We start from the raw sequence: 60948 nt of genomic DNA on the forward strand, positions 1-60948 counted from the left end.
TGAATATATATTGAACGTTTCATGATAATATTATTACAACAATTCTGTATCGTGCGTAGAACCGACAGCTGCAGTGATATCCATAATATATATAGTTACGTATTGCATCGTCGGGGTGTATACCGTATACGCACTGCGCTTGTCGCGAAGACTAACTTTCGAAATTTTTAGCGCAACTTTATGGATCAAGTAGGTACTGATATAATAATATACACGAACGAACAAGAAACGTATAAAAATTCAAATCGCGTCCGTTTTTGTGAGTATACAATATTTCTTCTTTATTTATGATTATTACCCAGTAGCGTAACTGAGGACCCGCAGACCCCGCGTTGCGGGGGGGAGGGGGCGGTAATTTGGTGCCTTTGGTTAAAGTAAATTTAATTCCCGTGAAAAAAAAACAATTGAATAATTGCTTTTTTACAATTAAATTAGTGTTAATCTATGCACAGCTTAGATATAAACATGTTAGTTGACAAGTTTGCCCAAATAGATGCTAGAAGATCGCAGAAATTTAAACAAAATAATTCAGTAAAATTTAGTTATTTATACCCTAAGTAATAATTGTGTAATATTAAATAAATATTGTTATTTTTTATCATACAATAACAAAAGTTTAATTAAAATAAGTGGTTTACCTATACCAAATTAATGTTTTTAAACTAATATACCAACCTAAACAATATTTTAAGGGCCCATTTTTTATGTTTGCAGGGGGCCCAAATTGTTTTGTTACGCCGTTATAATATTACTATCTGTAATTAGTTTATATTAAGCAAAATCGCTAGTTGAAAATGATTGTTATACGTCTTAGATAACACGATAGTACGTTTTTTGAGATCAAGACACAAACATTGACATGGGGGTAAACCGTTTGGGCGAATAAGCATGAAAATGCTCTCAACAATTAATTATATAGAATCATATGAAATATACAATAATAAATCCTATTTAAAAGAAATATTGGTATAGATATTAGTAACATTATTATAAAGATAGGTTGCAATCTACAGTTAAAAAATAATAAATAAAATTACACAATATAATTCATATAATTAGTTTATTTTAAAGTAATCTATTTGCATTGTATAAAATGCTTATAATATACAGAGTGTCCCGCGAGGATTTACCCATTGCGATATCTCTCTTATGAAATAATGTAGATATCATAATTCTGGTTTTTTAATAAGATTCACAGGGACAAGAACTACAAATATTTCATGTTTTAATTTATTTTTATGTTTCGGTAAAAAAGTTAAAAAATGTATTTTTTTATTTAATTATTTAAAAAAAAAATGAAGATAGCCATTTTGTAGAGTTTTTTTTTCTGAAAATATTGACGTTTTAACATTTTAATTTCATCAATTTCCTGATTTTTAATATTTTTTCTAGTTTCGGAAAGAATTGCGAATTATTTAATACGATAATGCCATAGTGGTATCATTGTATCAAACATATGGCCCGTGATACCATCGTCCGTTGATATTGCTTTGAGGATGGGGGAAGGATTACCAGATAAATTTCTAGATGTTAGCGCTTTTTAATTAGTCTAGGATTTCGATGAGTATATTAATAGATTAGTCTGTAGGTGTCTATAGTATATCATACTGCTACGTCGGTAACTATAGAGGTCCTTGTGTAAGTAATTTTAAAAGGAACTTCGGTAATTTGCTCAATTGGCTTTAAATGCCGTACAGTAATGATAAGGTATCCATTTTTTTAAATAAAAATGTATACATTATCAGTATTGAATATACTTTTAATATTATTTTATTTATAAGTGTACAACAGAATTATTACCTATAATTAAAATTACATTTCAGACAAAATCATCGAGTAAAACATTTTACTAAAGTATTTTATTAAGTACTTGATTGAATAAAAAACATAAATATGGGAAATATTATAAATTTATATAAAAAAGTAAAAAAGAAGAGATGAAAATAACCTAAGTTATATTACTTAATAAAATATAAAAACTATTAGAGTTGGAATTACGTTTGCGTAAGTTTTATTATTTATATAATTAATTATTTTTTTATTGTTTGAAACTAAAAACGTAAAATAATTTATATTATACAAAATAAAATATTCTAACAAGTTTTCCCACTCCATTGGTTAAACAATTATATAATCACACAATAGTTTTTTAATTGGTAACCAAATCAATAATGATTTTTTTAAAGAAATATTCGCGAATATTATAATTATCTGACTGAACAACTATAATAACTAAATGGTTTTATATTAGGAGTTGAAAATCGTTATTAAAATGACATGTTGATTTAATATGTATCAACGTAATTAGTTTGTTATTTCTAAGTACCTACACCATTTTTCTCACCATATTCCGTATTTAAAATATTTATAATGTAATAGTCGTTCATCATCAGATAACTTTTTATAACAGAATATTAAGGAAATTAATTATTATTAAAATATTAACAACTAACAATAAATGACTTGTTATATAATACACCTCATACATTATTAAGTACAAAACAATAAAATAACTATATACTACAATGATTTAAATATGTACATCCATCAGCCATGGTCATGACATTCATATAACTTGAGTATGTCGCTTGATCGTATGAATGATTTTTTGTAGACGTTCAGAGCCTGTCCTTACTTTTTATATGAGTGTCGTGATTTTTACCTACTTGATTCTGTTAATATCAAGATATGTCTTAATAATGTTATTTTTATCACAAAAGTACATTACATATTTCATGGATAATTTTGTTATTATTTTTATGAATTTTATATTTTAAAATGTTATAATTTTTACGAGAATATTTCATAATTGTGTTGTTATTATTGTTACATATCAAATCGATCAGGATGTGGCATTATTTATATTTATTAGTTATTATAATTTTTATTAAATATCAAATTGAAATATTTTGATTATCATAAGAAAATTAAAATGGAAAATTATAAGTTATTTATAATATACATGTGTATAACATCGTGATTGTGGATTTTATTTTAAAAATATTGATTTTTCGATGTCATATTTTTATAAAGATTGAAAAAAGACTAACCCGAATAAATATTTAAAATATTTTCATGAAACACAAATATTTATAGCAAGTTTATATAATACCTATTTAAAATAAATTTGTAATAGTTTAAAGTTATGTATTAATTTAATTCTACGTGTTATTATCTATATAACGATATTATCATATATAAATATATGTATATTTTTTAGTATTTGTCATAATTTTAGGTAATACTGGCGTTATTATAATCAATTATTTATACGATCAGTTTACCAAGACCCTATATTAATCGAAAATAATTAAAGGTTGAGTGGAAATAATGATGAAGAAATCAGTGGTAATTGAAGCTGTGATTTCGATATTGATAATATGTTCGGTCATTAACAACGGTAACTTGATTTATTAACACTTGAAATTAGATGAATTTTAATCTTAGTACAAATATACCTTTATAATTATTAACTACTATATTTTATTTTTTCCAATAATAGCTCTGTTGCTTTATATTATATTCTTCATTTCTTCACATTCTTCAACTTGTTTATCTATTGAGCACCCACCTCTCAACAAAAATCACGTTTTCTTTAAAATATAAAATATTATCTTCTATATTTCCATATCCCATCTGGAAAATTCTGAGTCCGCCTAATAGTCATTTTTTCCGTTTATTTTGTTAATCAAAACTTATTTTATTAATTACGTTATAATATCCAACATTGATATTCTTCAATATCGATAATTTCATTAGCAGCTATATTGTAATTGTATTTAAATACATAATTTACGAAACGCCGTGATACTTGCGTCGTCGTTTCGTGTAATTTGGTATTACTTATCGCTTTTACCTAGTTTATTTATGAAAAACATATAGATTTAATTGTTTCATGGCTCGGTGTATTACTGTTTAAACAAATCAAATTGATTAGATTAACCCGAATAATTACTATTGCCAAACATTCGATGAATAGTATAGATTTTTTTCTTAACTATATTATGACGTGCTTATTAGGATATAAGCGCGTGTGCGTGTGCGCGTGCGTGTATGTATGTGTGTTTATCTATTGTTTAAATATCACACCAACTATGTAGAGGTACATTCAACATACTACATAAATATTATATTCATCATACCATTTTATTCCAGTTGAATCGAAACCGTCTTGAATTCGTTACGAATGGGTATTACAATAAATGTTTAACCTTAAAAATAAATAAATAATAATACACTCCATTGTTCAATGGGCATTCACACTAAATTAATGTTCTGAATCTTTTTTCTCCATTATTATGAATATTATGTATATTAACAACGCCAATAACAATTTTTGTAAAAACAGTTTCAGGTATATTTTTCGATTCAAGTGATCTGACTTATTGGAGATGCAAATTCAAACAAACGTTTCAGTGTCCAGATCCCGACGTGACGTTTTACTTGTACACGAGGTGTTTTTTTTTTATTATTTTTTTATTTTAATACGATTGAAACTCGTGTACTGTATTGTGGCACACAAACGTTTCATTTATAGTTTATTGGTTTGTATACAATTATATATTTGTGTATTCCTATTATATGTGTTTATAAATAGTGATCTAAGAAGAAGGATTAAAATCGATATGAGAGACAAGTGGTCCTTGTATAATAGTGGTTGGAATCCATATAAAAAGAACGTTATCGTCATACATGGGTTTAACGGATCGGAAAATAATAAGCTCATGGTCATACTAAGAAATGGTAATATATTTTTTTAATCTCGCGAGAGATGACAATATTATAATTTATGTTCTATAACATAAAATTATGTACAATATTATTATAAATAATTTGTTGTAATTATAATGGTTATTAAACGTACCTATTATGTTTGGACTTGCGGCTTCAACAGTTTTTACCAGTGTTTAAAATAGTTTAATAATATTATGATACATACCAGTCATTTCGATTATAGTATATTATATAGATATTTATTTAGAATTGGATAATTTTATTATTATCTTACTGCAGATATGGTAGTATACTTTTTATACACAGTGAGTTTCGTTTGATGTGATTGAGTTTGTACAGATCATTTTGATCCTATTGACTGGTTAATTCCATAAAAATTGCGTTTATCTATTCGTTATTATTATTATGTATATGCATATGATGAAAATAAAAAATTTTGTATATATCATTGAAAAAAAACTTCTACGATAAAATACTATTAATATAGGCAGTTGATTGTGCTTGATCGTGGCATAAATCTGTAGTTTATTTTTATATTATCCTAAAATCGTATAGGTAATAGTTATGTTATGACGATGATGATAATTAAACAGCTTGGATTTTAATTACTATTATTTATTAAGTATCTACTATAGATAAAAGTGATTCAATTATTCGGTATATACAGTTATATTATGTTCTATTAAAACGTTGAAAGATCAATAAAATTACAAACATCTGATATACTTCAGGTTTTAATTTTTTGTTTCCAATAAACAATTGGTTCTATAAGTCAATGATCACATTAAGCGGAACTGTCTATACGGTCGCACTCTTATGATGCTGTAATATCGTCTCATATTAATCTGTCGAGTATATTATTATTATTATTAGTAGTAGTAGTAGTAATTTAATATTAATTGTAACGCTAATGATAAATACCATATAATACAGATACACATACAGTTATTGTTATTAATCGTAACGATCAAATCAATTTTATAATAACTGTCGTTATAATTACGGTAAATTTTACACGCAGCCTACTTGATGCGCGGAGACTTTAACGTGTTCATGGTGGATTGGAGTCCGTTGACCGTGTATCCCTGTTACTTGTCGTCACTAAGGAACACGCGATTAGTGAGTCAGTGCACCGCTCAACTGTACGCCCATCTCACTTATTCGGGCGCTTCCATTTATCATATACACTGCGTAGGCCATAGTCTCGGGGCTCACATATGCGGCATGATTAGCAATCACTTGACGGAGAGACAGCACAAGATCATCGGTGAGTACACGACGATGTTAATATTGGGTTAGGTAGGGTTGAGATAGCGTTTGATTTATACCAAGAAGTATATAATACGTATTTATAAAAACATATCGGAAACACCTTTAAGGTTTAACTGTGGAATAAAGGTTGTATATAGTAAAAACAAATCAATAGCTGGGATACTAATCATTATTACAAACCGTTAAGAACGTTGATGCTTTAGTACAAAAAAAAAAAAAAATTATAGAAAAAAAATCATATAAATTAGTTAAAAATAACCGTCTATGACTATGAGGTGGTTCGTGGTGCTAACTCTAGAAATTTGGGAGAAAATACGTACTACCCCTATTTTTAGCACTATTTGAACGCTTGTGGTTTGCTTTAATTTAACGTATAATATAATTAAATATTTATAGTCACTATACTCACTTGCGAGTACGGCGTACTTTCGTTGTTGTTTTTGAAAACCATACACTCAAACACTCGTACCTATATAATAATAAATTCTATCACGATCGAGAAAATTCGTTTATTATTTTATTCATTTGAATAAAATTTTCATTTACATTTCATTCAACTCAAAAATCTTATATCAATCCGAACCCAATTAAATTAATATCATGTAAATCGAAACTCAACTACTTGTTTAATGTCCATATAGTGTCTAGGTAATATTTGTTTATACTACATACTACAAATTAAACTACAACAATATATACAAAATCATAAAATTATTTTTCATAATTAAAATTGTTCAATATTAGTCGTAAGAAACTGAATTTCTACTGACCCCAATATGCGTTAACTGGAAAATAACGACCAACAGAAGTAGCTTGTAGATATTGAATTTTTCAAGTTACAACCATGTTGCAGCAATAGGCTCAATCACCATGATTGACATCCTGCAATTTACTCGATTAATACATATATTTGTTATGATTTATAAACAATTGGCTCTGAAAAGCAAATACTTAAGTGCAACACTTTTTTTTATAACTAAAATTTCGTTCTATTTTACATTTGAAAAAAAATTGCTATTATTTATTATTATTGAAATAAGTTGTTAAAAACACCGGAGAAGTTGTATAATAGTTGTTAAGCGTACCTCGTCATTGAATAGATAACTGTAACGGATGTGTTAAATTTGAATTCGATGAAACTGCATACGAAAAACGATTCTCAGCAGAAACGGTCTATTTATATTTCCTTTTTTATTATGTATTTATAATGCAATTAGTAATTTATTTTTCTATTAGTAATACACTGTATAATATACTACGGAAGTTTGAACTAGTTTTTGCAAAAACAAATCGTTTATGTCCAATTATATTTGAGGATCTATAAATAGTTCAATAAAACTAGAAATTTTTTTAAAACTGTGTAATCTCTAGAAAGTACTTATATAAATATGAAGTGGAAACATTAAACCCTACCGAAGTCTTATTCATTTTTGAATTACAATAAAAAGTTAAAACATATTTTACTCAAAATTAGTAACTAGATCCAATTATCTATCAGCAACCTTCATTCTCAAAGTTGAAAACTTACATTTTTACCAGTCAATAAGGCGATGGCAAATTAACAAAAAACTCATACTTTCCAATTTCCATACATATATAAATAATATATTAATTCAATGCAGCTGTTCAGTCTAAAACGGATTATTCTTATAGGTATATTAAAATTTATAACATATAAGAATCAAATAACACTATAGTACCTATCTTACCATTACTCAAATACCTATTTTTGGTTAGGTTCTCGGGCAAGTTAATGTTTTCAGATGTGAGCGAATAAGTTGATTGCTGTGTAAGAGATGCAACACATATTACGTGGTTGCATATGTAGTATAAAATTATAGTTTAAGGAAAATCTATTTTTTTTTTTAATTATTAAATACGTATAATAATGTTACAGGTTTAGATCCAGCCAAACCTCTGATAGATTTGTTCACGATGGATGAATTTCGATTGACGAGGGATGATGCTAATTTCGTAGAGGTCATACACACGAACTCTGGAGTTTACGGAGAGTATCCTCAGATAGGTCACGTCGATTTTAGCGTCAACGGAGGTCGCATGCAACCGGTTTGCGCTAACGAAGCAAATATCATACGTAAAATATATATTTTTATATCAATTAACAAAACTATATTAGACTTATCAGTGATGTATTGTCATATTGCTAAAAATAGTCGTGGACATACACTATACGCATTTTTCACGCAGGTATTCCTGTGACAGCAAAGAAAATCTTACCCATTAATTCGCTAATGGGTACTGTTCTGCTGTATATTAAATGTCAAGTGGGTTACTGTAATGAGTGTGTTCGAATATGAATTCGATGATATGGCATTGCATAAAACAAACGATTCTCAATAAACTCAGAATCTGAGTAGAGATAATCCGACAGCTTATATGGCACAAAGAATATTTAATGATCTGTTTTTTAATATAGCTATTATAGTTACTCGTATTGAAGTAATTTTTATTTTACTTTTAATATTATTATGGTAGGTAAATTTAATGCTTTCCAAAAACATTGCATTTATTATACTATTAATATTTAATTAGTGTAATAATTAATAATATATATTTATACCATATAACATAATTATTATTAAATTTTGAGTTAGTAATAACTTACTATAAATGTAATAAAAATGGCCTAAAATATAATATGCCCATACGATTTAAAGTAAATTAAGGTAAATTAAATTTTACTGGTTTTCAAATTTTTTTTTCATAATCTACTAAGTATAAGAGATTTAAAAATTACAAATAACTATAGAATATATTGTTTCGTTACTTAAGATTATAGTAGGTCTAGAGACCACTATCAGTCCATCTTCCATGTACCTAGTATTTTCCAATGAAAAAAAAAATAGGTCTATGGACTACGGGGCCATATCGTTTACATTTAGACTATTTAGAGAGTATACTCGCACGCTAAAAATAAAATAAATTATAGAGAAGTGAGTATACACCGTATACCCTCTCCGCAAACACGTCACTGATACTTATGTACAATATAATGTAGGTGTATAGAAAACATAACAATCAATTAAAGGAATAAATAAAAAAGTAACAACTATAACAGTATGTGAAATTGACAGAGAAAATATAACAGCCATTGGGCGCATATTTCGTTTCTCTCGAATTATCTTAAGGCTTATAATATTATAATATACTTAATATATAGCTTATGATGATGTTAAATCATAGATTCGTAAACCGGTTCCGGTCATAAACAATAGGTTAAGCAGTTAATTTGAAAAATAATACGTTGATAATATTTACAACTACTTGTAGTTAAAATTAATTAATTAATTTTTTTTTTGTTTAATCCATCTGTATTTAATGATTTCAAAAACAAATAAATATTCCTTCGCTTAATAATTATTTTATTAACATAAACATCTAATTGCTTAAATCAGTTAAATCACTATATCTATAGCTACTGTGTAATAAAAACAATAATATAGGGAGGATTTTAAATAAAATATGTATTTATTATTAAAAAGAAAAAAAATTGAAATACAATCGCTATATGTTGACTGAGTGATAATTAAAATAAATATTATAATTAACTTCTTTGTAACTGAGTTAAGTTAATGTTTAGTATTTGTGTAGCAAGTGATCTACTACCTCTTTTTAGGTGTATCAGGTGATCTATCTGATCTATCGTATTACACTACTATAGTAGGTATAGTTAGTGAATGGGATCATCTACAATAAATATTATTATTTTTAATACGTGGTTATCAAACCAGTGGATTCAGTATGTTGCTGAGGTAACGATTAATGACATATAAATACGTATTATTTGTTGTGAAGACTAACAATGAGTCGTTGTTAGTAGTTCACGCTGAAACCATAAGATCTAAAAAAATGCACTATGAAAATTATTTTTTATAAATTTCCAGTTCAGACTAAATTATTTATTTAAACGATAATAATAACGATTTGTTAATTATTTTACTATAATTTAAAAGCATTATTCGTGGAAACTTAAACTTTTATATATTTTATATTATAATACACAATATATATATATATATTATTATAATAATCGAATAAAATGTGATATTTTAGAAAACAAATTATATTTATCCTACTATGATATTAAAAGTAAAATAAATAAATTAAATAGCTATATAAAAAACATATAATACCTTTATTACTTGGCGATATAAGCTGATAGACCGTTTCTGCTCAGAATCGCTTTTAATGTACTATGATAATATAAATATCATTGAATTCATATTTTTTAACACATCTGTAATAGTGATCCACTAGACACATGATAAACAGCAGTGCGTACCCACTTATCTACCTTTTTTTTTATTAACTTTAAACAATTTTTTCATAGAAAATGTAGCGTTTACCTTCAAACTTGGAGCGTTTCGTACGTTTCAACTAACGACGTGAAAAAACAATGGAATCGCTACACAGCTACAGGCCTTAAGTGCTACACACAATACTTTTGTGGCAATAAAAAATAATTAAACGTATTACGGAAAGACAAAATATTTCATTTAATACCTATCTCGTTATTATTATTGTAACTGTCGAGAATGTAACGCGGAGGTTATTAGTTTTTTTTCACGTACAAACACGATGGTTGTCTCTAATGGCTACTGCAGAGCTACAAACAGATGATAATATGTAGATCTTTGAGATAAGCGCAATACGATATAATACAATATGGAATAACACCAGTATTCTTGTCGGTAGTATAAAATAATGTTTAGATCGTCAAAACATAATTATGAGATTAGGAATCGCGTGTTAAATACACCGTAAAAAACTGCTTTGGCGTTAATCATAAGACCGCGCGAAAGAGTATTTCTACATCGTATCGGATCATAAAGTATTTTTTGTTTTTGTTTCCGACAAGAACCCTGGGATAAATATCGAATATTCGTAGGTGTTCATACACAATATAGGCCCTATGGTGTCCCAAAAATTAAAAATTGTAATTACTTCTTTCATAACAAGTTCAAATTTAACAAATAATTGTAGATTCCATAGACTGCGAACAGAAAAACGTAGATCGATTATAATAAAGATTGTTTTATACGTTAAACAGCTACGAATAATGCAAAATCGCTTACGAAAATAATGAAGCGTGTGTTTTTTGTTTCCTAAAAATCAATAATTTTTTACTTTTTTCCATTTTTCCACGCACCGTCCTCATAAATTTTAATGAATTTTATTGAACTTTCAAAGTTATATAATATTTGTACAAAATGTACAAAGCACAAATGAAAATAGCATTTTACGATCGTCGCCAAATGCGAATCGTTGGCCGTATATCAATAACGACACTATTTTTTGATAAATGTATATTCAGAACAATCGCGGTGCAGTCATTTCAAGAGCGTGTGTTATTTTGCGTTATCACTTTCCAAAAGGCGCAACATGTTTTTGGGCATAGAATGCACGGAGACCTGCGACTCGGTGGTGCTTCCTTCATTTACGAACAAGATCGATGTCATACCCATGGGCCTACAAACACCAGAATGGTAATCATTAAGAGTGTTCTAAATTTATATTTACTATTAGTTGTTATAAAAGTTTTGTTTTAGATAAGAAATCATATAATATTAATTTACAATGACAAAATTTTAGATTAATGTTTATACTTTCAGGCAAACTATAATCGTTGATTTATCCTTATTATTAATAAGAATAAAATATTTATGTTTATTATTATTTAAAATTTAAATAAGCATAGGTAGGTAGGAATTTTCGCATATCAATATGTAGTATGTATCAATATAATAACATAATAATTAAAAATAAATTATATAACCAAGTAAAATAAACCTAAAATATAACTACAGACAATGATGTTTCATTTTTAATATTTATAGGGTAAGGTTAATTTAGTTAAAAAATTGTTCATAATTAAATAAAATATTATATTGATGCGCATCATCATAATGAAAAACTATTCAATGAACCACATATTATTATTATTATTGAAATTAATAAATTTCAAAAGTTGTAAAATCAATTTCTATAAACTTTGAACGTTGATAAATTATAGACACATTAAAAAACAATTCGTTATATGTATTTCATTCGGTAGAAAACGTTATCTGTTACTTATCATAATAGTATGTGGGCAAATTACTGTGTTAAATATAGAGTATAGTTTTATGGGAAAAGACATCCGTTTTTTATTTGAACAGAACTATTGAACACGACATTATAATACAATATACTAAAATATTATATCGTAGTGAAACTCGAGAGTATAATCGCTTTAAATATACAGAGTGATCGATTTAACATAATAAACTCATTATTTCAGAAAACGCTTATGTTTTTGAAAATATTTTTTTACATAATCTAAAGTTGTTATAAAAAGAAATTTTAGAGATATACTTATGTCTTATATAGCATGTAAGTCACAGTTCATTATAATTCATGTTTTTTATTTTTAAGCCAATGTAAAAGGTGACTCGACAATTAGCCTTCTTTAGTCATTCACCGCCAATATTCCTTCATTAAATTTACTTATTATACGTAATAATATATAGATTATGAATATCAATAAACGCCTTTCACAATATATATTTATTACTATAATTTATATAATTTTTTTGATTGTTTTAGTTTTTTGAATGACAATATACATTTTTAATTTCATATTCCACACCAAAGTAATAATCAAAATATTTCGATCTATCAAAATCAAATTTCGAACAAGTATTGGTGGTTTAAAATACATAACTATAAATACCAACTCATAAATTAATCATCCGAAATTCGATTTTTATATAATAAAGTACTCCAAAAAACATTTGCTTTAGAATAAGAAATTAAAAATGATGATATTAATTATACGAAAGAAATTATGTAGAAATAATACTATAAAAAAAGTTTTTTAAATAACGAGTGACTTACGTTAAATATATCACCCGATATATACAACAATGAATAAACTATTAAAATTGTGTCGTATTACATAGACAATCAGAGCGTGTAGGCAATGCGCATGGGATTAAAAAAATTAATAGACTTTTTAAAGTGCGTGTTTTATGTTTATTTTCTCGTAGGTAGTGATGTTCAAATGTCTTGTACGTTTGTAACAAATTTATTTGGTTCGGGTTTGCTTATTGTACATAGTTATATATTGTACGGATGCTGCCATTTTTTTTCACGCAAGAGTTATAATATAATACTAGCTATTTAATAGCTTAAACTATTTGAAAAAATCTCACATGCTCTACATTATAGACTTAATCACTTTTTATTTTTAATTTTCAATCACCATTAGTATTCTCTTTTCATAACTGACCTACTTAATTATTTTAAACTCATAGTACCTACATTATAATTCATATTAAATTAATAAATAATTTTTGTATTAAGTAGTGTCAAGTCAATCCAATTAAACCTGTAATTATGACGCCAATAACTATAGGTATATAATAATTAAAACCGAATGATAAATCATTTAAACTTTTTAATGAAATTAAAATGCTTACAAGTTATTTAAAATCAATCGAAATGATACTTTCGTATTCGGAAAAGAACAAACAAAAAAGTGTTAACGGATGTAGAAATATTTAATTGCAGTACTATTATACAGAGTGATTCCCCAATAATACTTATTCCTCTTTTATATCCTTGAATTATATACATTTGTTTAAATTGGAATTAGAATTTTCGCTATAAAAACATTACAAGCTGAATTATTAAATTCCTTATATTATGTAAATTATTTAAGAGTATTCTGGGGTGTTATAAACTTCATTTTTCAAATGAGCAACATCATTTTGTATTGTACACTATTCTTAAACACCTGTTAAAAAAAATCCATTTAAATTCAAACGATTAATTTACGAGTTATTAAACTTTATCTATTAATAAACTTAGTTGTAGTCAGTATTAATGATTTTATATTCAAAATAAAATTGATTTAATACATTTTAGTTTAATAATCATTAAACGCGAACAAACTTTAAAAACTAAGCAATTTATATTAATCAATTAGTAATGTTACTACCTATATATAATTTATTATGATACTCGTATCTGTAGGATTATCTTTTGTAACTACATAAAGTCAATAGCACAGAACTACTCATTTGAATTTCGATTTATATACATGAATATTTTCTAGTAAATCATATACTTCGCAATTTACAGCAGAAAAACACCGTTCTCGTTTGAAAAAATGAAGATTATATTGTCATAGTTTACCTGTGTACACTCCGTAAATATCATAAAGAAATCTAATTATTATAAATGCATCATTAAAGGAAAATTGGATTGACCGTGCTTGGAAATCATCCTCTGTATGTGCTTGCTGTATTATAATAATTATTAATGCGTGTATATGTACATTTAAAATCACGGATGTATATCATTATTTTCATATTTTAGATTGTTTATTGAATAATTGGTGAATATAATTTATCATAGGCACATGAATATACAAACAAGAGTTTTATTTTTCACAGCGGGAATTTCTATTTTTCGTTTATATGAATTTCGTATCTGAACGTAAATCGAACAATTTTTTAAATTTTTTTTTTAGTTACTTAAATAGTTGTTAGTGACTTTGAGTTAGTTAACAATTAAAGTGATAGTTAAATATTAAAGTGGGTACCTATGTTAGGCTATAATAACATATACATATACTTATATTCAAGTCATTGGTTTTAAGCAATGTGTTTATTTATTTTATTCACAATATTGTAATCAGTGGATAAACTCAAACAACGATAATAATATCAAATTATTGATCAAATAGTATGTGTCCATTTTAAATATTAAAAAGTATATTGTATATTTTAGGGTAAGAGGAACATTTTACGTTGCATACGATGATCCAAATAATTTTTGCCAATTCGACGGATAGAACGAACTTATTTGTCAATGAAAATGTCATGAGCAACAATGTACAAAACAGTTATATAAATAGACTTGCCTAATGGTATGATTATACTTTGTACAGTTTTATTACCTCAAATTGTAAAAACTAATTAGAATGCAACAATTGTTGTTAGATTTAATATGTTTGATTTCTTAGGATATCACTGTATTATTACGATGTATTTAATATTTAAAGATAATAATATTATTTAAATTTATCAACGCGCTATAATAATATGTAATTTAAACCGTGTGTCATATCATAAATTATTTATATCATAATATTGAAGTTTATCTTACAATTTGTAATGTATGTTAAGTCCAAGGTACTCATACAAAACTATATTGAGTTTAAATAAATTGTATTTATTTTAAATTATACTTTAATAGATATTTGAAAAAAACTTGATCGATTTTATAATTTTTTTCTATACAATAAAATGTCTTATTATATTTAAAATATATATTATAATATGATTATTAATAATGTTTAATATATAACTAAAATGATCTTAATTTGTGCTTCACAAATTGAAATAAAACAAATTTTTTTAATATTGTAGATTTATTTTTGGTTAACACATATTTAATGGTAATATACTCATAATTGGAATGTGTACTTATTGGTTTCAAAGCACCTTTACAGTACAAAACCTTGCCTTACAGAAAAATCTCTCATGCCATGTAAAACACAGATTTTAATCATTTATTTTTATTCGAAGATGAATACTTTGGACATCATGATTTTAAAAATCTATTTTCAGAACTTGTAATGAACGTTTATATATTACTAATTATACAGTAGTTTTAAATTTATTTTTATGATAATAATTAAAGATGACTAAAAAATTGTAGTTCAATTATGCGACCCGAATACATTTTTTTTTCAAATTAAAAAAAAATTATCAAAATATTGTTATTATGTAAGACGTAATTGTTTTACCAATATATTCGTTTTTGAAATTGATTTTATTTTATTTTCTGAATAACTGATTGTATAGCAGCCACATTATAAAAAAGTGTCTGCGTTTTTGTTCTTTTATCAATAACGAACAACAATTACAACCAAAAAATAACGAAAGAAATACAAATGGTTTTATTACGCAAAACAATACGACAACCATACAAAATTAAAAGCTTATATTTTTCCTTAAATTTAAATCCCTAAAATTATAAGTGTATAATAATAATAAAAGAATCCGGATTCTAATTATTATTTTAAATAGTTATATTTTAATTAATATAATACATTAATTTATTGAAGTATATGTTTTATACTCATCTAGTAAATTGTCTATTCAATAAGGTAATTGAAGGATAATGAGTACTGCTATGGCTATACAGAGTGGTTCAACAAGAATTGTCATCCCTGTGTTTCTATTAATAGAAACACTATTAATAATGAATTTATTAAAAATCAAATTTTCGAAATATTTTCAAGTATATAAATTTAAAAACCAAATTTTCAAATACGAGTACATAGATAATTTATGCCATTAAATGAGTAGTTAATTGGTATATATCATCATTAATCGATAGAAATGCATTTTGCTACAGTACTAAAAATGATATCTATTATATTTTACAAAGTTCAATAGGTAATTCAAAATTCAATCATTCAAATTTATATTATATTTAAGTCAGACGTAATGGAGTTTTTTAAATAAAACCAACTACTTGAAAATTAAAATAGATGGTCTTCGTTTGAACGAAAAAAAAATAAATTTGCATTGTTAAATAGATAAATACTTTTAAAACGTTATAAAAAAACCAAAAGCCTAAGATCAGCGTTATGGTGTTTAAATATTTAAAGTACTTCAAATTCTGATTTTCAAAATTGAAATAAATAATGTATTATTATTACCAAAGAATAAAAACAAGGGTGAGCGTGTTTGTGAACCATTCTGTGTATAATATTTTAATATACAGAGTGATTCACAAAGCACACAAGCCTTCATAATTTCATTCGATAATCAGTTTATATTAACCCTGATTTTTTTGAATTTTTAAATTATGACCATATTTTAAAATTTTTGAGATTGTTTTATGTTTATACTACGTAAAGAGTCTCCAAATACGATATAAACTTTCTGTTTTTTTCCTTCAAATTACAACCTCCTTTTTTTCTCTAAATTATTCAATGGATATTTTTTTGAAATTGTTTATCTACTTAATTCAAAATTCAAACGAGTAGTCTTTAATTTATTAAAATGTTTACACTAAGAGTAATGTAAAATGGCTACTTAAAACGTATTTAAAAAATATATAAAATTAAGTATAATATCCCTATGTTTATAATATTTGGATTATCTAATGCTAATTACTAACATTTTCAAATTGATCGTAGTGGCATAGCCCCTATAAGTTACTGTCAAACCCATTACAATGTATTCTTATAGAACCACAATAAGGTAAAATGGGGGTGAGCACACGCGCTTGATGAACCGCCCGCCCTGTATACCCACGCGTATGGCGTTCAAGTGCACGAAACTTTTTGACCGAGACCTGTTGTCGCTGGAGCGCGCGTACGACCAGAAGCCCACTCAGCGGATAGCGTCCACGCGTCCATGTGCCGGTCACGCGATACTGCGCGATGGTATGGTATTTTTTTCCGCTCTTACAAACGGTTTGACATTCAGCCGCGGCGGACCACGAGCGCGCGCTCAGACGAGAACGAAAACAAAACGTACGAAACGCGTGCATTATATCAATCGATGCCATTAACACTGCCTACCGCCGGTGCCGCATTTTCCCGCCTGATCATATCACAATCGGTGTATTCGTGAATTTTTTTCCGTTTATTTCGTTCACAATATTTCTCACCCACGCGGTTTTTTTTTTTTTTTTGAAACGTCTTGCCGTCTCGTTACGCACACGTCGGTCCAATTCGAATAGCCGCGTTTTGGTTGATGCGTACAGTAAATAACAATAATACAGTGCCCGTTTTACGCGATTAATACACCACATTAAATGGTAATATTGTTATTGTTTTATAGTACTTGTTAGTTTCGCGTTCGTTTTCTGTGCGTTTCAAGCAGGGTTTGGCTGTGCGGCAGTTTACATCGTAGTATTCATCGACAGGTAAACGTTGTTTCTTTATATTATTTTTTTTCGAATTTATCACATACCGTTCTATCGATGGGCGACGTGCCGTTTTTGTTTTCACGTCAAGTGCCACTAACTAAATATTGACGTTCTCAATTTTTTGCAGTCGCATGACATATGAATATGTAATAATGCTTATATTATTATTTTTATTTATTTTATTCTTCTTAAACTTAGGTGATCATAAAAGCATTCAACGGGGATGTCATCCGAAAAACGAAAGTTATTGGAATTTTTTTTTCATTTTTGATGTTCGATAAATGGCTTCAGAGATAATACAATTACAACATAACAATATTAAAAATGAAATACGATTGCCGAGGAATAAACGTTTTAACGTATTTCATAATATGCCTCTCTTTTATACCAGGTAAATTATATGTTTATGAAATACAATAATTATTAGTTTAAGTGGATAATTTTAATTTTAATGAGTTTAAGTAAACAAATTACGTCGGTCTAAAGTGTAAGTTATTTAATCATCGTTAGTTATTTGAAAATAATTTTAACGCGTTTAAAATATTTAAAAATTAATAATATTTTTTTATATTTTCTAATTTTTATAAAATTGTGTGTAAATCATTACAAAAGTCCCCATATTTTAAAAATAATCAAATAAATAGTTATCTTTGTTTAATTTAATTTAAACATAAGTTATTTTAAAATTATAAGTCTTATTTATAATTTAAAACCTGTTAGTGTTTCCTTAAAATTTTCAGAAGTATATAATACTTTTGAAAATTGTAAATAAACATTTTAGCCTTTTAGGTTGTCATTTTAAATTTACAACAGTGATGTGTGTCACTAACAGAGTGATTCGTCTATCGTGTTTATTATTTATTTTTTTTTTAATTTTTAATAAATGCTTCTATTTTAATCAGGATTTTTAGAATCATTTAATATCCATTATTAAATACTTAAATACAACATTTTCACAATATTTCTTTGTATGTAATTTAAAGAGCTTCATATATGGCAATACTAACTTAATTTTTTTAAATGAATACAAACCTTTTTTATTGTAAACTGTTAACGAAATTATTTATTAAAATTTTGACGTAGTTTTCGTAATCGAAATTCGAATGAAAAATTTCCAAGTTAGTTATTGCATGTATACTGTATACCTTCAGTCTATAGCACAGACATAAAATAGTCTATATAATAATGTTTGAAGATATGGAAGTTTATGATGGCTTATGGTGTTGATTTAATTTTTTTTTTTTATATGTATTAATATTAAATTATGAAAACTTGATAATTTCTAGAAAATTTTTGCAGGATATAAAAATTAGTAGATTAAATATCACATCCACTTTATATATAATTTACAACCTTCATTTAAAATTATATTATAGCTAGTTTATAAAGTTTTTAGTTTAATAACTCATAAACTATATAAACTAATTTCATTCAAAATTCAATTTAAACATTTAGTATATCAAGTCATCTGCTTAAATGTCTGTATAAATAAAAAAAAGCTGGTTCTAATTTAAAGAAAAAAAGAAGCAAGAAAAAATCCGTAGAAAACTCCTGAAATTATATAAAAAAAAAACCTGAAAAATCTGAAAATAGTATAGACTCGAGTATATAAAAATTCCAAAAATCACATTATGAATAAATTAATTGTAAACTGATAAAAGAAGGGAGAGCATATTGAGCATACTTTGTGAATCACTTTTTATAATAATCTATGATATGCGTGTTAGAAATTTAACAGTTTTTAATAAATAAATAAATCACAAGTCACGATCATTTTTTGCATTCTAGAAATAACTTATATACGTAGGTTGGTTTACTTAAAAAAAAAAATCAATCTGTCCCTATACCGTTTAGTTATTGTGACACGATAAGGAAGAATGGTGACATTTTGAATGGCACAATTTATTTCGATTTTTACGCACAAAAATGGTGTAGCACAAATATTACGTCCAGTTCCCGTGTTTATCGACTGTAGCGCAGTACTCGCAGCACACAAACAGTTACTAACGTCAATGTATATTATTTTATGTAGGAATATCATCGTCAACAACGCGATTTGAAGTATATTATAATCGAGACGGGTTTAAATCACGAATAAAATATCGAGGAAATTACAGTGGCATTTAAATAAAGTAATGCATTGATGTGCACGATTTGATGTTGTACCTACCTAATTATTTCATTTAGAGTGTGAAATAATATTTTGACGAAATTGAAACACGCGTGATATTAATCTAAAATTACTTTGCGCCCATTTACGAATTATCTTAAATTCAGCTGATTTAAACACAATTATATGATTCGTGTACGCACACATTTCCGAAAAACAATTATTATATACTCATTTTTAGGTACACTAATAAAAAGTATAAAGTTGAAGATTATAATAAAAGGTGTTTTTATTTTGAAAGTTTCTAAACTTAAAAATATTGTCAGGAACTTTGATGGGCTTAATCATAGATTGATCGGTAACTCAATCACAATAATTATACAATGTTTAATATTTATATTACCTACTTTTCGAAAGTGACTAAAGATACAAGAATCTCTATAATATTATCGTAAACCAATCTGTTTAGTATTTATTTCAACATATTATTATGTGTAGGTAAATCATAAATACTTAATTTTGTAAATCCAATTAGTGGAGCACACACTCAAAATATGGAATATTTATCGTTTATGGATATCCGCGGTTAAAGAGTGGAATAAAAAAATGCGATAACCGAAAAGTATCTACCTATATTGTTGTTGTAGATAGTGCACCAGAGGCGGAACCATTTATCTCCAAGGCTCCAAAAATGAAGAGTCATTTTTCTCCATTGTTCATTTTCCTCCGAAAAAAATAAAAAGATACTTTCCATTGTTCTCTACACATAATATTAGTTTTTTAATTATTAAAATTATATATTTTATCTTTTTTAAGTATGCAATTATTTAATTGGTAGTCTTATATATAAATATTTATAACAATAACATAACACAAAAATATAATATTAATAATATTAAAAATTGATGATTATTTATATATTAAATTTTGATTTGAAGGATTTATAATTTATTTTATACTTGAAGTTTACACGTCATATTGCATTTAATCATATGGAACAAAATCTATTCTTGGAAAAAATGATAGGTGCTCATTCAAATTAATAAAATGGTAACAATTTCTTATTTTAAGAAAGGGAGAATGGACAGTATGGACGAATACGGTACTTATCTCGGTTTTATACACAAACGTATTGTTATAAAATATGTAAAAAAATATCATATTATGTACCGACCCAATGTGTTTCCACTGTAATCGATACTTAATTATACAGTAGTTATTAATTTGCCTCTTTTACGTGAGATAAATCGTATTAACAAATATGACGTACACAAAATCCAAATGGTTAGAACGATATTAAAATATAAAATGCACAACATGTCAACATACGATATTATATTATGTATTACCTATCTATCATCTGTCGTATTCGAGTTATTAAATATTTTTTTTCTACCTTTTTTCGTCTGCATTTTAGGCGTACACCGGGTTAACACAATAATTAGGGAGCAAATTTGATATTACTTGTTCTATTGTTACGAGAAAACAACTGTTGCAGATATCTATGTAATTTGTCTAGTATACATATTATACATACATAAGTATGAACGTTTATTATTTACGGTGTTTAAGGCCGACCTTGACCTAAAACACATGCAATTGCGAGCGCAGGACACTATAGCTAATCGTTTACCTGTAATATTATGTGCACTGAGACTTTATTTGATTACAGAAATTATTATTCCTTATAATAGTCATTTCGTGTATTTACGGTCTATAAACAATTTTCTATTGTTTGAATAAAAAATTAGTTCCCCGTCGACAATATTTTATTATTATAATAAGTATTATCACCAGAGTTATAATAATTTATAAGGTACCTACATTGTAAGTATTATTTACTAACTATCCTGGTTGGCGCTTTAATTGTTTTTATTATTTATCGTTTCGCTGGCGTCGATTAATAATCAATAATAACGTTAAATAATAGTGCCCATTGAGTATACAAAGCGTGTAAACGCATACAATACAATACAATATCGATCTAATTCGATAGTTTTATTATTTATTATTTAAAATGGTCAGTTTTTTTTTTGTAGGATTCCGATTTCAATTGTTATAGTAAACCTCGAATGCGAGTAACACAATAAAAGCATTCTCGCTTTCTCGGAGCCGTATTTATAGTATTTACGTCACTATTTAGATACCATTATATTCTATAGATATCTTATATTTGAATAATCATAATAACATATCATCGGACCTGCATAATGCAGTTTACTCAACCTTGTGTCTTGAAAGTTGTAACGATGCGGTAGATGCGGTGATATTGTATACGATCTGCTGCGCCAGAAACAGATATTATAATAACAATATTTCAAGCAAAATGATATTATTATCTAATGAACTCTTTTGTATATCTGGTTTTATAAGATGCAGTTGTAAAGATTTTAAAAATTCAAAATATTCTTCAATTTCAACTACTTAAAGACATTATATTTTTTACTAGTCAATGTTTGTTCTATTCTCGAATATTGCTCAATTATTTAGAATCCTCATCAGCTTGGTTAAGTAGATAAACTCTAATACATTCAGCAGTAAATTTTACGGATACTAGTATTTAAGTTATGTAATTTTTAAGTCTGGCACGTTTGATGATCAACTTTAGCAGTGATTGAATGTAGTATTGAATCGCTTATACAAAAAACAAGGCTTAATGGTGGGTATTGATTTTATAAATGACTTAATTTTCAAATTGAATATCCCAAGTTACTAAGCTATATACATATGAACGTCTTACGTATTAATACCTGGTTATCATAAATGTTTAACACCTCTACACCATAGGCGTAAATTCGCATTGTTAGAAGGGGGCTAAAAATTATAAACATAGAACGGGCCCGAGGAGGGCTCGCCCCCCGCACCCCCTACATATAAATTTTACAATTTTATTATAACATTTATTATACAAAAACTTCAAAATTATTTATTTAACGGCCTATAACATACATAACTTTTTATCGTTGTCGTTATAAAATATTAACGTATAGCTCAATCATTTTAATTTACGCCTATGCTCTGCATAATATATATGGACAAAACTTTAATTTTTTCGGTCCGATCAACAGAATGCTATTACTACAAGTAATTCGACAAAAAAAAAATTATATTTCCTTTAATACAATTTAGTTAGGTTAAAATCACTTTTATAATATTATTACGTGCAGAGATAATATAAATAATAATAAACGAATGTATTTAAATATTTATATTTCCGTAGGATTTTATAATTCTATTGTATAATGATTATTCTGTGCCTAATTTTAGGGCATATATAATAATAAAATAAAAAAACTCAAATATAATATGGCGAAGAGACTTTGTCCCTCTAGATTAAGTTAGAGTCCTTATCGTTATCAAGTATAAATTAGGTAGAATGAATATTCATAATTTTTTTTTTGCAATTTAGGAAATAAATCCTATCGTATATTTAATCGAATATTTTACTTATTCCGGTAATTTACTAAGCTACAGTCGATTTTTTTAAGCCGATGAATATGGTGGTGTGGTGGAAAAGAATCGCTTCTGCATGGATTTTTTTTTTATATTGTTGGAGACTTTAAGCCCACGTTCAAAACAATTTGAGCTATTTTTACCTATGAGTCATGACTCATTGGTAAGTCATAATCGATATTATATATTATCATTGATTTTGTATAATACTGGACGCTGGGTTAAAATTTAAATCGGATTGTATTTTTGGTCGGAGCCATTACAAACGGATTGAAGGTATCCACGGTAAATACCTGATCACGTGACCTAGCTGCACAGAGGCCGGGGTTTCGCCACATCTAACGTAGTATGTACGGGTACACGGCGTACTGCGCTTGCAGAAATAAAAAAAAGAAACAGAATATAGATGCAATTCGTTGGAAAATCGTATATATCATGTATTTATGGTGACACTGAGGCGAACACACACACATTAGTTGGCATGGTGCGGATTGAGCCACAATCACGCATCGGCGGTCGACCGTATACGACAGTATATAATTTGTGCGTGAAAATTAAGATTATAGGTGTCGACGAATTATAATAACAATTTTCAATTACTTCGAATGTAACGCGTTATGGGCGAATTTATAGGCGAATTCAACCATAGAGTATGCATAATATATAAAATACATATATATATATATATATATATGTATGTATACACCGAAAGTAAGACCGCTGAAGTATCTGTTGCGATTTCACATTTTTTTTTTTAGTTTTATTATTAATTTTTACAGTCGTACATTCGAAACGTGTTATACATAATCTACGTATGACGTTATAGGTTGCATCCGAATTGCTCGACAACTGTTGTTCGTGTGATCCGAAAGATTCGATTGCGTGTCACATTTCAACAATTGTATTTATTTGGTGTACTTAAAAACTCTCTAATACAATATTTTAAATTTAAATTAATTTTATTTAAAATGTTTATGAAGTCGTGAGTTCAATGATTTTTTTAATCATTTAATTGCCGCATAGTGATGTAGTTGATGATGCGTATATTAAATATGATGCAGCCCATGTTATGTGGACAATATTGTTGTCGTGCAATCTTGATGCACCAGGTATAGCGTATATATTTATAAAAGCGATAATAATAACACCGATTTTCACTTATATAAACTCATATTAAAGCGAATGTATATAATCTAGATGAGTGATTGAATTGGGTTAGGTCTGCAAAGCGAATATAGTTATCTACGCCGATCTTAAGTGTGTTTTCGCGTTCTATCGGTAGTGATTTTCGTTTTCGATTCGAGCACTGAAATTCGAGTTAGCTATAAAGTATAAAGTTATATTCGATATTCATCTGCTTCGCCGAAAAGAAATATTTCCAGGTCTTAGGTGTTGGCCCTTTGAAGAGGGTTGATTTAAGGGGTACGAATAACGAGGGATCTTCGTATTGTTATGAAATAAAAGAAACGTGGACACGGTGTGAGGTTATTGTAATCGTATGTTTGTATAGATCCGTCGAACTGTACGAACGGAAATGTTTTCTATTCGGCGGAAATAACAACTATTATAATATGCACGGACTTTCTGTGTCAAACCTTCGTACTGAACATTATGTTATAATGCTATGCCTCCTTAACGATTTTATTATTGTATAGAATTCGGGTTTTTCGTGGCGCCGTGTTGTCGACGGCGGTGTGAACACAAACGCCACTAAGACTCGAACCCGTATTAATATAATAATAATATAATATGATATACTTAACGAACCGTCGACTCTTAATTATTAATCCCTGTAAATAACTGCCGGGTATCTTATTTCAATAAAATGTATTGTGTGTGCAGTGGTACCGGTACCATCACACCTCTACACCGGTGTGTAGCAGGTAAACGTTTACTCGGAATTATTTATGGACGGTCAGGGATAGGTAAAAGCATAATAAAATATGTATCGAAATCCGATCTCCTCCTCCTCCTCCTCCTCCGCTGGACCAAGTCTCGGTCGCGCCTCGGTTGGGCATTTTCAAAAACTACGATATAGCCACAGCTGTATTTTGTCATCGTTTATGCGCGCAGTATAATGATATATGTATATTAAAGAAGCGATGACTGGTTCTCGGCCAAACGGATACATTTTATAAGACCGGTTTGATTTCACTCTATGGCCGTGCAAAAGAAGAAAAATATAATAATAATACGTAGGTATACGACACGCGTATATGTATGCGATAAGCCCAAAGGGCACAAGTGTTGTTTTCACCACGTATGCTATTCGATTATAGGCACGGATTCCGGAAACGTTCACTTTTCGTGTGTATAATAATAATGCATGGGCAATATTCTGATTTTGGATATTGGCGCGTATGCCGTCCTGGCTCGGATAGTCGGATGCCGGCTGCAGCGTCTGCACAAAACCGGGTCATCCGATTAAGAAACGCGGACACACATAATAATATTGAGTAGCACTCGTCCAATGCGCTAACTGCCGCACGCGTCTGGTGTATCATTATAACATGCACTATATTCACCAAAATATAGATATTAAGAAAAAAAAAATAGTAATAATTATAACAAAAATAGTTTTGTATAGTTATCATCCACATAATTTAATTTCCCCGGCGATCAAAATCAAAAATAAATAGTTTTTAAACAGAGTTTTTAACTCTCTGTTATTTAAAAAAATATTGTGTGTTTCATCTTCTACGTAATTTATTTTAAACATTTTAGTGATATTAAATTTAAAGACGCAAAGGGAACGGGATAAAACTCCCAATAATAGAGCTGGCGGAATGCGGTGAGTGAAGTGAGTGAAGTACAAAGCCTCCTAGTTATTTATTTGGTTTACTCTATCATTTCGTGATTAAGATTATATACTGTATAGAAGGATACATCGAGTATATAACACGACCAAAAAATAAAATATTAGTCCATGTTTGTAAATTACACTAAATAAAAAGTACTATAGAAATACACTGAAGCAACTAAAATATTATAATATAACTTATTAAAATCATAACTCCAGAAAGACTTGTAACGTTCTGTTCAATCCTCTGCACAAAAACAAATCATTTGAATAAATGAATAAATTCGGATATGTAAAATATTTAGTAAAAAATAATATAATTATATTAATGGTAAATTAATATTAAACCAATATAAAATGTTGCTAGATCGAAATTTAAAGGTCGGCAAGTTAAAATAATATAACTGGAGTTAGCTAGGTCAAGTAGATTTTAAGAAAGTTAATCTATAAGTTAAAAGTCGACAAATATTATACCTATTTAACTCTAAAAGTTTAAGGTTAATACAAAGCAAAATATTAAATTAACTAGGTTAAAAAGAAATTTGTATTTAAATTTTAAATTACCACAAAAATCACACATTCATATGTCATATTTAATTTAGTAGCTAAAAAAATGTATTTTGTAATATTGATATTTGTTGCAAACCAGTTGTAATATGATGTAGGAATTAACACGTTTGTATCAACTAAATTATTATTACGGAAAATGTCTTTATATTCAAAATATAAAAATATACAGTGTTTTTAGACAAAAAAATAATGAACTAATTGATTAGTTTAACCTAAATAATTGTAAATTTGTATACTCAAACAAGATTTTAACCTTGACGTGTTATTCTTTAAATAAACTGGAAATACTAAGTAGTTACAATGGTTTTGTTTTAACTATTTAAGCTATCGAGTAAATTATAAAATTAAGTACCTAGATAGTTTAGTAACAACAATAAATTTAACTTAGCTTTAACCTAATTAGTAGCTAAGTATTAAAGCGCTCAGCTCACCTTTGGACCACATATTGGTCAAGTACCTATAACATTATAAGTACATACCAGATGCCTTACATAGCGGTTGTTTATCCTCTCACGGAATTATTTTTTTTCTAATAAAAACGACGATAAAATGCTATTTCATGATATACCACCGCGCTGGTAGGTTTCTGGAATCGTCTTCGTCGTTACAAAAATAAAAATTAATGATAAGTTGATAACATAACCTTAATATCGTCCGATTAACTGTGTGATTTTTGATTTTTTTATGAATCGTTTCCGATACTCGTCCGTTTGTACGGGTGAAAAATATTAGCTAGACGTACGTAAACGCGCGTCGTCTTTCTGCCTAAATTTATATGCGATCTAATCACTCTGATACCGCTGGAAATTATATTATATTATTATCTAGGTTTAGTCGTTTAGACGTATTCCATAACGGTGCATTAAAAAATGTAGCCACCGGCTACGTGTGTGCGGTGTAACCGGTCGATCGAACTGCGATCCAGATTTGGACTTGCTATGGGTTGCCAGCCGTCTCGTCTGAAGTAATAAAATATTGCGTTGACAAAACGCGCTGATCGTTTATAATTCGCTAATATATAACAAAACGTCGTATTCCGAACGGGCGCACTTTATTTTCGTCTCCCAATAACGGACATCGATTATGGTACCGGCAATAGTATCCAATTAATTACGTGTCTGACGATTAGAAATTAAAAAACATTTAAAACCGAAAAGTTTAGCTGACTAGACATAATATTGGATCATGAACGTATAGGCAATCATGATTTTTACAGGATTTCGAGGAATTATAAAAATAATTTTTGTTTAGTAATATACTAATACGTAATATTATTTATTACGTCATAATAATAAATGATTTCACCGTATAATATGTATAAATAAAAGTAATTTATAACGAAAGGTAAATAAAAAAAGTGTCTTGCGAATTTGCGAATTTAAAAAAGACGCCCAGTTAAAAGATATTGTATTCATACACAAATATACTATAATAGTCATCACTTTTTTTCGATCGATTAAAAAAACTAACAAAAAAATAAAATTATTTATGGTATAATATAATATATTATAAACATAATAATATTTAATGATAAATATATGACGCACTATTAAGTAATTATCAATAATTATATAACTAATTGTTAAAAAATTAACAAATAGTTTGAAATAAAATTATACAACTTATATAATCAAATAAAATAATTTTTGTCGTAGTTTCACTTAAGAAAAGGCACTATTTATATAACATGAACAATTTGCTTAAATCGAAATATTTGAAGAAAATATGCAATTCGATCTCTATGTCTTATGTATTGTAGAAAAAATAGAATTACATAAACGTGCACTTGTAATAACCAAGTTGATTCATTTAATAAAAATTAAACAATTATTTTATAAAAAATATAACAAAGTATTTAAAATATATATATATATTGTTTTGAGCGGAGCGGTGAATGTATTGATTTAACAAATGTATTATTTTTTTTTTGTAATTAGAAACATTTTTGTGGCAATAATTTTCAAAAATAGGGGTATTTCTGGAAGCAAATTAAATCTAATTGGTACTTTTATTCGTTTTTTATTGACGATAAAATTATCAAATTTTTGAACTATTTATAAGTATGAGCAATTTTTAATTTATTTTTTCTAGAAATATCGATTAAAAATTATTCGCTGGGTAAAAATGATTGATAATTAAATAAAAAGTTCCTCATATCGAAAATCTATCGTTACAAGATTTTTTAAAAGCGTTTAAAATTGTAATTTTAATAAAATTAACAAAAATCGCAAAATTTAGTAACTATCTTGTGGTTAGAAATACATAAAAATGTTTGTATATCTAAAATTTGAAAATTTATGACAAACTTTTTTGCTTTTTATAAGTAGTTCATAATGAAACCATAACATTTAAAAAATGCATAAAACAATTATTTTTTATGAATATTTTAAGTTCCAATTGAGACGGATTTACTTATTTAAACGATAAATAACGATAATATGTTAATTATTTTGTAATAAACTTAAGAACATTATACTTGAGAACTTCAACTTTTATATATTTTATACAAATATTATCATGAATTTTATTATCATAAATAACATTATTAGTTTATCTTAAAATATTATCTATTTATAGGAATTATAAATCTATTTTTACTGTTGTACAGTATTAACAGAAAGATGTCATTAAACTTTGTATTATACAAGTTAATATAATATGGTATAAACATAATAATATATTGCTATAATAATTAAATGCTAATAATATAATAAATGCAATATTTTCAGAAAAAAATCTATGGACCTACTGTAATACTAAAAATAAAATAAATGACTTTAATAGTGATATTAAGAAACATAATGTAAAGTATATTTAGTAATATTGGCTAATCTAATCTTAAAGGCTTTATAGCGGTCTTATGACCGTTTCCGCTCAGAATTATTTTTCGTATACAATAATATTATATCATTGAACTCAAATTTAAAAATCCATTTAATATAATAACATAATAACCTACTCGATACGATGATACCTAATGAATAGCAGAGTGGCACCCAATTGTCTTATCTTTTCTTTTTTTTTTGCTTAGTTTTAAACAATAACTAAACAACATTCTTTAACAATAAATTAAATTTTTTACTATAATTTTTAAGATTTTTATCTTTTTTTTAATGACAGTAGGTACTTATACATTTTGAATTTATATTTTGAAGTGGAATAATTTTATGAAAATATTATTAAATATGCTCAAATTTTAAACGAGTAATTAGTCATAATACTAAGTTTCAATGTTTAAATAATAAATAGTGATTTAACAACTTGTTACAGTATACCGTCCTCCTCGCACAATTCCATTTTCACACTTAAACTATAAATACTTATAAAACTAATTCTTAGTATACAATTTGATTTTTATGTATTGAAATTCTCAGAAAATATTTCACTTCAATAAAAAGAGTATTCTGTCATTAAAAAAAAATATTAAAAACTAATTTTTTTTTCAATATCATATATTATGATCTTAAGTTGATAAAATTCATAGTAATTAAATAAAACTAATTTTTATTTGAATGTATAAGTGTATCCCCATCACCGACACCACCCATAAAACATATCCAACTCTACCTCAATTAATTATTATCAAATAAATTAGAATTTATAAGTTATTATAAAATTATATGGGTTTCTTTATTTTTTAACATATTTTTATTATTAATAATAAAAAAACTGAAGGAAGTAAAAACTGTCGAGGGGAATGAAAGAATAATTTTGAGACCCATTTTTAGAAATATAATATATTGTAAGCCCGAAACATTATTTATCTACTATAGGCTATATAGTTCACACTTAACATAAATTCATCACGCTTGTGGACCTTCAGCCATGATGATAATTGTGTTGGTTTTCAAAAGTCGCGCTCTAGTTCGTCGTACAATTACATTTCTCTATTGGTGTAATGAGTTCTGCCTCGAATCATTTTATATCTATACTTACTTTACTCGGTAACCGCGGCACAGCCAGTACAGGTAAGTATTGGATTATAAGTAGGTACCTATAATATACATCGGCAATCGTCATAAAAAAAAAAAAACGCGGTTCGTTACAATATTATAACTTGTATTCTCGCGTGGTTTGATGCGCGTTTATGGTGAACTATACATATAGTGATTCACCAGACATGATCGTAAATTTATAATTATTCTTCTTCAATAATTTAGTTACTAAAAATCTGATTTTTGGAATTTTTTAATGTACTGCCCATTTAAACACAATATATTTGAAATTCATTACATTTTTAGATACTACTTAATAAAAAGTGTGATGATACAAAGTTATGTTTTTTCAAATAAAAATACCTCTTTCTACTGTAAATTATTTGTAGATTAATTGTATGAACATGTTGACCAATCGAAATCAAAATTGGTATGAATAGTTTTTGAGTTATTTAACTTTGTGTAATAAGGTTATAATCTATTCATGATAATAAGTTTTGAAGATATACGAGGACTATTTGAGTTAAATATTAGTAATTAGTATTTAGTATTAATCAATTGGCATTTATAATTCATGAAAATGGTCCAAGTGTAATAAATATTAGATCGAATATAACATATAATTTATATTTTTGCAAATCCGTTTTTGTTAATAAAAAAATTTTAAAAACTGAGGAATTACTCGTACGAATTTTATAGTAGGCACCTGTCAACATTTTCAAATACATAATCAATTAAATAATTTTCCATAAAAATAGTATAAAAGTCTTTTATAACTATTTTTAAAGAAATAGTAAGGTTAACATGCTAGGTGAATCATTCAGTATCTGTATTGTATATAATTACGAGGTGCTATATTATATCAGCAGATAATGTGATCGTGGTAAAACGTACGATAACATAAGACTACAGATCAGCCGAATTCTTCAAACAACGTTAAGTTTTTTTATTTTAGAAACGTATTGATGGTGTCTACTGTTCGCATAACAATATAAAGTAATTATACATTATAGATCGAAACTGATTCGAATAACTTGTTAAAGTTTTAACGGCAAGGCGATTGAATAATATGACATAGTAATTTCTCTCAATCTCTTTTTCCGTGATATCGAAATATTATTATTTAAGATTTATTTATAAAAAAAAAAATGAAAAACAACTTTAATAATCGAACAAAAATTAATTTAATATGAAAAGGATTAAATCAACAAAATGTATTTACGTACTTGTAATCGAATAAAATGTAATATAAATAATTTTCATATTAGCTAATACTATAATAAAATACCGACAATTATGAATAGTAGATATGTACTTAAATAGAGTTTTAAAAATGGAATGTAAAATGTAAGCAAATTAAGATACACTTTAATTTATTTAGATTTTTTTGGCACCAGTATAAAGTTAAACAAATAATTTTAAAATTATTCATAGGATAATAGTTTATAATTATTTAAGTATGTTTGGAAATTGGAATTTTAGCACGTTATTAGGGTACTTGTGTTGAAATTATTATTTTACCGCGTTTAGATACTTTTTTAATTGTTAAGTCATAAAATATTTTATGCCCTATACATTTTATACACAGTGTTAAATACCTACATCATCAATATTATATTATACTTTATTATTACTTTTTGTTTTCAGTGTCATTGTGCTTAATGCAAAACGTATTAAATCTAAATTATTGGCAATGCGTAATGAAAAGAACGGATCAATGCCCAGACATGGATATCAAAATATTTTTGTATTCCAGGTAAGATGAATAATAATATATATAATAAATAGTGTTCGGGACTTCTTGCATTTGCATGTTTTTTTGTAGTGGTCGTAAATTATTCTAGAAGAATTATAAGTTTGTTTTATGAAATAATAAAATTAAAAACTAAGTTTAAATTTGCATATTTGTGCATACTTCACATTTTTTAAATTTATATGTAGGTAAAATTTCGGCAAAAATCGCTTTTGAAAAACGTTCAAAAATATTTTTTTTAATAAATTAAGGCCGTAGTCTGTCGTATCTGAATCGTATTTCTGTTTACAATAATTTCTTTGTCGCTTAAGAATCAAACTTTTTATCGATAATATCGACAATTGTATAGTTGAGGTAAAAGCTATAATAATATATAGATTCTACATTATACAACGAAATGAAAAGCAGTACGTATTCGTTCGTTAATCACGGTTAACTGATCGCATATCACGCGTTTACGTATTTATTATTAACTCAGTATAAGTGCCTTTTTTTTATAAATTATTAATTATAATCAATTTATTTTTTTAAGACTTTTATTATGTACTTACTACCTACCTATTTTTAAAATTTTTATTTTTATAATTATAATATGCTTTAGGTATACGTTTTCAAAAACAAAATAAAAAATTAGCTCCATATTTTTAAACACAATTTGATGATTTTGACTGCATATTTCGATAATTTTAAGTGCATCAAGTCAAAATAAATATCTGTAAAGCATGTGTAACTACGGAACTTTCAATTACCATACAGACATGCAGGGCCGTATTCATGGTGGTTTTCTCGGGTAATTAGCAAGGTATTTACTATATAGACTACAGAGCAAACATAGTCCAACGTTATATACTAAATTCATCTTACCACATCATCTTTAAGATTTTCTGGAAAACCTAACCGCGTATTATTTTTTGCAATTACTTAACGTCACCTATCGTACGTATATGTTCGTAACATTTCGTTTTAGATTTTTGTAGTAGATACTATAGTTACGAATATAATGATGAAAAAATAACTAATATAAAAACGATTACACCGTGTAAACATAGGTACGTGTTTCGGGTTTCAGTGTTTGTAAACTTGACGTTATAGTATAACCATACGTGTCTATACCATGCTCGTTTTAAAAAAATATATATTTTTATGTGTCTATAATAGACAATAGTAATATTGTACATTGACACAGTCAATTAGATTACGCGTATGTATAATATAGGTATATAATATATAATATATAATATATGATATTATATTGTGCCGACCCGACGTCTACTGCGGAAAATCCGATCCTGTCATTTATTGCTATTGAAATAATATATTCGTGTGCAATCAATAAACACCTCTCGATTGGAGTGCATTGTGATCGAAGAAGTGTAACAAATCAATCACTCCGATCCATATAAACGAGAGTGACATTGTTTACTTATTATACTTTCATCGATAAAAATTCCACGTACTATAATATACAGTTTCGCGAAAATAATGGACAATAAACAAACCGTTTCCAATTCGGTACAAACTCTCAGTACTTACTCTGAACTCTGCAGGTGATGACAAAAACAAAAAATTTAAATTCGACTATACCTACATTTTTGTCTCAATTTTAAATCGTCGTATATACGAACAAAAATAAATTACTGTCAATTATTATATATTCAAGACGATCTTTTAATCAAACAACACTCATTATTTTAAAATCTATTAATGTTTATAAAAATATTTTTTTTTTCATAATTTCCAGCCAAAATAAAACAATATTTTTTATCGTTATAATTTTTTACTTTTTTGAATTACATCATAAATTTTTTTATTTTTTATTCCGAAGAAAAATATTTTGATATAAATAAATATTAAAATTCAAATAATAGTAGCTTATGAATTATAACTATTTACAATTTAGTTGACCAGTGTGGAGAGGTACTAGGACTTTATTTTGACTAGAAATTATATAAAAAAAATTGCTTGCAACAAAATAATCAGACAGTATACTTGACTTTTATGTTTAATATACAAGATTAAAACACATTATGAATTATTTCATTACTTGCGGAAAGTAGAGTTTAATTGTTTTATTGGAATATAGGTATTACCATGTTTCGTCGGGACACTATTTCGCAATTATGTAATTAAAACAATAATTCATACTATATAACTTTTTATGTATGGTATATTGGTATGTATGGTATGGCATGTTAATAAATTATTTACTTAAGCGTTAAGTCAAACGAAAACTTTTAGGTATTTTTGAAAAATAAAATAAAAGTATAATCGATAGGTACTGTTTGAAAACGTTATAACAACACAAACGATTTATTACTAGAAAGTATCATAACGAGAAAACAAAAGAAAAAACATACATTTTTTTAGTCTATAATTATTATTAATATCTAATAGACATTATTTATTTATTATATATAATTAGAAATTAGCATTGTTTTATCAGATGAGTAGGTACAAGAGACTCAATTCTTGTTAAATTATAATTATACGTCATGCACTGCAATTTCACAGTTGAAGAATTTCGTACGAAAATGATATGAAAATATTGTTAATTTTAAAGAATGTCAAGAGAAGTGTTCCTTCGTGAATGAATCAAGTACGACAGCATTATTAGAATTGTTCAAACTTCAATGTGATTTGTTATTTGAAGGGAACGGATTTGAATGCAAATCGCATTTTTTTCCCGAAAACATTCCATTTCTTAGCACAAAGTTCATTTCATATATCAAAGAATTAAAAAATGTAATTTTTATTTTGCATTTATTTTTTTTTGAATTTTTAAGACTTTTTTGCTTTTTAGAGTATTTTTTGACATTTTTATGTTTTAAAATCATTTTTTTATAAGAATGGATAAAATTTGATAAACATTTAGTTAACATTCATACTAAAAGAATAAAATAAAATATTATTTGTCTTACAATATGTTGTACTTCTATTTTTATTATTTATTATGTTTTTACCGATCAGACAAATGTGACGCCAGACGAAATTATTGTTGATACGTGTAGACACTTAGGTATATTAAAGTATATTAATGTACATCATACATTCGAACAACACGAAATATTATGTATGAATAATTAATACTTACGAATAAGAATTTATATAATTAAACAATTTTTTTTAATGTTAAAAATAGTTTTAAGACCATTTTTTTAGTATATTTAAAAAAAAATCTGTTATGAGTGCATTAAATCGTATTTTTAAGTCATTTTTTTTTGTTTTAGAGCATTTAAATTCGTTCCCTAGTCTTGTAATTAAAAAAAAAAAAATTGAAAAATGAATCATCGAGATTGGTATGGTAATATTATTATATTATTAATTGGTTGATAAGGTGATCTTGGTACTATGACGCGAAATCGGTCAGAAAAATACGACCTAAATACATACCTATGTTAAAAAGACAGTATTTAGTGCACACAATGCATTTGACAGTAAATCAACTTATCAATGTTAAGATGTCGTTATAAGATAATATCATTGATTATAAATACTAGTACTTATTTAAATTCAATTCTTATAATTAATATTAAATGGGTACACTTCATATATTATAATTACATCTTTTTTGTGTAGATCTCTATAAATTAATTAATATAGAAGTTACAATTTACGTTCATTGTTACGCTTACAGAATATTACATTCGATAAATTATATGCCATATGCCATATACGTGGCTAATAATGTTGTACAAAACAACAAAAAACAAGAAAGTTTTCTATACTTGACTAATTACAATTGGAAAACATTCAAATACATAGTTTAATATATTCAAATAATTACTTAGATGAGAATAATTTACTCAACTCTGCAATATACAATATAATTAGGTGCAATGTACATGATAATTTATATATTTTAAAATTAAACATTGGATTATTTATAGCGGTGCTAAACGAAAAAAATTGATAGATGTTCGAAACAAGAACACACTCCGGTACAGCGGTTGGAATCCTAGCAAAAAAAACGTCATCATTATTCATGGTTTTAATGGAACAGAAAGCAAGACCCCGATGACAATCATCAGAAACGGTTAGTGATCCATACCGAATAGTATAAAATATCTTATTATATTATGATAATTATTACTTTTATCATCGTCATTATTTTTATTATTAACGAAACTTGTTTTATCAATACGTTCAATTGTACGTAGACAGATTATTGTTTCAGCATTTCACCGCAAAAGCAAACATTATAAACGAAATTATTTGTAAAACAGGCGCATTATAATAATAGTATTATAAATGTGTAGCTAGTGTTAGCTAGTTATACCGTCCCGTTGTATTTATACTGTTTATAGTAGGTGAATGTATTTTTAATTAAAAAGTGGACTCGTCTCGCTTCATTCACCTTCAAGTGTGTGCAGTGAAATAGTATAATGTTCGAAATTCTATCGTGAAATATTATTGTAGGCATTTGTAAATACGAATTCAACTGTGTATTACTAGTTTAACGGAGAATAGTTGCTGACCCAAAAGACAAAAGTTCTCACGACTTAGTGAGTTTTTTATCTATAAAATCGTGCGATTTCTAATAAACGTATACATTCCAACAGTATTTCTAATGTTGTTTATCCTTCCGCATAGGATAATTTTGTGGAAATATTCGAAATATAAAGATTTTTTGGGGGAAATTATAATTAAAATTATAGCAATACAAATTTCAGTCATGTCCTAGGAAAAAATTAATATTACGCACGTCTATTTTTTATAGCCAAAACAATATATTCTTCCTAAAAATATGCGTATCGCTGGATGATGAATAAGAGCATAGAAGTTACTATGAATATAATATATTTATTATATGAAGTTTCGAAGGCTCATATCGCATTAGACGTAGTAAGAAGATTTCATCACAATATTTGTTTTCTCTTTTAGACTCATGTGCACCACATACATAAAACACATTCATGTGTAAGATCGTATTTTATGATTTTTGAATAATCTTAAGTAGAATCACCTTTTACAAAAATTATAGAGTATAATATTATTGAGAGTTTGACATAATATCAGTTTTATATTTTATAATTAGTATTAAATAATAGTGTTTGTAAATTTAAATGGATACACAATTGTTTTGGGACAATACTTAGAGTATTTATACAAACCGAAATGTTATACTCTCAAAAATATTATTTTCTATAATTTTTGTAATAGTTAATTCTACAGTTAAGATTATTTAAAAACATAGAAATCATACAATATACAAATATGATTTTAAACGAATGTGTTTTGTCTATATAGCGCGTGGGCCAGTGAGAGAAAATCAACAGTGTACAGATATCAATTTGACTATTGTGCATAATGTATTCTAGTTTTAAAATAAAACACTGCGGATACGAGTTTACGTTTTTTTACGAAATCTCCATCATCTTTATCGTAATACGAAAATGTCTATGGTCACCCCGTATAAACGCGCACATTATACCTGTACGTTTGTGCTTTTCTTTGACTATATTATAAGCTGTATACATAGGTACTAGGTAGCAATCGTGACTGACATAACACGGTTTCATCCACATCACCGAGGTCCAATCGCAGCATAACTATCACAAGCTACTCAGCCGCCACGTTTAACGTGACAAAAGCCGAGCTCGCACGCATTTTCGAATTTAATATATATATATTATTATCATATACTTTTCGACGTCCATTGTAGCTCATCGTTTAGAGCCATCTCATAAGTATATATTATAATATGCTGATCGGTATCGTTGTTTTTCACGATCGCATCGTACGTATATTATTCTTGGGTTATATTATCGCGTACTATGAAGGCATTATAAATCAAACCATCTTCTTACAATTGCGCCTTGGACATCACAATACTCCTCCTCATTATCCGCAAGGTATAACCGTTTTTTTAGTACCTATCTTCCTTTATTTTACGCCATCCAATATTCAGCTTTCAAACTTTACACGATTTGCAGCTCTTCGTAAACTTCTTTACAACGATAAGATGGGCGGGATCAAATGCTGCGTAAAATGTGTGTTTCCGTTTTATTACATGACGTACACTCGAGTTCGTCCAATACCTCATCCAAGCCCTAAAATCACAGCGGTTTATATATTATTGCATAAGTTTACATGTTGCGTTTGCTGCAGCGTACCTGAACCGAAAAGACTACAACGTGTTTACCGTGGACTGGGAACCGCTGACATTCTTCCCGTGTTACTTGTCCTCGCTGAGCAACACCAGGCTGGTGGCCCAATGCACTGCTCAGTTCTATGCCCACCTCACCTATTCTGGGGCATCGGCGTACGACATACACTGCGTCGGCCACAGTCTCGGGGCCCACATATGCGGCATGATAAGCAACCACTTGACACACAGACAACACAAAATCATAGGTGCGTATATTATAATGTATATTTATTATAAATAAAATTCATTACGTTATCACTTTTTTACATTTAACTGCGAGAGAATTGCAAAGACAGTGTTTAATTTAACGCACTGATATGCTATATATTAATTATATATTATTAGTTGTACCACTCGACTTGCCCGAGAAAAATAAACAGACATAAAATACGACGCAATATTGGCAGGTGCATAACCGGTAGGGGGGGGGGTGTTTTTCGAATTAACTATTATCATTTCGGCCTTATTTTAGCCACTGCTTTCCCTTATTTACCAGTATGTAAATACTAAAATACACAAAATAATTAATAAAACCATATATACATTAAGGTTTTCTCAAAGTTTTCCAGAAGTTCTATCACACGTGAAATATTATTATCAGTAACATATATATATATGCGTAATTTAATATAGGTGTACCTATACAATATGATAAATATATAATAAAGTCATGAAATTCTCTCACGAACGCGAATCGTGTAACTCCGCCTACCAAGTTGAATACAATATATTCCATGTTAATATCCTCTATTGTTACGATAAGTATACCTATTTTGTTTTTTTGCTTATCACACGATACCGCGCGTCATCCGAACAAGCGTTACCGCGTAGTTATAGTCAACGTTAAAGTCTCCACGATGTTTAATATATTGGTAAGTAAATTATGCTACTAAAAACAGGTATGTATATAGGTAGGTATATAATGCAAATGTAATCCATTTTTAATGAATACGCGTTCCAAGAATTACGGTCTCAGGTTTAGTTTAGCAAAGCACTTACGTAAACTTACGTATATATATATTAAGAGACTGCAATGGCAGTGCACTTGAACTTGTAATATCGTGTCATAAATGTATAGTATACGCGTGTTTTTAGACGATCGCGTCACAGCACGGCGCGCGGTAGGTGGCTAAAAATCTATAAAACTGGTTTATATTAAATGCTATATTTTAACGTGTATATAAATTAGAATATTTTTTTCATAGCTCATGACTGCGATATAAATATATATACACCATACTAGTAATCGTAAAAATATAGATCACTATTTTTTTTTTTTACACTGCAGTCTTTAAAATTATTTTAAGTTACTTCCATACATCAAATGAAAAATATAGCATTTTCAATACAAAAAAAAAAACACAATTTCCACACGTCAATATTATGCTATAAAATATATAAAAATAGTTTCACCAAAAATCGCTTAGCGTTTTGCAATGCCAACGACATAAAGTTGTTTCACAGTTATGTAAATTGGTCGACGGTTATTAAGTGTATATATATATGTATATCATGGCCTGCTATAGACATCAGCTGCAATACACCAATCTATTATTATATTATACTATTTTATATATCCATAACCGAGACGTTTTACTATTGCGGTATTCAATTATTGTCTAGCCGATTTTCAAATAAAATACGTAAACTCGCAACAACGAGTATGCTCTTGCTTGAGAACATTATCGTTATTCGGGTCATCGCCGGTTACACGGAAACAAAAAAAAACTGTAAAACAACATAGGTATGTTAATATTTCAAATGATTACAGTCATAATTAAAATATACATTGACGATCAAGTGAATGGTATGTATTATTTTATATTCGTATCTGCCGAACGATTTTTTTTTTTGTATGTAATCTACTTTTGTTTTTCCAAACCGTTCGTGTCATTATGCATTCTTGCCTCGAAAAAAAAGATATCATAAATCTTAGGTTCAAATTCAAACTCTATTTTATTCTAATTCGAAAAATGAAAATACGACTTTCGCGCCAACGAGAAGGTGGTTTACTGGATAATTTACAAGATAATACACCAAGCATGCTCAACCCCATTTTTTTATTTAATAATTTATTTATTAAAAATTTTATTTTCACCATTTATAAATATACTTGAATATCATATTTTTAAATTCTTGAATTTTTTCTTACTAAAGGAGTAACCTGAGGAAATATGAACTTCTATTTATCAAATGAGAACCTCTTATTTTACTGTAAATTATTTATTAGATAATTTTACTAAACATTTTAAATTAGGTATTAAAATCAAAATTGAAATTAGTAGTTTTTGAGTTATTATTTAACTTTGTATACTGAGAATAATATACGTTATAGGTCCATCGTCATTAATAACGGGCAGTATAAATATTGTAATAAATTAAAAATTACTAGTTAAAATTTTAAATTAAGTACCTATTTCGAAAATTAAAAAAAAATTATTAACTGAATAATTTAGAGAAAAAAAGAAACTGTCTTTTGAAAAATCAGAAACTTATATCACATCAGGAAACTCCTTAATAGTGCTGAAATCACAATGATTTTAACTTAAAGTCTTTATTTGAAAATTCAAAAAATCAAAAATAGAACAAATTGATTATTAAATTTTAAAAATGGGGGTGAGCATGCTTGGAGAATCACATTGTATAGGTATACAGTGCTATACGTGTATATACTAAACACGAATATGATGTCCCGACGAAGAAGATTTCTGGTAAAACCTGTTTTTCTTTCTTCCGGATAAATGGGTCACGAGTGCAGAAGACGTGACCTACTATCTAATATGATATCATATATGATAAACATTTTAAGATGTATATCGCAATTATCATATAATTATTCCAAACGAATTTTTCATAATTTTCGTTTCTATAGACCGGCCATGACCGTGAATTTAGCAGTGGGTTTCTTGTGGGTACCTATCGCGCACGACATTCTTCATAACTTTCCAGTTTCCTTTGGGTCATATTCGTTATTATACACGTACTGTGCAGTGTTTATATTATGCATATATAGTTAGAAAATATTTTTGTTTCGCTGCACAAGATATGTTTTTAATTTAATTTTTTTCAAAATTATATATACGTGCTCGACAATGTTCATTGTTCATAATCGTAAAAATATATAATTTGGTATGTGAGCATATTTATGCCACCGACTGGGGTATTTTTTAATTCGGTCGATTACTGACTGTTGCTTGTTTAACAGTATGAATTATATTAGTAAAATATCTATTGATTTTGTCTTATCATTAAACCGTATTTATTATACTGTGTGGATAATACTATATTATCTGGTGAAGGTAAAAAGTCATATAAGAGACATATTATAGAGGTAGAGAGACAGAGAGAAAGCGTGTATCAAAGAGTAATGTAGTATAATAATTGTTTCAGGATGTTAGGTCCAATAAATGTAGCCCAATATGTAGTCAAGTCCAAAGTGTATTTAGCCCCGATTTCTATTTTTAATTCGCTTTAGACCACCATCAATAAAAAAAAATACAAGATACTAATCAAAAAAGGGTTGACGAATTAGTGCACAATAGTCAGAAAGTATGAGTACAATAAAATATTGAAACCAGAATTTATCCGAAGCTATACCTTATTAATTAAAAATATACAGTAATCCACAATTCACACTGAGCTGAAACAGATTTAGAATAAAAACGTTCTTATATTTTAATATAATATTATAAACATAATATTTATTTTAAAAACGATGACACCGATTTATATATAAATACAATATGTTTAACACTGTTTTAAATATCATTAAGTAAAAAAAAAAAAAAAAATACAAATTACAAAAGTTAGCTGTCCGTTCCACTCCCACACATCATGTTCTACCTATATGATTCCGGTTCGTGTAATGTAAATTTTTAACAAATATACATACGTTGTATCTTAGACAAACTGTTGATTGGAATAAATTTCTTATTGGACAAAAATTACTATTTGAACGAAATCACGATTGGACTTTATTCATTGAACACAATTTCTATAAATTGATCAATATAATAACTTTCTGTATTCTTAACTACTGAGTTTAAATATATTTTATTGTATTAAATCAACACGTATCGTATTTTTATATAAAATAAAATAAATTGAATTATAATCATTAGAATAATATACATAAAGTTACTTTGCTCATAATTCATACAATATAATATATGAGTTGTTTATAAAGTATATAAATTAACGTCTGTTCATTATTATACTGATAAACCTTTCTAGAATGCCGTTAAAATATAACCTATAATAATTTGTTAAAATTTAATATTATTTTGGTGTATGAAGTTCAGAGATCACATAATATAATACATATAGCTGTTCACATTTCAGCGAAACGTTGATTAATAAATAATTACACCAAATTATACGGCGTAAGAAAACAAAACTAAACGATTTCATAGTACGAACATAATATGAGATTTAACCCGTGGCTAAAAACAATAATCGACCTTAATTACACGTATGTATAATTGTTTTCATCTCGAGCGTTGCCGCTGTGTGTATGTGCAAGAAGATCGCGTGTGAAAATACGTTTATGACCCGATGGCATCTATTTTTCCACTTTTGTGATTAGAAGACATATTGTGAAAATTATTCAAAATCTTAAGTACCTTAACTATAGGTATAGGTACTTCTATGGTGTAGACTATAGATATTATGTTCGCGCCAGCACCATTAACTACATGATAACTATAAAATAGAGTCGTAATCTACGACTCGTAAACTATCTTAATTCCGTGAGCCCGGTTAGGTTGTACAAATTCTCCATACACTTCACTACCAAAACAAATGTATGAAATACCTACTTGTGCTGATATATCATGTCGTATTTTGTTTTTTGTTTTTGCCGACACGTTGAGTACAAATTTATTCTTCGCTATATTATGCCAATATTATTATATTTTATTAATATTATCAACTATTGTACATTTTACTGTTATTGAGTATTCTTTTTGTGTCATAATAATTAACAATACGATTACGCCGGGCAAAAATAATATCTCCAAAAGTCCAAAGTAATAATTGTAATATCGTATGGACATACTTTACCGGTAAAAATGCACTTCGTTTAAATGTAGCCATGTAGGTGTGTACCCATATTATTATTATTATAAACGTCGGATCACCACCGCCCTACCTTTACCGATGACCTACACGAAATTTTATACAGTCGGACTAGAAATACGTTTGGTTTTATTTAAGTATCAATAATTATTTACAGATTCTTTTTGTACGTATTTTCTCTTCTTACTCATTCGCAAACGCGGTCCGTAACTTTCCCCGATTATCATAGGCATATGCAAGCGGCAACGAGGACTTCGAATTATAATATTATTGGCTTTCGTAGAAGGACCAATTTTTAATAAAAACAAATGCATAAGAGGTAAAAATTATAAAAGATTCATAAAAAGAAGCTCAGTACTTTTCGATTATCGGATTCGAGTAAGATATTATAATATCAATAATATTTTTATTAATCGATCATTTTTTAAATTTAACTGCATCAATACCAATAATACCTACTAATGTCTAAAATGTATGTAAAATAAAATCACATAATATTTAGATTTTAGAATGGTATAATGTTTCGACTTTCGAGTCAAATTTGTAAATCACTTATTTTGAATTTAGATTGAAATATGTGGATATACAAAATTATTAAATTTACGTTTCATCTAACCATTATATATAATTTCAGTTGTTCATCATATTTATTATGATTCACAATTAACAGATTACATTTTGGAAACCCGTTATATCTACATATAATGACAGTTATTAATAATTTAATAAATAAAAACGACGAAACAAAACAGCTTGATTCTGTTTCTTACTTTAGTCGCTTTCTTACATTGATGTACGTATAATAATATTAAACATTAAATGTGTACACAGTTCATAATTTGTCTAACCTAATACCTTTCTCCATTACACTAATATGCTTGATATGTTATTACAAATTGTAATTTACAGGCTCATGGTCTACAGAAATATTGAAATATGTTATTACTATATATTATTTATAAAATATTTTAACGATAAATTAACTACTGTTTACGTGTTATAAATTATTACAGTTATTACTAAATCGTTGGTTTCAGGGCCCGCGCTAGCAACTATTGATGGAGGGAGGGGATATAAATATATGAATTTGCCGACTATACATTTTAAAACAAAATCCGCAAGTGTTGTCTCTGTCGACTATTTCACACACAAGTAACATGGGGAATTTTGCATTGAGAATAATTCAATAATTAGAATAATCCATTTGATTATGTGATTTTAGAACTAGAATAAATTTATGTATTGTAAAATTTAAAGATAAAATTATTATCCAGGCATACTGGAAAGTTTTATTGATATTTTAATTTTGAAGAAAGATAGTATTTTAAAATTATAATCTTTTTGTAGATTTTTAAATTAATATAACTTGCTTCACGTTTAAAATATCAATAAAAAACTCCGACATTCCCTGAATAATAATCTTAACTTTAAATTGTACACTAATTGTATGGTACAAAATTGATCAATTTACTGTAATTTTAAAAATAATAGAGTAAAATATATACCAACTGAACGCAAAATTTGATAATATGTTATGCGTGTGTAGAACAGAGTCAACACTCAACGCGTGCCGTTAAAACTAAGACTAAAAATATAAAAACAGTACCTTTTTATATTATGTAAGTTATTTATATTGAAGTATAATTTGTATTAAAACTACAATGAACATTTGCATTTGCATTACAAATTACAATAAACTTTCTATCAAATTAAAATGATAGGGGTCGTGGAAGACAAGGGCTACACTTTGTAAGTTACAATCGTGGGTGATACAATTGCGATTATTTATCCATACTTTCAAAACATATCACCATTACTGCTACCTATACATTTTTGACAAACACCTGCAACGTCGAAACTATAGGTAGCTGTGATGGTAAGAATGTTTTAATTGTGTGAACTGTTAATCGCTATTGTATCATTCATTATTAATCGCATATAACAGTGTCAAGTTTCGTGTCTCACAACTTCTATCCCATTTGATAGAATCATTAACAAATGTAGGTAATTGGATTAGCCTTATTATTCCATAAATATTCATTACATTCTATACTTCGTTGACCGTAACTAATTAAAGATTTTGTCAAAACTTCAAAAATTTTCTAGGTCCTATTCATTTTAACTATGCAAATTGATACAAAAAAAAAATATTATCATTATTATAATGATAATTTTAACTTCACGAATTTATATCAATGATGTTTTGTTTAATGAAATGGCCTATGTTCATGACTTAATTATATCTCAGGAGCGTATACAAGGGGGGTGGGGGGTCAGATCCCCTCCATTGGTTTTTTATTATTTTTTTGTTTTTGCTTACGTTATCATTATGCAGTATGCACTAAAATGCAACATTTTGTGATATTATGATCTATCGAGCTATTGAATTATGAAAATTTTCTCAATACTAAATACCATTATAATTTTATTTTATTTTATTTTATTTGTAGCAAAGTAATATTTATTTAGTCGACATTTTCAATAACGACTATGTTTATACTTTATTATAGCATATCTTATTATTTATAAAGACAATACTTTATATATAATAATATGTATGTATGCTCGAATAAAAAGGCTATGCTTCCACTGTGAGCCTGTGTTTAAAATGTTATCAGATATTATCGTTGTTATTACATTATGAGAAATAACTAATGAAATCATTATCGTTATGGGTTTAGTTCATCGCGTATACGTAGTACACTAGTACATAGTACGTACTACGTACCTACCATTTATTTATCTGAAATCTAAAAAAGACACTCACAGGATTGCTGAAAATGTATTTGTTATAGGAACGGCTAAATGGCCTAACACTTATGCCAGTTTATAGAAATATTTAATTACAGCAGAAGTTTTAGACTAACTAACAAAAATAGAAAACTAGATTTGTTAATTTAATTAATATTTATTTTATTTATACATTTAATGATATAGCATTTAATAAAACAGAAATTTTGACTTTATGGAGAATTGTAGTGAATAATCTACCATATTGTATGTAATGTGAATTTTGAATCAATTCAAATTATATTCATTCAAATTTCATTGTTCATCATTTGTTTTTATATTTTACTACCAAAGTAAAAAATTTTGGGAGGGTGGGGGATTTTTCAATTTCCCCCTCCCATTTAGCTTTTTTTTGATCCCCCCTTTCAGAAATCATGTCTACGCTACTGTTATATCTATTATTTATTATGTTATTTAATTTAATCATATATGTATTATGTATACTGTAACTCCCTACGTATACCATCACAAGCTTAGCTTAAAGAGGTACATAATTGTTGTTATTTATTTTAATACTTTATATATTATATTGTATTAACTTAATAATATAAAAAAAGGTAACTTATTTAAAATTAATTTTTATATATAATTCTAAGAATAATATTCTGATTAGGGATATAACATTAAAGATGTATACTTTATTTGGCGTTGTTCCTCTGGGTTGCAGGTTTAGATCCGGCCAGGCCACTGGTCGATAGATACGGTTCAGCCGAGTTCCGGTTAACCAGGGATGATGCGACCATGGTTCAGGTGATACACACGAACGCGGGATTCCTCGGCGAGACACCTCAAGTAGGACACGTTGACTTTTGTGTGAACGGTGGTCGCTTGCAACCAAGCTGCGCCAAGGAGCCCAGGAATATCCGTAATAATTTTTGCTCGTCGCCAGTCTGGCGAAATGATCCATTAGCACAACTAAGATGTAGGGTCACCATTTTTCTATACTATATACATATTATACGTAATATACGACAACTATATACAGCTAACTTGTTACCAAGACTTACTACAAACGCTCTTAAAAAACGATTTTTATCATTTACCGGCAGAAACGATTGATTAATCAATTATCAGCCATTACAAAATATTATAATAATATACGTGTGCGTAATGATGAACAAAAGGTGTCGGGGGAGGCTACGCGTTATTTTATGACAAAAACTCTCCTCACAGGAAAAAATGTGGTGTCACGTGAAACAGTCTAATTTTGATAAATGAATACCATCATAATATGAAGATCGAACTGAACTCTGATTTTTCAAACTCTATTTTTCAAGAGTCATAATAAACGACGTATATAACACATTTTTCAGTGTTATGTTTTAAAGCTTATTTAAAAATTATTTAAATTAAACATGACCTATATTTACTGTATTATTTTTCAAATAAAAAAAAATATCCGACACCCAGGTTATAAATCATAATATTTTGCAAAGCTAAAATCACATTTTATACATACCTATAAGCTGTGTACACTTTTTACAGTGTAGATCGCCGTATTTGTTCTTATATAAGGTTGTTCATTAACTTGAGACCACGAATAACTCATTCGAACATTCTTCGAAAATCCGTGTATCTTACTATCTCATATTTAAAAAAACAAAAAACACGAAAATAACATTTTTTATTTCTAGTTTTGATATATATTTTAATCCAAAAGACCAAAACATACACTTGAAAGTTTAATAATTAACTTTAGCGTTAATATTAGTTATCATAAATATATTTACCTGTAACTGTAGTAAGAGTACGAGGTCATAATATTCTAGTATCGTGCTTTACTAGACTTTCAGAGATTTTTAGCTACTCAAAAGTCCAAAAATTAAGGACACGTTTCATTGTCAACGAACAGTTCCTTATCGTTCACTTCGCTCTGAATCTAAAAACTAACTATACATTTAACAGTCTTATTTGTTCCTATTTAAAGTAAAAAATTTAATAAATTGTGCTATAATTGTACAATATATACAGTTATACAGCGCAGTTTTTGGTGTATAATTGTTGATAGATATTAAAATTTAAAAAATATATATAAAGCTACCTACAAATTTTAACGTCTTTTAGTAAATAAAAAAAGGTATAACGATTAATTGTTGAATAAACAAAAAATGTTATAAAGAATTGCTCTGTACACAGTGTTTTCCTGTAGCTTATGCTATAGAACATTCGCATACTTAATTACAATGCAATAGCTATAAATTAACGAAATTAATAACGTAGACGGCTAATGATTAAACAATATCATTATATATCATACATAACTACAACTGTGGACTTAGTGGCTCATGAATATTTTATGTTTTCGCGGTAGGTAGACTGCGGATACCTGCTGGACGGCGAAGTATAGTAGTGACTGACGGTGTGTATAAACAAATATTTTTGAAAGGTTTTATTATTTTTTGGCTAATATCGCTTAAAAGATTTTGGTCACGTAAATGCTTTTTGTAGTTATTGGCGCGTGCATTGTACACTTTATAATACTATGTAGCGTAACGTACCATTATATTTTTATTAAATAGGTATTATTTTATAAAGCACACAATATTAAAAATATTTGCAGCGTATTATTTAAAAATTAGAAAATGGGTATTAAAACACAAGCAATATAATATAATATAATATATATAAAATATACGAGCTATGCTCGGTCACCTCGGACAAACGCACTGTACAAATAATATAACATATTATTCTGTGTTGTATGTGCTATTACTCATATTATTAGATATACACGCTTGTTTTATACATCGAGGGTGGCTACTAGGTCGATCACGACATTATTTTGAGTTGATCGAAAATCGCTTTCATTTTTACTCAAATATTTTTCCAAAAAAACAAATTTATATGGTAAATTCCTTGATTAAATTTTTTTATTTATTTGTTTATTTTGTATCATAAATACAAAAAAAAAACTATAATATTATATAAGTATTACACAAATTGATTTATTTCGTTTCACAATCTAATCAAAATTTTCAAAAAAAAATGGTGCGAAACCATAAGCGCCAAAATTAGTAAAGAAAAATCGTACGATATAAAAGCACCAAAATCCTAGTTATTTGTGTGCCGTGGTGAATTTTATATTTTATCGATTATTGACAATTTTAAATATTTTTAAATACTTATATTATAAAATATATAAAATATTTATATTGGTGCAAATAATATTTCTTTTTTTATATCTTTTGCACTTAGGTATGTCATGTATTGGATATAACAGGTACCTATATAATATTAGATTGGCACTTATGTCCTATAAATATTGGCGCCAATAATATGTAATTTTTACACTTTTGGCACTTAAACCATGTAGCCACCAAGGGTTGAGGTAAAGTCGTATTGAAAAAAACAGGTTTGTATGTTTGTACTGCAGGGTGATTCAAAAATACATAACCCATCCCCTTTTTATGTTTTAATAATGTATTTATTCAAATTATAATTTTTGGAACTTTTAATTATACTTAGAACCGGTATTTTCAAATACATAAATATGTAGATTTATTTTCATTTTTGATTTATAGACATCAGCATTAAACAAAAACAATTGGTGGGGAATACTTAATTATGATGCACCAGTTTATTGCATAAAAAAATTACTTATTGTGAAAATCTTCACACCCGTATGCACATTATACTCGTTAACATAATATTTATACATTAAATTTTTTTTTTTTATATAAGTAGGTAATAATACATTGATTACTAAAACAAATTAATCGTATTTTAATATTGTTTGTAAAAGTTTACGGTGACTGATCTGCAGTGGGTAAGTTTATCATTTATATAATATGTTATATTTTATTTTTATATGCTACAATGATAATATACTGCATAGGTACGGTTGTATACAAATCACGTAGAATTTTAACTAGTGTATTATTTATAATATTATATTATGTAAAATGTAAATTCGATAATGAGTATATGGTTAAAATGGTTAAATGGTGGCTTTTACTGTATTTTAGTTGAGCTTGATGGGGTGATTCTTTTCTCTACATACAGTCATTTTATCAGAATAGATACTCATTTTTCTTTTCGCATAATATAAAATCATTAAAACAGAACATTTTTAAATAATAATTGTATTTTATTTTATGACTGATGCAAAAAACAAACATTTCCATTTACGCGCAAGTATAAATTACCGATAAAATGACTGTACTGCGATAAAAGTATCAATCTGTATTAAGTGGACGCCACACCCGTGTGTTTTCTCCGTCGTCTTACAAATGTGTACCTTATAGTGCAAATTTTAAATTTGTATTCTGCAATTCCAATTTTGTGTAGTTAGCTTAACAATATTATTAGAAAGTTAATCAAAGGTTGGAACATTATCTGCATTTTCATGTAAACTTTTCACGACACTATTTAATTTTTAAATAGCTTATGAGAATTTTTAAGTTGTAACTTTTTACATAGATAGGTACTCAATTAAATTAATTAAATTAATAATTTTATTTTTTTAATTGTTTAAAAATAGTTGAAAACCTACGAGCAAATATAGATAATATTCTTACCATTAGATATGATAATAGGAGAATTCATTCACACAATTAAAGCTCACTATACAAAATCGGTACTACTGAACGCAAATTTTCCATGATACTGCAATATGTAGGACGATGATAACACATAATATACTCACATGTGGTCGTAGCGTCCTTTTTGAAGCATAATACATAGATATTGTTGAATCGTGCGCTTATACAATACTATACAAATATCTATTATAGTATGTGCCCACCTATTTATACATCAATACAGCTGTAGTGCTGCAACAATATATTTCACTTTATAAATAACTATACATTTATTTATTACGACGTGTGACAATATAACTAAATAGGTATACATTATGTATAAAGCTATATTATGTCATATTATTGTGTCGTTATCGATCCACGTCTTTAATGTACGTCGGTTGTCCGTGTATTGTACAGGCCGGGCCCGGTGCAGTCACTTCCTGAGCGCTTGTTTCTTCGCAGCTTCGGTCTCGGAACGGGGTAAGCGCCACCAAGGCATACCCTGCACGTCCACGTGCGAACCACTGTCCAGGACGTTCGTCAAAGACGTACCCGTGTCCATGGGATTCCACACTCCGGACAAGTATGAATACTCGCATATAATATACCTATATATTCTATAAATAATGTGTTTTATACTTTTATGACAATACTGTAATAACATCGAATGCATATTATACTTACTGCAAAGCTTCGGGATGGTTCATTTGTGAATAGTGTCAGTAGTATATTTACGTAAGTCGAGAGTGCGGTGGATCTCCCCTTTGCCATTCATATTTAAATCAATTTTTAGCATTCCAAAAAATTAATGTTTGTTCGTAGACCGGTGTTTTTTTTTTTTAAATGCAGAAAATACACGCGACCGTATACCTGCAAGTGTCCGGCATTCGACGACCGCAAATGTTCAACAGGCCAATGTTTATTCTAAGAAATAATAATGTTTACTTTATTATATTATGTAAAATTATTATAAATACCTATTATTATGATTATAATAGCTGCTATACATAGCCTGACTTTTCGATCAATCTCGCACGGTTAAGAGTATGTTAACCAGATTATGAAATTTTCAAAATTTTAAGAATAAAATGGTTTGTGGGGTGAGAAAGTGAAATCTTCTCGAGTTAGCAAACTCTAAATAAATACATACTCCTTGAAAAATAAATCCTAAATACGTAAATTTAGAATAAAATATTATAATTGAAAACATGGTAATTTTAAATAAAATTTAAAAAAAAAATAATTTTAGAATCCTTATAATACATTGATAAACTCCACATGTGTATTATGTACAATGATTATATATTTATATAACCATATAGGTATTTTTAGGTACTTGTGTAAAAAATAAAAATCAATTTCATTGCATAAAGTACCTATACATATTTTTTATTTTGCAGAAAAATCGACATAAAATGTTTCTGACAATAAATCGTTGCTTATAATTTATTTTAAATGTTGTCTTTCGTTGTGTTTTAGTGCTCGAGGAACATACTGCATTCAAATGCGTAACAGTAAAGCGTGTCCATTCGATTAGACCGGAACCTCCAACGGGTAAATAATGTAATACTTATATTATAAACATTTCATTTTATTTATACATTATGATTTATGAGTTATGACACATAGATATAATAAAATATTTTCAATAAAACCGCAGGAAAATCGTTTTAAAATTTAAATTGCCGATGACCATGGCTTATGAATTTAGGACATAAATATGAAACAAACAAAAATAAAACGTAACACGGTCAACAAACAATATAATATAATAATTAAAATCTGATAGCGTTTTTCCAACTTTCTACATTTAAGTACCTAGGTTCTATGTTTTTAATACAATCGCGGTTTCATCTTTCGGGCTATATCTCGTATATATTATTAGTTACTTATACTAATTACTAATAAATAATAAACAACAGTACCCACCTACTTAAAAATCAGAATACGTTTTAATCCAAAAGAAAACAAAATATCACTTACAGCTTACCATAATAGCCAAAACTTTATCAATATTTGAATTTTAAATGTGGGTTCTGATTCTTCCACAACATTAGAAAATTTTGATTTAATGACGTTAATTAAAGAAATATTTTTTGTGAAATTAAATTTTGAAATAGTACTTTTTTAACCTGATACAGTTTAAAAGAAAAACAATATTAACATATAGGGAAAAATTGACCAAGTCAGAGCTGATCAAGTTTTTGATATTTAAATTTGTGATATTCGTATAAATAGGTATTATTTTTATGATTTATTATCGGTTTTCTAAAAATTAAATGGAATGAAAAATTATAGCTACCTACACACAAATTAAATTCGAATCGTGCCTTTAATGCATATAGCTTGAAATATGATGAGTTAATTTCATTTTTTTTTTTAACAATATACACAAGCAAGCACTTCAAAAATATATTTACACATTAGTACATTACAAAATGTTTTAAGGAATATCGATTATTATACGATAAAATAAGCGTCCTCTATGCCTATATATATATGTAATAGTAACTGAAACGTTCGAGCTCATCGTTGGTCTATTGTTGAATTTCAGGAGACGCGTTCGGAGAATTCGAGAAAACGAGACGAGAAATAATACAAGTAAACACGATAGAAAAAAAGTGCGTGTTAGAAGAAACGGAAAATCCAAAGTAAACCAAAGATTGTTTATGTGCGAACTGGTTACCGTAGTTAAATATAACGCACCGTTTCTAAATATTATGTATAATAACTTGTACAATATATTAAATAATAATTATTAATACATGATACAATAACGAATTCTGCGTGAAATAAATACACCGTCATCATCGTATTATAATATTATTATTAATTTTGTATTAAATATAATATTCACATTGATGGATGAGATGATACTAACCCAGTAACCACGTCTAATGTCCTGTACAAAAAAGGCACATCTGTGTTCAGCAGATTCGATTTTGTGTTGTTAATCAAGTCTCGAGTAGGTAGTAGGTATAACTGGTATAAGTACCTATAGTAAATGCCAAAAATAATAAACTTTTTGTATTTTTATTATCAAATTTAAAGGTATGAATAAAATAATAGAATAGGTAATAAGTATTATCAATGGTATCTGTAGTGGGCTTTTATAAATTATTGATGTTTTCAATACAAAATCAATGGTGAGCATTTTAAAACGATTGGATCTAATATTCTGTAAAAAATCTTAGTCTTAAGAACAAAACTTTGCAAATAATGATGTTTAGAGTATTTTGCTTTATTGCTGTAACATATGCCATAATATGAAATAGGTATGGACATTAAAAGTACAAGATAAAAGAAAAAAATACGAGCAACCAAAAGTGAACTTGCCGGACTTGGAGAAGTTGGTTTCGTATAGTCAGACTGAAAGGAAGACGAAGGTACATTACACTAGTACTCCCTATGGAAATTAAAAAAAAAACAAATGTAAATAATTAGCACTGTCTACCAACTACCAAATACTAGTATATAATTTGCATGAATTTGTCGACTGTTAACAATGTTGTCACAACCTTCTCCTCGGAAAACCCCGTTTTCTGTTTCAAACACCCCTCCTCGTAACATTAGAAATTCAAATTTTAACTGTTTTGTCTACGGAAATAGCATATATTCCCCACTTGTAGGATAAAGGTCATCATATTTATATAAATAATTGTACTTAACTAAAAAAATGTACCTGGTACTGTTTTGTGGAAGTACAGATTTTTTTCTTTCGTGCACATTTAATAATCTGGAGATAACGGGATTAAAACGTAGGTAATAAAAAACAGCACAATGCCATTTTAAATGCGGCACATAGGCGATTTAGCTTTAGCCACTCACTAATTTTATTATAAAGGATTTATGGGAGAAACGAGATAGTCAGAATGGTGCATTGATGTTTCAAAAACTAATAGTAGATATATCTACTTGAATGGAACAGATGATCGAGTGCGACTTTTTAAAATTTAATAGGTTTGAAATAATCGTATAAAAACCAAAATAGTCATTATCGCATTTCTGGCGTGGATAAGTCGACTGTAGACTTCATTCCCGAATACGAACAGTTTAGTAACAGAAGGCTGTTACGAACAAAAACAAATAAGTAATAATGACTATTTTAGGTTTCGTATATACAATCATTTTCAGCCTATTCAAAATTCAAAGCTGAATGGAAACTATCGTCATGTGTTATTTTTAAGCAGTTACAATAAAACGGTAAAATATGAATGATTTGCATGCTTATTGTAGAAAAATTAATTAAATTAAATTGGCAGGTAACCTTTGAATAACCGAAATCCAATGGTAAAGTAAGTAAGTATAATACTAGCAAACTAAATAAGTAAGCACAAGACTGCACATAACACATTTTTGAAAATTAAAAATTATAACATTTATTGATTGAGAGAATATCAATTTATTTTAGATGAAAATAATATATATTATAGTGTAGCAAAAAAAATTGTTATTTAAATAAAAATTATCATTAAAAACTTATTAACATATGAGTAAATAAACCAAATTTTTGGGTAACCCAAGAAAAAAAACAAACAAACAAACAAATACACCAGTAAAATACAGTAATATTTACATAGTTTTAAATATAAACATACACCTAAAACAAATCAATTATTAAAAGTTTCCATACGTCCAATTCCAAATATGTTGTCAAATAAGGCAATTTATCTTAAATATATCTCATGTAAGAGATTTGGCATAAATTATATAAAAAAAAATTAACTAACACACATAATTACTGATTATTTCTTATTCTAATACAATAAATTAATTAGTGATACCATAATTTCGTGTTTGTAATTGAATATTAGAAATGACTTGATAAAATAAAATAGTCATTTAACAATAATTATAAATATATTTTTCCAGCAGTAATAAGTGTAAATTTAAGAACTTGATGTAGGCTTCCAACAATATTAGTGTTTTATAGTAATATAATATTTTAATCAGTCAGTATTATTATTTATTAGTAAGCAATTGGAATGATAATTTTTAAATTTGGTATTTTAAGAAGAGTACCAATAATATATTTTATTACACTTTCAGTTAGAGATTCAAAAATAAGAAGCTAACTAAAAATCATGCAAATTTATCTATTAAATATTATAGAAAGCATTAATTGATAAGAATTGAAACCAATTTCTAATATATAAATTACAATTGCTATAAATACATTCTATAACAGTCAAGTTGTTCAATGACAAATAAATAATAATTGTATAATTGTCTATTAGAAAAAAAATAACTTACATATTATATAAAAAAAAAATGTAACTTATTAAGATTTACATTTGTCATTTATAGTAAATCATTTTATTGTAATAAGACTTTGATGTTTTATACATACATATATATATATAATATTGTATGTATTATTTATACCAAAAAAAAAACAAACACAGAAAAACACCATCAAGCCCAAAATACAATCAAAATTAATTGAATACTAAAATGCTTAGTATTGGTCAAGTATTGATTAATCGTTTTGATATACTTAACATTAATTAGAATACAATAAATAAACTAACTTAATGAACAAAAGTATTAAAAATAGTATACATTCAGTAATAATTCCTGATGTAATTAAATATCACATGTATATATCAGATATAAATATAAATATAGTAATCTTAATTGAAATATTTAATAATTAATGTATTAAACAGATTATCAGTACATATATAAACGTTCATTTTAAAATGATAAAATCTACAATAATATTGTTATGATATAAATATACCATATTCATTCATTATAAGTATATTAATTCAATTTATATATTTTTAATAGTAAGATCCCAAATAGTATACATTAAATAATTTTGATTATAAATATAATAAATAAATATAATATGATCATGTAATAAAACATTTATGTTTAATATGTATACCCAACATTATTTAATTTCATAATTGAAGTAGTTATATAACTCTGTTAAAAGTTTGAAAATCTACCTCAACCAATACTAAATGCATTTATTGTATATAAATATTAAATAGTGATAATAACAAAAAAAAAAAATATTAAAGAATAAAAAATACTGAAGGTTGATAAAATAAAGACTAGCTCATAAAATATAAATTAAATTTGATACTATACAGATATTAACAAAGTTAATGCACAGATATATTATTTTACATTAGTTAATGTAACTCTTAATTAATAGTTACAACTTTTAACTGTGCTAATTTGGTCTTTACATCTTTGAACGTTGGTCTTCGATCAGGTAATAAATCCCATGCCTATAAAAGAATAAACAATAAATTACATCTTAATAAATAATAATAATAGTATCAAAAAAATGTTTACTTGTCTCATGATTTCATATATTTCTGGAGGACAACACTCAGGAGCTTCCATACGGTAACCTTTTTCTACATGCTTTACTACATCAACTAATGGCTGTAAACATAAAAATTGTAATTGTTAATATTATTTGACAAATAAGTAAAATAAAATGTTATAACACTTACAATTCTAGAGTAAGGAACTCGACCAAAAGAATAAATTTCCCATAACAGAACACCAAAACTCCACATATCTGATTTATTTGAGAACACCTGAAGCAATTTATAAAATTATCCAATATTTTAAATTAATATAAATATTTACTATTTAAATTACCCCTTGTCTAAGTGCTTCAGGGGCAGTCCATTTGATAGGTAATTTCCCAGCATCCACAATATAATTTTCTTCACGTGCCAATCCAAAATCTGCTACTTTAGCTACTCCAGCTTCTGATATCAAAACATTTCGAGCTGCTAAATCTCTATGCACTACCTTTCTAAACTCTAAGTACTCCATACCGCTACATGTGTCACTAAAACATATCATTTTTTTTTTTTTTGATACAATTATTATCTAAGTGACAAATCAGTACATAATTTTAAAGTTTATAATAACTTACACAGCAAAATTAATTTGATCCTTTTTGGTGACATGAAGTCTTCCTCTTGAGCGTAAATATTCAACAAGACTTCCTTTACCCATGTATTCAGTAACTAATAATAAATGTTTTTCATTTAATACGAGTCCAAGAAGTTCAACCAAATTTTCATGCCTTAAAGACCTGATAAACAAACACATAAATTTCAATGTATTTTTTTATTTATATAATATATAAAAAAAAAATCTATTAAATAAATAAAAAAACTTTATTTACGTCATAAGTAAAGCTTCTGTTAGGAATTTTTGAGCTTCTACACTAGAGTCTTTCAACATTTTAACAGCTACTTTTTCTCCTCTATACACTCCCAATAATACATCACCAAATTCCCCTTTGCCAATTGTTTCATTTAACTAGAGAATAAAAACAAATTTAATTTAATAAATTATCAAAAAAATTAATTTTACTTTATCAAACCTGTAATTCCTGTTCTTGTATAACCCATCCAGCATCAATAAATGATTTGGTATCTATGCAAAATTCTTGTTTACCTTTTTTAGGTAAGCTCTTGGTTAATTGCGTACATAGTCCATCAGCGTCTTTTTGATAATGCTAAAAAATAAATTATAATAAACAATTGTGTTTAGTAAAATTAACCTAACACAAATTGTGTGATTTATGATGCCACATTTACTCATGTGGGGTAAAAGTTCACCCAATTTTTTTTCAAAATATATACGTAAGAAAAAAATAATAATACATAACTTCAAATAAATACTTAAATGTTATAAGATATTGTAAGTTATACACAATACTAATATGATTAGTTTTATATGAGCATTTCAAGTTTATGAAAAATGAATATTTATCCTATGTGAATGGATATGGCTTAAAAATATTAAATGTAAAAAATTCAAGAAATAAATTAAAAAATTACTTACTTCAACTAATTGTGATAAATTTTCAAAAAATTCTTCATCATCAATTGTAAGTTGATTATCTTTATACTTTACTCTATAATGTTCCACTTTACCAACATAACAAACACAAAGTGTATAATCTCCTGGATAATTAGTAGATTCTCTAACCAGAAATAGACCATTTTCTTTTGGTGTTAGCAAATCTTCAGCCATCTCTCTTGATATTTTTCCATGAAACCATCTAACATTAGACAAATAACAAGAAATAAATAGGAGTGTATTTCACTAAACAAAAATATCATTTAAGAATTAAAAAGAAAAAATTATTCAAATACACAATGTTATTAAAATGAAATGTTAGTACTTTATTCTTAACTTTTATATTTTGTGTAATTCAATTGGTTAAAAAATGTATTAGATTTATTTTTTTTACTTATATATTTGATCAATACAACAGATTATAATTATCATTGAGAGATGAACTAAGTTATATAACTTAATATATATTAATATAATAATTTGTACTCACGGCATGGCATTTAATTTCACTTGCGCTTTTCGTTGTAAAGAATTCATATTGCTGTCATCTTTTATGTGTTGCACAAATGAAGTGTAACTTCCAAAGTTTGTGACGGGTGACACTGGTGAAGCTCTGTCGCAAAATGAGTGTGTAACCAATTGTTGAGGAGTTGTTCCAAACTAAACATTATCAATGACGATTTGTCAGCAAAATCAGTTACGGGACATTATTATGGTTCAATGAAGAGAGTGACGACAATAAAGTACAAACAATAATGACTTACATGAGTTCTGCCAGTATTTTGATACCCGTGATCCATTTCTCCAGTGTTTGTTTAATAATTGGCTAACGATCATTTGATCCAATCTATCCGTGACAAGACATTGATTTATTGCAATTAATGACTGTTTGACCTGTACACACATAATTATGGTACAGTAATTAATAAATGTAACAGTAAGTAAAAACTGTTAGATTTTGTTATTGCAACATTAGGATTGGTTCATATTGCAGCAAGTATGAATCATCACACACCCACATTTGAAAAACACGCACACACAAACACGCGTATACATACACACACCTACACTGATACAATATGGTCTATCATAAAATCATCTGGTGGGTGTACGCAGAAAAAAATAATTACAAATTTGATCTGCTTGGGGACAATTCACATACTCGAGGATGTGTTGTATGAAATGATCGAACAACTAAACTTTAAAAGACTGAGTTCCGCGACCGGAGTTGATCGTTTTAGAGCAGTGAAGGATGATGACACGGATATTAGAAACACGCATAAATTTCACAGATGCTTACCACCGCTATTCCCGGGTTAACGTGGACGACCGGAACGGATTTCGGAGGATCGGGATCTCGTCAGACGACGATCCGTCATAACAGTGATGAATGAAAATTTCACAAATCGCGTACGCGCCGCGGAATTCGTTTTCGCAAACGCGCAATACAATTATGCTGTCGTAGTAGTCAGCGGTGTTGTCTCGAAACCAGTTCCGCGCGTGCTAGTTTTTTGATCGAAAAACCAAACGGAGAGATTTGCAAAGTTACACTAACCAACGGTGGCGTACTCAAAACCGAGAACACTATTATTAGTATTATTATTTAATACTATTTTTTATATTGTTATTATTATTATTATTATTGGTAATGAAATGATAATCGGGCGATACGCGTTGATAATGACGATGTATGGTAAACACAATATATGCACTCAAGCGCGCGCGCGCACACTACGAAACAGCATACAATAATAATATTATCGTTGACGGACTCGCGCTGCAGGCCACGGTCAATGCTGCTGACAGACCGAAACGAGTTCGAGTGCCGAACAAATGGTCACACTGCCGTCGTCTTCGTTTTCTTTGCGCTGAAGATCAAAGAATCCTTGAATACGGCAGTACACCGAATACGGTCGGACTCGATTAAAATTTTCTATTTACTTTAAGTCTTTAATAAGAGTCCAATACACAGTGGCGC

General features: G+C 27.6%; 3 protein-coding genes across 4 annotated transcripts; 2 read left to right on the forward strand and 1 right to left on the reverse strand.

The window, feature by feature from the left end:
- Nucleotides 1-1961: 1961 nt before the first annotated feature.
- On the forward strand, nt 1962-11517 carry LOC113548332 (endothelial lipase-like). The gene is made up of 7 exons (XM_028188694.1): nt 1962-2004; nt 3239-3400; nt 4349-4454; nt 4598-4743; nt 5756-6001; nt 7904-8101; nt 11342-11517. The coding sequence occupies exons 2-7, from the start codon at nt 3331-3333 to the stop codon at nt 11515-11517; spliced, it is 942 nt and encodes a 313-aa protein (XP_028044495.1). The 5' UTR covers nt 1962-2004; nt 3239-3330.
- Nucleotides 11518-17418: 5901 nt separating this feature from the next.
- Nucleotides 17419-53937, forward strand: LOC113549181 (phospholipase A1-like). Of its 2 annotated transcripts, none has more exons than XM_026950364.1 (9): nt 17419-17961; nt 18163-18355; nt 32480-32588; nt 36473-36618; nt 38694-38939; nt 47267-47464; nt 51540-51705; nt 52602-52685; nt 53677-53937. In XM_026950364.1, the coding sequence occupies exons 2-8, from the start codon at nt 18289-18291 to the stop codon at nt 52657-52659; spliced, it is 990 nt and encodes a 329-aa protein (XP_026806165.1). In that variant the 5' UTR covers nt 17419-17961; nt 18163-18288; the 3' UTR covers nt 52660-52685; nt 53677-53937. The 2 variants fall into 2 exon arrangements, with proteins under 2 accessions (XP_026806165.1, XP_026806164.1); XM_026950363.1 differs by having other exon boundaries at nt 52602-52676.
- A 3016-nt stretch (nt 53938-56953) lies between these two features.
- On the reverse strand, nt 56954-60657 carry LOC113560798 (tyrosine-protein kinase CSK-like). The gene is made up of 11 exons (XM_026966873.1): nt 60271-60657; nt 59735-59864; nt 59461-59630; nt 58953-59172; nt 58489-58623; nt 58288-58424; nt 58033-58194; nt 57750-57945; nt 57599-57685; nt 57435-57527; nt 56954-57367 (listed from the first exon to the last, which is right to left on the reverse strand). The coding sequence occupies exons 2-11, from the start codon at nt 59768-59770 to the stop codon at nt 57281-57283; spliced, it is 1323 nt and encodes a 440-aa protein (XP_026822674.1). The 5' UTR covers nt 59771-59864; nt 60271-60657; the 3' UTR covers nt 56954-57280.
- Between the last annotated feature and the right edge of the window lie 291 nt (nt 60658-60948).

Source organism: Rhopalosiphum maidis, chromosome 1 (assembly GCF_003676215.2).
Source record: "Rhopalosiphum maidis isolate BTI-1 chromosome 1, ASM367621v3, whole genome shotgun sequence".
Taxonomy (NCBI): domain Eukaryota; kingdom Metazoa; phylum Arthropoda; class Insecta; order Hemiptera; family Aphididae; genus Rhopalosiphum; species Rhopalosiphum maidis.

Bases quoted from the DNA above. Each gene is read 5' to 3' on its own strand.
- LOC113548332 (XM_028188694.1), top strand. From the start codon at position 3,331: ATGATGAAGAAATCAGTGGTAATTGAAGCTGTGATTTCGATATTGATA. The intron at 3,401-4,348 runs GTAACTTGATTT...TTGTAAAAACAG, and splicing joins ATGTTCGGTCATTAACAACG to TTTCAGGTATATTTTTCGAT. The intron at 6,002-7,903 runs GTGAGTACACGA...ATAATGTTACAG, and splicing joins GAGACAGCACAAGATCATCG to GTTTAGATCCAGCCAAACCT.
- LOC113549181 (XM_026950364.1), top strand. From the start codon at position 18,289: ATGAAATACGATTGCCGAGGAATAAACGTTTTAACGTATTTCATAATA. The intron at 32,589-36,472 runs GTAAGATGAATA...GATTATTTATAG, and splicing joins AAAATATTTTTGTATTCCAG to CGGTGCTAAACGAAAAAAAT. The intron at 36,619-38,693 runs GTTAGTGATCCA...CGTTTGCTGCAG, and splicing joins GATGACAATCATCAGAAACG to CGTACCTGAACCGAAAAGAC.
- LOC113560798 (XM_026966873.1), bottom strand. From the start codon at position 59,770: ATGGATCACGGGTATCAAAATACTGGCAGAACTCAT. The intron at 57,946-58,032 runs GTAAGTTATTAT...GATATGTTTTAG, and splicing joins GATCAAATTAATTTTGCTGT to TGACACATGTAGCGGTATGG. The intron at 57,368-57,434 runs GTAAACATTTTT...ATTCTTTTATAG, and splicing joins TATATGAAATCATGAGACAA to GCATGGGATTTATTACCTGA.